At 50.8% G+C, this 72,089-nt stretch overlaps 1 protein-coding gene and 1 pseudogene across 5 annotated transcripts; both read left to right on the forward strand.

Moving 5' to 3' along the window:
* The first annotated feature begins 4,604 nt into the window (after window positions 1–4,604).
* Window positions 4,605–18,410, forward strand: LOC125539209. 5 transcript variants are annotated; one of them, XM_048702587.1, is made up of 7 exons: window positions 4,605–4,772; window positions 6,257–6,445; window positions 7,170–7,253; window positions 7,346–7,507; window positions 16,138–16,369; window positions 17,297–17,379; window positions 17,936–18,400. In XM_048702587.1, the coding sequence occupies exons 2-7, from the start codon at window positions 6,296–6,298 to the stop codon at window positions 18,014–18,016; spliced, it is 792 nt and encodes a 263-aa protein (XP_048558544.1). In that variant the 5' UTR covers window positions 4,605–4,772; window positions 6,257–6,295; the 3' UTR covers window positions 18,017–18,400. The 5 variants fall into 5 exon arrangements, with proteins under 5 accessions (XP_048558544.1, XP_048558543.1, XP_048558542.1 ...); XM_048702586.1 differs by having other exon boundaries at window positions 6,248–6,445; window positions 17,936–18,399; XM_048702585.1 differs by having other exon boundaries at window positions 4,607–4,772; window positions 6,251–6,445; window positions 17,936–18,399.
* Window positions 18,411–33,604: 15,194 nt separating this feature from the next.
* Window positions 33,605–41,678, forward strand: LOC125537524 (annotated as a pseudogene).
* The last annotated feature ends 30,411 nt before the right edge of the window (window positions 41,679–72,089 follow it).

The raw sequence follows: 72,089 nt of genomic DNA on the forward strand, positions 1-72,089 counted from the left end.
TAAGAAGATGAAGGTGGCGACGGAACCGCATCTGGAAACACTCAACACTGCTTCGGTAAGAATTCCCTAGGCCTTTTAAATTTTTTCTCCTGGTCTACACCGTGTCTTAGTACTAGAGCCGTGGTTTATGGTTTATCTTTGTGGTTATGGGTAGATATGCCATTATATAAAAAGTATGGAAGAAGCGATATGGCTCATTCTGACAAAAAAATGGCTAGATCGGTAGGTGATGAGGGCATTAAATGCAGCCAGGGCGAGCTCCCAATATTCATGTTAGAATAAATCTGAGACATATCATTGATCATTCGAAGACCAAGCAATTACACGAGCACGACATCAAGATTTGTTAACAAGATTCACCGATATGGCGATATCCTGAGGCCTGACTACGGGCGCTCTTCCCCGTGACACGTCACAATACCGCACACCAGCCACCGGGCACCGGCACACGTCGTCAGCTCCTCCTTGTGTGTCTGTGCTATTATGCTAGCATAGGTTACATCGTGTGTCTAGCCCCACTTGAAAGGCTAAGATACACGTGTTCTATTAGGACACGACTCCATATCCTATCTAAACATAATACTACTACAAGTCCAACTGTAACCTATCTTGTACATTATATTCGACACAACTCCAACAAATTCCACCTTGACGAATATTCTCCACCACCTGGAATTCCTCAATGCGTCAAACTTCCATGTACATTGGATTTGAGCTTATCCCATGAGCACCGCTGCTACTTCAAAGACTCCATATGACTCCACCTACAACTTGTAGTCCCTTTTTTTCTTGACCATAGTCAACACTCGAGTAAAATTAAGTTTCTTGTTACTCTAGTTTGTGGTCTCAACTTTCAGAGTATCCGTCCAACGTCATCACACATTGATAACTGACCCGCGTGAAAGTGAACAACTCACGTATTGGGTGTCACACAAAAGAGTTACCTGAACTCAATATCACCGCTCCTTTCTTGACCGCTTGTCTGAAACTTGAAAAAATTTCACCGTCGCTTGTAGACATCCCGAGTCAAATTCGTAGTTGTCTCACCACATGTATGACCACCAGAGCCCTGGCCCGTCTCCTTGTCCCGCGCGTTTCGCACGCCTCGCCGCTATTACCGCGTCGAGACTCCACTGTCCCGGTCGAGTCTCAAGGGTCGCGAACCCACACCACTCAACATCCACTAGAGAGTACCACCGATCATCGCCGACCGATGACGAGTTTCACGCTTCCATCAGACCACTAGGCTCCAGTCCGAATTACGTGTCACTCGCTTTTCTCCATCCGTCGAATAGGCTTCGATTCTCTGGATCCTTACACCGTAGCCCCTCAATCCAGTTCCATCCTTCAACATGACTCCATGGTAGATATCAGTCCACCATCGCGCCCTGTCGACTTCAAGCTCTCATGTGCACCGTCTTGAATCAACCCCGCGCCATAGCCTTGTCGAAGCCACACAAGCACTCGAGCCTGCGCCACGTGTTTCCATGCCTAGAAGTCGGTCACCATCAGCATCACGCTCCTATGTCGTCGTCGCTGATCCCACCACCGTCTTCTGTACCAACCGACTTGCATCGATTCGTCAGACTATCTTGCCTGATCCAGCCGAACATATCCGACTACAACCATGCTCCACCCAACACCATGACCACGCGCACATCTGTGCATGTCTTGGATGCCATATGTATGCATGATCTTCACGATGCATTTCCAGGCTCCTCTGAACCATATATGCACGTCGCCAATATGCTAAACTCCTGGTAAAACACCGTACTCCTTTTCTGAATCCAATTGCTGTCCATGCTAACCTCAATTACTATAGTGTTGCAGATTGCCCTTTTTTCTCAAATAAATCTTCGGTCCACCGCAACAACGTGCGTACAGCAGCCCCTGCACCGGTCCAACTTCCCGGGCATTCCCTAAACGGCACCCGTTACAGGCATGGGCGCAAACGGGCGCACACCCCCGTGTCAGGCTGGGCCGGCCCATCTAACGTGTCTTCGTTTGTGTCTTAATCCACAAAAAAAAGCGCTGCTAGGATTCGAACCAAGTACCTCTCCCGTCAAAGAACGCCACTGTAACCACGCGGCCGCCGGGAGGGATCTAGTTACCTTTTAATATTTCCATCTATTATTCGTTCTCCTCCCATTTTTTTGTTCTCTTTTCTTCTTTGTCTTGTCCGATGAATTGGTTCGCAAGTACATGAACGTTTTGTTCAAATTGTGAACTTTTTTTTGAAATTCATAAACTTTTTTAAAATTTTGATGAACTTTTTTTAAATTCGATGAACTATTTTTCAAATTTGATGAACTATTTTCGAATTTCGATGAACTTTTTTCAATGTCGATGAATTTTTTTTCAAAATCGATGAACTTTTTAAAAAAAATTAATGAACTTTTTTCAAAATCGATGAACCTTTTTTGAATTTTGATGAACGTTTTTCAAATCTGTGAACTTTTTCTCCAGATTCGTGAACTGTTTTTTCAAATGATGAACCTATTTCAAAATCTATAGAATTTCTTCTCAAAATGGTGAACGTTTTTTCAAAATCAATTAATTTGTTTCAAAACAAATGAACTGTTCTATAATTTATGAACTTTTTCCCAAATGTTTTGAAAAAATTAAAAATCAAAGCGCTACAGTAGTGTACTTAAAGTCCTTTGCCTGTATTTGGTCAGTAGCGCAAAGGAGCTCAGGTGGTTAGCATTCTTGTTCGCTGTTCTAACGCAGAGTTCGATACTTGCTGAGAACGAATTTAGGGTGTTTTTTTTTTTGCTTTTTTCGCGCCCCTGTAGATTGTTGCTGGGCCGGCCCAGTCGGATCGGCTTCGGGTGCCGATACGAGAAACCGGCGCTGAGAGCGCCGGTTAGGAGCTCCCAACTTCCCGTACGTGCACACCAGCCGACCCACCTCGGTCATCCAGTCCCACGGCTGCCCAAGGGCCTAGCCCACCAAGCACGCACCGCCAGTCCTCACTTGGGCCAGGCTGCCACGTCCTAAGCTGATGCCCACAAGCCGTCTTGACATCCTGTGACCGAACTCTCATCGGCTCCTACTGCCGCACGATTCGCCGAGAATTTCACATGCTTCTGCTTACGTGACACGCCGCCGCCGCAGCCTTTCGATCTCGTCGAAACCGGCCACACGCTGTACACTGCTGTTGTCATGTGATTCGCTTCCAAATTGCTTCTTGTACTTGTCCGCTTGCAAATCGATTTCTCATCCGCATATGCCACTCCGTTGGCGACATTCTTTCAGCGAACAATCGATCAAGCCGGATTTTACTCCTCAAGATCACTTCCACGGCTTCTTCGAACCTTGCTCATGATATCACTTGTTAAAATAAATTCGAGATATACCATTAATCATTCGAAGACCAAGCAATCACACGAGCACGACACCGAGATTTGTTAACGAGGTTCACTGATATGGCTTCAGGGCTTGACTACGGGCGCTCCTCCTCGTGACATCGTCACAATACCGCACACCGGCCATCCGGGCACCGGCACACGTCGCCGGCTCCTCCTTGCGTGTCTGTGCTATTATGCTGGCATAGGTTACATCGTGTGTCTAGCCCCGCTATATATGAGAGGCCTAGGATACAAGTGTCCTATTAAGACATGACTTCATATCCTATTTAAACACAATTTTACTACAAGTCCAACTATAACCTACCTTATACACTATATTCGACACAACTCCAACAATTCAATATTCCAGTATTCCTCCATCATGGTGCCTGTACATCGTAGGTGCAGCCTCGTGGGACATTGTAGCTAAGAGCATCTCCAGCCGTTCGCCCCCCAGGGCGCCGAAAAAGAGCCCCCTGGGGGCGAGCCGGCGGTAGATTGGCGCGTGGGGGCGAGTGGCTGGGAACACGCTCGCCCTAGAGTCGCCCTAGACGCGCATTTTTTTAAAAACGTATGAATTCGACATAAATTCGGCTAACTTGACATTCATATTAAACATGTTCGGCGTTTACATAAATTATTAAAAAAAATACATCTACGTGGCGAAGAAGTCGCTGAGCGCCGCGAAGTCGCTGACGTCGTTGCCTCGAACAGGAGCCACGCCTCCGACGACTGGAGCGAGCGGCGGCCGAAGCCGTTGGCTGCCGCAGCGTCGCCGGGGAAGCGCTCGGCCATCGTTGGAGAGGGAAAAAAGGAAGGGGAGAGCTCGGCAGCGCGGATGTGAGAGAGTAGAGCTCGGCGGCGTACTGGGGGAGAGCAGAGCTCGGCGGCGGCTAGTTTGGGCTCGGGATGGTATGGCCAGCGGCGAGGGAGAGCGGCGGGTCTTTGTAGCCCACGTCGTGTGTACGCGTGGTAGGAGGGGAGGCGTCGCCGCGCCGCCCGTTCGCCCCGGCGTCCCCGGATGCCCCCAGCGCGTCGGGTTCGGCCAGGGTTCGCCGCTGTCAGTTTCGGTCCAAACCGACGAAAAACGGGCTACTGAAGACGCGACTGAGCTGATTTTATTGACGCCGGCGCGGTAAAATCGTGTGGGAGGGTTTATTGGAGGCGCGACGAGACGCTCTAACGAAATGGAATGGAATGCGGATGGACCGGTGGTAGAGTGCAGGATGTGCATCGCACTTGGACCATGGTCCAGAATAATTTTTTCCCGAATGACCCCCATCTGCGAGGATCTCTGCATCTGCGAGGAGCGCTGTGCCGCTGGGTTTGGGTGGGTCGAGTGTGACAGAGAGGCCAAAATGGAGGTGGAAACCGAGAGGGCGACGGCGGCAATGCCGATTTTCCTGTCGTTCCGGTGTTCAGGTGAGGCCTTGGATCCCCCTATCTTTCTTTACCGCGACCGGTCTGCGGTGCCGTGTGTGCTAGCCAGCGGCGTGTTCTCTTTCTCGTCCGATCCCGTGATTTTTTGGCGCGGGTTGCCAATATCCCCGGAGGGGGTAGGGGCGGCGGCCTGCGATGTAAACGAGAGAAGCGAGATTGGGAGCAGGGGAGCGACGGGCCTGCGGGAATCGTCAGTGACTGCTCATTACAGGAGCGGCGGACTGGACGACGCGGCCGGGCGGAGTCCGGGGAATCTGCAGTGAAACCAGATTCGCGAGTGCCCGGCTGGATTAAGAGGCATTGGTTGTGTTTTAGCTGACATTAGGCTTCGATTTGACAAGTAGAAAACTGAAAAGGTGTTATTGCTAGATTTGCATACTGTGCTGCTGCGAAAGGTGTCACCACATGGCTGCCATTGGCATTTTTGGCTGCCAAGAAAATCCTAGAGTGCATTGCGAGTGAAGGGATACTTTTTTTCTTTGGAAAATTCACCCGTACAAATTCTGAACTGAATCACTGTGATGGCGCCAGAAAAGAATTCTGAACTGAATCGCTGTGATGGCACGAGAAAAGAATTCCGAACTGAAGGTAAATGATGTTGCCCTGAAAATTCTGAACTGAATCCATGTCGTTGTTGTGGTTTTAGCTGTTTTCGGTGTGCTGTCAAAAGTCTACTGCTAGAATGTGGGGTCGAGGATAATTTGCACCTACTAGAACTCTGTGCAGAAACACAGATAAATAGCGAGCATCCATTTTTGTAGAAAACAATCTCAGTCTACACAACATAAATATCATACTCTGCTAGGTAGTATCAAGAGCTGGCTAAGCAAGGGCTGCCGCAAAGCCAACGGACAACCACAATATTTCTTCTGACTGTAAAAAACCGGCACCAATGCCCCCCTTGACCTCACAGTTCTAGCAGCAGACGGAAAACAGCAAAAAGCAGCAGATCGGTTGTGCGTGGACTCCGGTCCAGGAAAAATGCGGGGCAACAAGACCGTACAAGACCATTCCCGGTCCCTGCATTCATGGACACTGGACAAGCAACAGTGCCAGTGTTCAATATTGTTGCCACCAAAAGCAATACAATGCTCAATATGGCTGCGGGCATATATCCTGAGGGGCACCAATGGCTCAGATAATGATACCGTATGATAGTACGAGCCACATTGAATTTTCGGTAATATATTATGTCTTGTACCAATGTGCCTAACTGATGTTGATGCTTTGTACAACATGTCTGAAACAACAAGTATTTAGAAGCATGGCATGTATTCATCAGCAATTCATCTGGTGGTTACTGGTATCAATATTTATAAGTACAAACACCTATGGAGTACTTAACATACCTTGTCTCAGTAAGTAGCCGAGTCAGGATTTAAGACTACTAAAGAAAACATGCATTTCAAACTAAAACAAAAAGATTTTTTTTGGCTAAAAAGAATTATTTTTTGGAGAAGGGGAAGGGGAAGGTGGTGGCGATCACCATAGGTAGACCTGCGCTGATGCCTGGTGCGCGCGATTCCACTATGCATCACTCAGTGGTGGAGGAAGAAGGGAAGCCGTCGAAGGAGCTGCCTGTGGAAACACTGAATACTGTGAAGAGGAAAAGGCAATCAACTTATGTCCAAAATGCCGAGTCTCGCACTACTTCGGCGAGAATTTCCTATGCCTTTATGTTTCCCCCGGCCTGCACTATTTTTTAGTAGAGTTCTGTCTTTTAACTTTATATATGTGGTTGTCGGTAGATGTATCTTGTACCACATAAGAGTCTATCAATATGCTAGAACAGTAGTGTATATCTTGTACCAATGTGTCTAGCTTATATTGATGCTTCCTGCAACATGTCCGAAGACTACAATATCGCATTTTAAATCACGTTAGTTCTGAATAAATGAAAGTTGCTGTATATATTTGTTAAATATAGAGGGGCATTCATGTCAAAGTTGAATTTTGGATTGCGGGCGGACCTTGTTCATTGGAACAAAGAAAAGTACTAAAGAAGAGAGATGCATTTCAAACTAAAACTAAAGCACATTTTTGGCTAAATAGAACTATTTTTTTCTACGTTGTATTTTTTTCTCTTACATAATATCTTCATATTACAACCCTTTCCTAATATTTTGAAACTGTAAAGAAATGTTAACATCAAGGATGTGAAAACTAAAAGTATTTAGGAGCATGGCGTATATTTATCAGCAATTAATCTGGGGGTCACTGGTATCAATATTTAAAAGTACAGACACTTATGGAGTATTTAACATACCTTGTCTCAGTAAGTAGCCCATTTAGGATTTAAGAATGTACAAAAGAGGAGATGCATTTCAAACTAAAACAAAAAGATTTTTTGCTAAATATAATATATTTTTTTTGGAGAAGGGGAAGGAGAAGGTGGTGGCGATCACCACGGGTGAGCCTGCGCTGAAATCTCGTGTGCGCGATTCCACTACGCATCCGCAAAAGGTAAAATCATTTCGGTTTCCCCTCTCTAGTTAAATATGATGTCGTGTGCCTAAAGCAGAGTAAGCACATGTTACATACACATGTGCAAACAGGTTCAGAAGGAGAAGAATGGACGCAAAAATGGTTCTAAGAAGATGAAGTTGGTGGAGGAAGAAGGGAAGCCGTCGAAGGAGCTGCCTGTGGAAACACTGAATATTGTGAAGAGGAAAAGGAAATCAAGTAATGTACAAAATGCCGAGTCTCGTACTGCTTCGGTAAGAATTTCCTATGCATTTTTTTTCAGCCTGCACTATTTGTTAGTAGATGTAGATATGTGGTTTATAAATTTATATATGTGGTTGTCGGTAGAGCAGTAAAGAAATGTTAGCATCAAGTATCTGCTTAATGATGTTTTCACTTGCTGCCTTTGGTGCAAGCGTGGATCGTTGTTATATATACCTCAAGAAAGTGATCTATGGAGGGAGGACTGGCATGAGCCATGTCATGCTTTGAGCTGCCTCAAATAAATATCATGCAACTATATGTGTGCTGATCTGGATGGTGCAAAATAGCGTCCAGCCAGGCCCAACGAAGCCTTCACGCTCGCTTTCATCACAGTTTGTTGTTTAGTGATCCAACAGATGATCTCTCTAGTATCCTAGTAAACATATTAAACTCATGGTGCTTTGCATCTTTCGGCACACTTTGACTAGGCAAGTAGGGCAAGTAGAATTTTTTTAGACGAATCAAAAACTAGAGTTGTGTTTCTGATGGAATTCTAAAACATATTACATGTCTGCTTCTAATCAATCTGCATTTGAAGCAGCACAAAGGTTGTGGAGGAGCAACTCCACCTTGCTGCTACAATGTGTACAGAACAAGTGTTGAAGGAACAGCTTCAACGTGCTGCGCTAGATAACGCTCTAGAGGCGAATGTAGGCTGATAGGGCAGCAAGAGTTCAATCCAGAACTCCTACGGCACAAGATCTACTCCAAGATCTTAGATAAGAACAACAAGTTCTATTATAGGTAGGGGTACATAGTCTGGGTACAAAGTAGAGGTGAGGACCTCTATTTATAGGGCTTTGGGAAGCCTTCACATACTTCTACTTATAGCTGGAATACTCTAGAAACATTATTTAAGGTTCACCATTCTACTCATAGTTACTCACAACTAGAATACTCTAGAAAACAGTAGGTAGGATAAAGAAAAGAAAAGAAATACTAGACCACAACAGAAGTATCTAGAAGTAGCCAAACAGATTTGACATATGATTATATTTTCATGTTCCTCATCATTCTCCCCTGGTTGTTTGGAACTCGCCCTCGAGTTATCTTCATAGAGCGCTTCTTCTGGATGGTAGAGAGTCAAGTCCGCAACATTGAAAGTGTTGGAGATACCCATATCGCTTGGAAGATCTATCACATAAGCATTATCATTTATCTTCCTCATGATAGAGAAGGGTCCATAGCTTTGCTGCCTAAGTTTCCCTTTAATACCTAAAGGCAGCCTCTCTTTCGGAGGTAGACCATCACCTTATCACCGGCTTGGAATGATTTTGGCCTCCTTTTGCAATCAACAAGTTGTTTATATTTCTGATTTTGTGTTTCCAAAGCGCCGCGAATCTCTTCAAATAACTCGGTGTAATTATCAGCAAAGGACAATGCTGATTTTGAGTTTCCCCTTGATGGCAGCTTCACCAGGTCCACCACATGTGATGGAACTTTAGTGTAGACAATGGAAAAAGGGCTCCTTCCTGTGGATCTATGCTTGGAGTTATTGTAGGAGAACTCTGCAAGAGATAAAGCCAAATCCCATTGCCCCTTTCTTTCTCCACAAATGCAACGGATCAGATTACCCAAAAACTTGTTCACCACTTCCGTTTGTCCATCTGTTTGTGCATGAGCAGTGCTAGAAAATTTCAATTCAGTGTTGAATTGCTTCCACAAAGTGAGCCAAAATGCAGCAAGAAACTTGCTATCACGATCTGAGATGATGGACCTTGGAACTCCATGAAGTCTGACCACTTCTCGAAAGAATAGGTTTGCCACATGATGAGCATCCATTGTCTTGCGGCATGGAATGAAATGAGCCATCTTAGAGAATCTGTCCATGACCACAAACACAACATCACTCCCTCGTCTTGTTCTTGGCAAGCCCAAGATGAAGTCCATAGAGATGTCCTCCCATGGAGCGACAGGAACATGCAAAGGCATGTATAACCCTGTGTTCTGGACTTGGCCTTTGTAGGTTTGACATATAGGGCATCGCTGAACAAACTTTCCAGCATCTCTCTTTAGTTGTGGCCAAAAGTAGCGAGCTTCCAGGCTAGAGACAGTCTTGTCCCGTCCAACATGGCCACTAAGATCACTTGAATGGAGCTCTCTAACCAGCTTGTCACGTAGAGAACTTCTTGGAATGCACAAACGACCATTTTTGAAGAGATATCCATCTTGCATCAAATAGTCATCACCTAATGGTTGGCCCCTTGCGTGCTTTACCCAAACATGGCCAAAGTCTTCATCACCCTCATACAACTCCTTTATTTGGTCCATGCCCGGAAGTTCAGCTTCAAAAGAAGTCAAGAGGCATGCACGACGACTCAAAGCATCGGCCACCTTGTTAGTTATTCCAGATTTATGCACGATGAGATAGTTAAACCTCTCCAGATATGCTGCCCATCTTGCTAGCATGCGGTCAACATGCTTTTGATTTCTAAAATTCTTCAAGGATTGATGGTCGCTATAAACAATGAACTCTTTAGGCAGCAAATAGACTTCCCAAGTTTTCAATACTCTGAAAACGGCGTATAATTCTTGGTGATAGGTACTCCATTTCTGTCTAGCTTCACTTAACTTCTCACTAAAGAAAGCAATGGGCTTCCTTTCTTGAGATAGGACAACTCCAATGCCTACTCCACTTGCATCACACTCCAACTCAAAAGTCTTGTTGAAATCAGGTAGTACCAAGACAGGAGCTTGTGATAGCTTTTGTTTAATCTCATTGAAACTAGCTTCAGCTGCTTCTGTCCATTGGAACCTTCCTTTCTTCAAACACTCGGTAATTGGTGCCATGATAGTGCTGAAATTCTTCACAAATCGCCTATAGAAAGTTGCAAGTCCATGAAAGCTTCTTACCTCAGAAATGGTCTTAGGAGTTGGCCATTCTCGGATTGCTTCAACCTTAGAATCATCAACACGAATGCCGTCACATGTTATGACGAATCCTAGGAAAAGAAGTTGTGTTTGCAGGAAAACACATTTCTTCAAGTTGACGTAGAGCTCATTTTCCCTTAGTACTTCTAGCACCTTCCGAATGTGATCAAAGTGTTCATCCTCATCCTTGCTATAGATCAAGATGTCATTGAAATAGACCACAACAAAGTGGGATAAGAAGGGTCTAAGGACTTGATTCATTAAGTGCATAAAGGTACTTGGTGCATTTGAGAGTCCAAATGGCATGACTAGCCATTCAAACAACCCTTCCTTTGTCTTGAAGGCGGTCTTCCATTCATCCCCGGGTCTTATACGGATTTGATGATATCCACTTCTTAAATCTAGCTTTGTGAACACTCTTGCTCCACTAAGCTGATCCAACATATCATCCAGACGGGGAATAGGGAATCTTGTTAACGGCTCTACTGTCCGTACACATGCGCCAAGATCCATCTTTCTTTGGCGCGAGTAGGGCTGGTACAGCACATGGGCTAATACTTTCTCGAATGTGCCCCTTTTGCAACAATTCCTCCACTTTCTCCTTCAATATATCATGCTCCTTGGCTCATTCAATAGTGTGGAAGATTAGGAAGGCTTGCTCCCGGAATTAAGTCAATTCTATGTTGAATTCCTCTCATCGGTGGCAAGCCATGTGGCTCCCCAAGTATGTTCTGAAATTCTGCCAATAAACCACGTACCTTTGCTGGAATTTCAATAGTCAGGTGCTCTTCTCCCTTTACAACAAGTGCAACACACAAATCTGCCTCCTTCAAGTCTTCCATAAACTCATGAGAGGTATGGGAGATAGTTAACATAGTTTTCCCCTCCTCCTTAGAGGTATTACCTTCGGTTTTGTTTGGTAAGATAGTGATCCTTCTCTTGTTCCAAATGAAAGAGTAAGAATTTTTCTTGCCCTTGTGTGTAGTATCCACATCAAATTGCCAAGGCCTCCCAAGAAGAACATGGCTGGCATCCATGTCAACCACATCACACAACACATTTGAGCGATAATGCTTACCCAAAGAAAGTGGCAGGTTGCATTGTTTGGTGATCCTCATATTCACTCCTTTCTTGATCCATCCAATAGTGTAGGGATTTGGATGATCATGGGTTTCAAGCTTTAAATGGTCCACCAACTTCTGGGAGATAAGATTCTCGCAGCTGCAACTATCAATCACTAGTTTGCATACCTTACCATTCACCGTGCATTTGCTCTCAAATATTTTCTTCCGTTGTGTATCATCGAGTTGTGGTGTGGAACATAGGACACGCTGAATCACACATACCACCTCTTCACCTTCTTCTTGACAAACCTCTTGTCCGTCTACATCTTCAGATTCATATTCTTCCTCATCGCTTTCACCATCATGGATAGTCGTGTTAACAAATTTCCTTAGTGGGCAACCGCTGGATATGTGTCCCTCTTTACCACATTTATAGCACTTTGGGCCTTCATTTGCCTTACCCTTGCTTCTAGTTTGTTTCGGGATGGGCTGTTTTGTCTTTGGTGGAGTGGCCTTTTCTTCCACTATTAGGTTGGCTCCTAGATGAGCCTTCGTTATGAGGATATGGAGGATATGGAGCCTTAGTTGTCTTTCTCATCCTCACAAACCTCTCGGCCTTTAAGGCTAGAGCTTGTGCTTGATCAATGGACCAGATTTGTTGCATCATCAATCGATCTTGAATAGCATCATTGAGACCATTGATGTACCTTTCAACTTGTTGCTCTTCAGTTTCAGCAAGGTTGCACCTCACTTGTAGCCTTGGAAACTCCTCCGTGTAATCTGAAACAGTCCTATTTCCTTGAGCACAATTTTGAAATTGGATAAATAGGATCTGGTCATAATCAGCGGGCAAAAATCTCCCTTTTAAGAGGCCTTTCATTTGTCGCCAAGTTCTAACACGAGGTTCTCCTCTCAGCCTGCGCTCCTCTTGAACGCGATGCCACCATGCACCGGCTCCTCCTTTCAGCTTGTATGCAACCAAAGGAACTCTACGATCTTCCGGAACCTCCATGACCTCAAAGAAAGTCTCCACTTCATATAACCAATCCAGGCACCCTTCAATGTCAACATTTCCATTAAAACTTGGGATCTCAGCTTTCACCTTGTATGTATCTCTTGCATATGTAGGGTTGGGTGCTCTCCGATATGCGTAGAGATTTGGTTCTTCAAGGGCATCATCATATTCTTCACCTTCAGAAGCTTCAACATAAATTGGCCTTCTTGAAGCACGTTGAACAACATGTTGTTGTGGCGGTCTTGCTCCAAGATTACCTCTCCTTCCTTGATGAACATCTTCCTCTTCTTTAGATGAATCTACTTCATTGGTAGCAGGGAGGACACCCTTTCTTATCATCTCAACCAGCTGGTCAAATCTCCTGTTAAGATCTTCACGCAGCTCTTTGATTTGTTGTTCAGCAGCATCCATCCTCTTCTCCAATTGCTCCATTGCTTGCTGCAACTTGCTCTCGAAGAGGACAGCAAGAACGATTATGGGTCAACGAGGCTCTGATACCACCTGAAGCAGCACAAAGGTCGTGGAGGGGCAACTCCACCTTGCTGCTACAATGTGTACATCACAAGTGTTGAAGAAACAACTTCAACGTGCTGCGCTAGATAACGCTCTAGAGGCGAATGTAGGCTGATAGGGCAGCAAGAGTTCAATCCAGAACTCCTAGGGCACAAGATCTACTCCAAGATCTTAGATAAGAACAACAAGTTCTATTATAGGTAGGGGTACATAGTCTGGGTACAAAGTAGAGGTGAGGACCTCTATTTTTAGGGCTTTGGGAAGCCTTCACATACTTCTACTTATAACTGAATACTCTAGAAACATTATTTAAGGTTCACCATTCTACTCATAGTTACTCACAACTAGAAGACTCTAGAAAACAGTAGGTAGGATAAAGAAAAGAAAAGAAATACTAGGCCACAACAGAAGTATCTAGAAGTAGCCAAACAGATTTGACATATGATTATATTTTCATGTTCCTCATCAGCATTTTTATGACATAGTCGTGTGGTTTCCTTTTTCTTCTCTCAAAGTTTCAAGTAATGAATTAATATGTGATCCTGATTTTTGTCGCACTTCCAGACTGACAACAGAAAGCCACAACTTCGGAGATCTGCTCGACTTATGCTCAGTCCACCTGAAAATGATCATAAGTAGACTTTAGAGTAACGTCTATTTTGGGAGAATCAAAATAGATTGCTTTATTCAAAATACTTTCCTTTATCTTGTTGTTCGGAATTCTTCGGATACATTCCATGGATATGTTGGTTCTTGAATTTTACAAGCGCCTAGTCAGACTATCTAGAAGTCTATTGGATATGGTAGTTTTTTCGAGTAATTGGCAATAGTGTCGCCTTTCAATTACAAGAACATGGTTGTTTTACAACTGCTTTTACAAGCGACTATTTTGGGAAGTATAGTTGAGGCATGTGGACTACTCGTGAAGGAGGTAACTACAAGAATTTTGCACGGATATTTGCTAGGGCTAGGTGCGCCACCACCTGATAAATCATTCTCTGTCCATTGAAAACCTGGTGATTCCTATTTTTCCAGGCATTCCATAGGTTTAGATCAAATTCCTGTTTTGCACCTTCAAACTTTGCTCCCAAGGGATAGCCAGGTATTCCTCCCACAAATTGTTGACAGATTGATCAGGGCATTTCATCATCATCTGGGACACATAGCAGTCCTGGCATTCACCACCTTCCATACCTCTGAGAAGGGACAATCCTTGCAAAGGTGGCACTGTGTCTCATTAGTCGCTGTAAGTGAAACCGGGCTATGGGGCAAATCCTATTTTCCAGATTCGCCGTCATCAGGATTCTACAATGCAACACGAGCCAAGCAGAAAGCTTGCATTTGGGAGTGGTTGTTTCCTTCCAAACCTTCCCAGTACGAAAAGGCTGCACATGGCCAAGGGTATCCTCTTCACGTGGATAGCCCTGAGGACCAGAAGTTAGACATCCGACAGACTTGCCAGGAGAGGACTACCGCATCAGATACATGCCTGTTTTGTGCTCAACAAGATGGACAATCAACCACATTCTCATGGACTATGTTTTTGCGAGAACTGTCTGGTGGGAAATCTGTAGAGCCCTAGGCATGCCAAGGTGGGCACTGTCGACAAACAACATACTTGACAAATGGTGCGTCAGCGTGGTTGGTGTTGGGCACAAACCAAGAGACATATGAGCCATTCTCACCTTGACCATGTGGGAAATATGGAAGCACATAAATGCAATTGTGTTTGATGGAGCAACACCCTCGATACAACATGTGATAAGTAGGATGATTACTGAGGGTCAAGTGTGGAGGCAGGCCGGTATATTAAAAGAAGAACTAGACCCCTTCTTTGGGGCGTTGACTAGGTGGGTTCAGAGCGAGTAGTCCACTTTCATGCTAAGGGTAAGGGTAGATGTGGAGTGCAAAGCATTCTAAGCATAATATAGCGATACCGTGGACATGGATGGGCCATCTTGCCTTTCTTCTTTAATATGTGATACACATGCTTGTGCATATTCGAGAAAAAAAATCCCGTTAAATCTACCCATACAATTGCACTTCCGTAAGATGTCACTCTAAGGTACAAGAAAGTTACTGCACAACCCAAGTGTCGTAAACCCTAGCCCCGGAGATACATAGTCATTATTCATCTTGTGTCGCTCAAATTATGCCAATATGTGTAATGCTCACTAAAAGTAATCCTAAACATGTACTATATGACTTGAAAACCTTCATCATTCCTTCCTAAATCCCTTGTCTAGAAGGCCTAACTAGTAGTCAACTATCCGGCAGGGTGGAGATTTGACTCGACTTCGAAACAATTGCAGTCACCCAAGTTTGAGTCTTTGGACCTCGCTGGGTACGCATCTTCTTAATTACCGAGTACTAGAGCTCTGACCCAATTGTCAACATATAAAGTTATAATGTCACTCTTGGAAATTCCTCATGGTAGATTAGCTTTTGATCCATTCCCCATTTGGTCTCATAGGGTTCCTACCATGGCCTCTGCTGCCAAGTTATCACTTGCTTATACCGTTATATGTTTGCTTAGTTATTTCCCATGCTCCATGGAGAATTTAAGGCCACGACACCAGTCATTTGGGGTGTGACAACAAATAGGTAGTTTCTGATGCAATTGAGACAACTTTGGACAAATTATGACAAATGTTTGACGATGTACTATTTATGAGTGAATATACACATAAATGACAAGAGAGTTGTCCGTTGAATACGGAAATCTGGACATATACTCCCACCAGATACCTGCAACATTACACTCACGTTAGGACTCAGCGCGAGTTTGCGAAGCCTAGCCCTAGCCCGTGTGAATTCAGGAATGGCAAAAAGGAAACAAGTTTCTCCAATGGTAAAGGCGAGCACTAACATTAACATTGACAAAGTAATGGAAAATTAGCCATACATAGTACATACCATATTATGTATAGCATATTTGCTGAAAAAGTGTATATGATTCGGTTAACAATATTTGGGTTTAAATGATCCTTCAAATATTTCATTATATTGCTGGTTTTAGTTATTATTATGAGAGATTTTTAAACAATAATTCTCATATTCAACATACTCATGAATCGTGGTAAATTCATTGTTTCACAGGAATTACATGGTGTGTTTTTCTTGGAATAGTTTGAATTGCTTACCACATGTGTCACAGGAATTACATGGTGTTGTATGGCCAACCCATATCATGGAGAGGCCAGATTCTGAATTCAAGGAAAAGTTGATGCGTCTTCTCCGCAAACCATTTAGCCAGGGAGAATGTGATACGCTGCTTGACAAGGCTACGACTCGCCCTCCGGCAACAATGAAAAGGCAAACACGCGGTGGCGTGAAGTACTACAACTCTGAACATGAAAGGCAACCATCATATTTTGATGGTCACCCAGGTATGCTTGCTTTCATACTACGTACATACTTTTTTTGTTCATTGGACTTCTGTTATGTACTATTCCCCTTATTATTTTTATGTTGAAACATCTTTCTGGGAATTATTGCGACCACATGGCTAAAGTAACTTTTATGCATAATGATTATAGGATCAGAATCATTTTTGCTGCCTAATGAACACTCTGCCTTGTTATTTAAGAAACAATTTGTGGTTGTCTTTGCTCGCAATTGTCATTTCCTTTTGAACCTTGAAACTTGCAAGTCAACATTGTGTTTTTTCGGTGATATATTGGTTTACAAGCTTGTTAAATCTATGTCCAAAATATCCTGCTGACGGATTGCTTGAATCTATGGTGAACATACGCTGTACCCTTAGGTAATTAGCAGGACTTTGGAACAACAAGCATTGTGGAATTTTCGTAATTGCGTTGCGCAAATTTTCATGTAATTCTTATTTTCTTCTTTGATAAAATACAAAGCTTGCATCTCAATAAATTGATAGAAGAAAAGTGGTTGTGGAGCAATTACACAACACAACATGTTGGCGCAGAAGTCCAGCTTTCCTGTGAGAGGATTTTGGAGCAATTTTGCCAAATACCTGAAATAGAAATAGTTTGTTGTGGAGAACTATACTGATGACGAATGCGCTGTGTTGAATTAAAACTGAGTAACTTAGCTTTCAGCGCATGTCCAAAGGTCATCAACATTATGGGAGTGCAAAATCAAATTCCTAGCAGGTTTATTTTATTTGCTATAATAAATGACTATGTTTTGCTTGAGAAGTTATCTTTCCAAATAAGACGAGAAAGTAACAGCAAATCATATTGGTATCTGGTTTGAAGTAATCTGCTATGCGGTTGTTCAAGAAACACTTATTCTTACATGTCGTACTATTAATCAACACGTTTTATTGTATTTAACTTCAGATCTTGCGAAACAAGTACGTGTAGAAAGCACCAGCAAACCCAACCAGTTAGCTCTGTTGCGTGGATTTTTCTTCTGGATGGAGGTAACCTCATTCATAGCATTTCTTTGTTTTTTCGTTAATAACCAATAATGTCTCCACCTGTTGTTAAAGAACGGAGTAATGCATTTTTTTATCTGTTCCCAGTTAGAGCAAATCTATTTCTTTTTGTTTAGATTATTTTTTGTTAATGGAGGCAGACCAATATTGACCTGTTAAATATCACGCTGGTACAGTACTAATCGTAGTTAATGAATTTATTTGCAGCAAAGTACTAACAGCTACGGTGCATCAGTGTGAGTTTTTCTTGTTGCTAATTTTGAAAAATCATGGCATAAACCTAGTTCACTTTTTGCAAAAGATAAAACTAGTTCACAACGGAGTAACTACCATGTGATTTCTTCATATTGCTTGATTGTTAATAGCATGTGGCAGCTTCTTATATAGATGGATTTCCCTCCCTGCAAAAAAAAAAAGAGAGATGGATTTCCCTAACAAATGGCCAATTCCATAGCAATATTACATTTCCCCTTATTTGGTTAGTTAGGCCAACTGAATTTACTGACCTGTGTCCCTAACAATCTACTCCCTTTCTTTGTAGAATATTGCGCATCACGACCAATTCAGGCCATGGAGAGATGATTTCAAACAGTACAAAGTTACTATGGTAGAAATAGAATGAGATCACAAACAGAATTACAGAAGAGTTTGTGCTTTCCCGATTGAGGTGGCAAAGCCCCAGTTTCTCCTTGTTTTACTAGTTTGGTCTCCAGTGTGCATCTTACACTGGTTGCTATTGTTATTTTGTCTCCAAAAACGTAGAGCTGATGCTACCAGAAACTAGTAGCATATCACTCCCCAAAATCAATTATCTTCAGACAGGGGTATACCATAGTTTGCTCAGCCTTTTCTTTCAGACAGAAGGTTTATGGACGACAATGTATTGTTTTTATATGTGCAACTGCGGTCATAACGTTGGAGTGCTCCCTGGTTCATGCATCTTTCAGACAGAAGCCTTTGGATGGGAAAACCACTCTCTAGCGGAGTTATATACATCATTTTCTTTGAGTGAAATATACGTCTGTTTACATCTGGGATCTAGCTGCTGTTTTGGGGCTTGCCCATGCTGAAATTGAGCACTCTAGATCTCACTCTAGATTCTCTTTTGACCGAACCTCGCCGTGCTCCTGAAGAAGAATATATATAGTTGGCTCGATTTATACAGAAACTAGCTCGAAAAAGCATACAAGGGATGATTGATTAAGGGCCAAGCATGCAAAAACCTTGATAACGAAAAGAAACAAGAAAGATCACCGGCCAAACTTGACCTCCACCGCCAACATGGATTTATTCAGGGCATGGACCACCATCACCATCGGGAATGGAGAGAAGTTGCTATTCTGCCATGAGAACCGGAGCAGTAAGGACCCCCTCAAGGCCTACGCTCCCTAGCTCTTCAAGATCGCAACCAGAGATATTAGGACGAATATGAAGGAGCTACAAGATGAGAATTCGATCTCTATCCTTGCATGTCTTCATTCCCCGGCTCAGCTCTATGGCTTGTCCACCTTTGGACGATGCTATCCCATACCGCCCTTGCTCCGGGCTAGGAGGACCGAATATCTTGAAATGGACATCCGACGCCATTTACTCCTTGGCTTGGCCTACACGGCTCAAACCCACGGATCCCACGTTCCCACCCCAAATTCTCGTCGGCGAAGATCTGGTCAGCATACAGTTGGTTGCATGATCCGAGATGCCACTTGTGCCTGGAGGAGCCGGAAACCACTAAGCACATCTATCTCTCGAAACAGGCTTTCACCCCGCTTTAGAGCATCTCCAGCCGTTCGACCCCCAGGACGCCGAAAAAGAGCCGCCTGGGGGCGAACCGGCGCTTGCTTGGCGCGTGGGGGCGATTGCGTGCCCAGTCGACGCCCCCAGGTCGCCGCCAAAATCATGCAAACTTGGCGATATTTCATACAAAATTGTACAACCTCGGTGAAACTGGCACAAACTCGACGAAACTACGCCAAACTACGCCTAGGCCTGCTGCGCCGCGGCCACCGCACTCCATCTATATGCTGAGAAGCCTGTAGAAACGGGTGTAGTCATCGTCGCCGCCGCCGCCGCCGCTGTCGTCGCGTGCCCTGCCGTAGCTGCCGCCATCCCTGCTGCACCCTTGGCCAGGGTCGCCGACGCGCGGTGGGGCGCTAGATGGCCCAGCCTCGTCCACCTCGTCGCTGTCAAGGACGATGACGCCGCCCTCCTCCCGCCCGCGGCGCCGGGCCTGGAGCTCCACGTATGCCCGACGCTGGCGGCGCACCTGCTCGCGGACGTAGTCCTCCTTCGCCCATTTTAGGGCGGCCTCATCGTCGGGGGCCACCATGTTGACGTGCTCCGGCTTCACGGGGAGCAGGCCCGGCTCGGGCTTCGGCCGGACCAGGCGGAGGGAGCGCGGGGAGGGGCGGGCACCCTCGTTGATGACGAGGGTGCCGCCGGAGCAGTGTCTCCTCCAGCTCCGGCTTGACGGGGCGGAGCGCCGGCGAGCCGAAGGAGAGCGAGCCTGAGCCCGACGAGGAGGACGTCCCTGGCTTCATTCTCCGCGGCGTCCAGGATCTGCCACGGCGGCGAGAGAAGGACGGCCGCGGCGGGTACTCGAGGCGCGGCACGTTGCCGGTCTCGATGTGGTCGAGGGCGGCCTCGAGGGTGCGGCCCAGCACGCCCCACCACTCGCGCCTCCCGTCGGCGTTGAGGCGGCCGCGGGGGATGATGCCGTTGGCGGAGGCGATCTGTTCTTGGCGGCGACGCTTGAAGTACATCGTCCACAACGTTTTGCTGTCAGCGGCGTACCTCGGCTCGTTTCGCTGCTCCTCCGTCAGGGACAAGCAGATGCGGACGATCTCGGCTTGCCGTGCCGCCCCTTCGAGCACCGGTGGCACCGGGATGCCGCCGGCGCTCAGCCTCCACGCCCCCGGCACACACATGCCCGGGGGCGCCGGATACTCGGCCTCATAGAGGAGGCGTGCCTCCGGCTCTTGGAGATGGCGGCGGGCGATGCCGTTCGCCGCCGCGCCGTTGCCGGGGAACCTCTCAGCCATTTGCTCGTCGGCGGGAAGTGGGGAGTGGGCTGCTTTTGTGTGGCGATGCGAGATGAAGTGTGGCAGGTATGGCGTTCACCAGCGGGGGATCGAGTTTTATAGCCGCGGCTGGGCGGTGAGAGCCTTCATGCCGGGCGACGCGTGGAGGGAGTGGGAGGGACGCGCGTCGGTGGCGCCTTCACTGCGCCGCCCATGAGGCATCAATGGAGGCTGACCGGCGCGGCAGCTCGGCAGCCTTGGCCAGCCTTCACATTGATTCTTGCGGGAACCGAGGCGATGAGGACGAGAAGCGGCGTCTCGCTGACGCGACGGGCCCATCCCCGTTCGCGCCAAAAACGCGTTCCCCGGCGCCCCCAGGCGCCCCCAGCGCGTCGGGTTCGGCCTGAGTCCATCGGCGTCAGTTCGGCCCAAACCGGCGAAAAACGAGCTCCTGGGGTGCGGCTGGGCCGATTTCGGGCCGCTGACAATAAAAAAGCGCCTGAGGGGCCTGTTGGGGACGCTGCTGGAGATGCTCTTATAAAAAAAAAGCAAAAGCACATCTATCTGCAAGGACGACCCCTTCTCCATTGCTGTTTGGAGCCATATGTAGGCAATTATGGACATGCATAACTCTCTCTTGCGGGAGATCCCATGTTGTCCCGTCAATGGTGTTGAGTATCGTAATTAGATTGAAAACATAGAATAGACTAGGAAGTATTTTGGCTGTCTTGCACTCCAAGAAGATCATGTACTTCTATATATATGCCCATGAAACTCAAGCAATACATCATCGATTCCACCAATCCCTCTTCATCTCTTTTAACTTGGTTCATACGGTGTTGTCTCAATGGGTTTAGATGGTGCCCTATTTGACGTGAATGCGGCTGTCTCTAATGCATAATCCCAAAATAATAAAGGCAAATTGATAAGAGACATCATAGAACACACCATATCTAATAAAATACGTTTACGATGTTCGAACACACCATTGCGATGTGGTGTTCCAGGTGGTGTGAGTTGTGAAACAATTCCACATTATTTTAAATGAAGGCCAAACTCGTAACTCAAATATTCGCCTCCGCGATCAGATCATAGAAACTTTATTTTCTTGTTATGATGATTCTCCACTTCATTCTAAAATTCTTTGTACTTTTCAAATGTTTCAGGCTTGTGTTTCATAAAGTAGATATAACCATACCTACTCAAATCATCTGTGAAAGTCAGAAAATAACGATATCCACCATGTGCCTCAACACTCATTGGACCACATACATCGGTATGTATTATTTCCAATAAGTCATTAGCTCGCTCCATTGTTCCAGAGAACGGAGTTTTAGTCATCTTACCCATGAGGCATGATTAGCAAGTATCAAATGATTCATAATCAAGTGATTCCAAAAGTTCATCTGCATGGAGTTTCTTCATGCGCTTTACACCAATATGACCTAAAGGGCAGTGCTACAAGTATGTTTCACTATCATTATCAACTTTGCATCTTTTGACATTAATATTATGAATATGTGTGTCACTAGCTACGATCGAGATTCAACAAGAATATACCATTCATCAAAGGTGCATGACCATAAAAGATTTATACCTACTAATAAAGCAAGGTGCGTTTCGCCAATTTTTTCATCCGTTCACCGTCGAAAATATTTTTTTATATCCGAGGTGGTACTAAACTTTTATGGTCTAGCTGCTAGAAAAGAAAACAAATTGTCCAGAATTTCGTACATGGGCCGCACGCGCTAAGGCCCAGAAAAGCCCCACATTTATATCCCGCGCACGCTGCTGGGGAACCTTATTTATCGCACAGAGTCACATATAGTCCGAGCTTCCCATCTCTCGCCCAATGTTGGGCCGGCCCATTTCCGTTTTTCTGTATTTTTTTTCTATTTTTCAATTTTCCCTTGCAAGATATATTTTCCTTTCTCGTAATTTTTTTAAATTTTCCTAAATTTCGTTTCTGGTAATATTTTCGTTAAATCTTAGAATTTCAAATTTTGTTCCCATTTTCAAAATTATTTGGAACTTTAAATTTATATTTTCGTTCACTTTTTTCTCGAAATTCAAAAAATGTTCGCATTTTAAAAGAAAATCCAAATTTTTTGGAGACTTACAAAATAAATTTCATTTTAAAAATAATAGTAATTCGAAAAATTTATTTCCTTGAAATTTTCACAAATTCAAAATAATGTTCGTGATAAAAACACATTTTTGAAAATGGTTTTGAAAGTTCAAAACAAGCTTCCATTTTAAAAAAAGTGTTTCACAAATTCAAAAAATGTCCGTTTCTCCGCCTTAAAATGGTCATGTTTTCAAAAAATGTTTGTGAATTTAAAAAAATCTTCCTATTTCATGTTTTTTTGCCTTTTCCAGAAATTAATGCTTTTTCCAAAAAAAACTCATATGTTTTTTTTAAAAAAAACAGGAGGTCACCACAACCTCGACAAGGAGGTGGACTTGAAGGGAAAAAAGGCACGAGTTGGGTAGTGGTCGTCACTCGGACCAACCCCACTACAATAAACATCTCACGGACCAAACATGACCCACGAGAACACCACAACTCTCCGCTCTGTCGCGCCACTGTTGTGGAGAACGTTTTGATGGACACATCAATTATTTCTCCCGACACTTCTGGCAAAAATATCTCTTCCGTTGCAACGCACGGGCATATGTGCTATATTACTCATATAAATAGAACAACCATTATTCCCTGACTTAAATGAATAATTGTCTCGCCTTAAACAAGATCCAGATATAATCTTCATGCTCAACGCTAACACCAAATAACAATTATTGAGGTCTAAAACTAACCCCGAAGGTAGATGTAGAGGTAGCGTGCCGATCTTGGAACCATTCCCGACGCGCATCATCACCTCATCCTTAGCCAATCTTCGTTTATTCTGAAGCTCCTATTTCGAGTTACAAATATGAGCAACCGAACCAGTATCAAATATCCAGGCGCTACTACGAGCATTAGTAAGGAGCACATCAATAACATGTATATCAAATATACCTTTGTTCACTTTGCCATCCTTCTTATCCGCCAAGTATTTGGGGCAGTTCCGCTTCCAGTGACCATTTCCTTTGCAGTAGAAGCACTCAGTTCTAGGCTTGGGTCCAACTTTGGGCTTCTTCATGGGAGCGGCAACTTGCTTGTCATTCTTATTGAAGTTCCCTTTCTTTCCCTTGCCTTCTTTTTGAAACTAGTGGTCTTGTTAACCATCAACACTTGATGCTCCTTCTTAATTTCTACCTCCGCGGATTTAAGCATTGCGAAGAGCTCGAGAATCATTTTCGTCATTCCTTGCATATTATAGTTCATCACGAAGCCTTTGTAGCTTGGTGGAAGTGACTGAAGAACTCTGTCAATAACACTCTCAACTAGAAGATCAATTCCCAGCTGAGTCAAGTGGTTATGATACCTAGACATTTTGAATATGTGTTCACTGACAAAACTGTTCTGCTCCATCTTGCAGTTGTAGAATTTGTTGGAGACTTCATATCTCTCAACCGGGCATTAGCTTGAAATATTAACTTCAGCTCTTGGAACATCTCATATGCTCTATGGCGTTCAAAACGTCTTTAAAGTCCTAGTTCTAAGCCGTAAAGCATGGTGTCAGAGTAATGGGCCACGGGTAGCCTAACCCGAGTCCCTGAGCATTTCAAGACATCGGGCTGGCTGTGCCCCTCAGGCGTCGAGGACGTAGCGCCGCCTTCTGGTGGCCGGCTGGCTCAAGAGGCCGGCTGCTAGAGGACAGCCAAGCACCAGAAGACGGCCCCAAGATGAGCCGACTCTCAGCAGGCGGCCTCTAGAGAGGCCGGTTCCTGGCAGGCGACCCACATCGCTCTCTGAGTCTATGCCCCCATAAAGAAGACAAGACAGGATGAGGCTACAGTGTAGCCCATCCCCCCATATCCAGGGCGGGGCACGACCACAGTGTCCCGTACCGGCCGAGATCTCCGCACGACGCGGCAATGTTGCCATCTCGCCCTTGAAGTCACTCCTGTCAGGTGGAACCCTGTTCCCACGACGACCTGTTGGTATGGCCTGCAGGCGGCGGGCCCTACCAGGCAGCGAGAGCCCAGAGGGCGGTAGCAACTGACCAGTCGCACCCGAGGGAGACCGGCCTCTAGCAGGCGGCCCACTCCATCCTCGGAGTCCACACGCCATTAATCAGACGAGACATGGTGTGGCTACAGTGATCTCCCGCCAGACGGCGGGACTGTAGCCACGCCCCCCGACCAAGCACGCGTCATCAGCGTTACGGCTACAGTAACAAGCAGCCAGCCGGGCCCGCAAGAGGCGGAGGCGGCCTGTCGTCTCCGTACCAGACCAGCCGGCAGGGCTCACCAGGCGGCAGGCCCCAGCGGCCGGAGGAGGAGCCGGTGACAGGAGACACTGACAGCCGGGTCCTACACCCGGCCAGATTACCATTGTACCCCTAGGGGTAGGCCTATATAAACCCCCAAGACACCCATGCAAAGGGTTCCCAACCTGTTAGACCTAGACACCCACATCGAGAGAGGGGAGAGCTAGCCCTGCTTTCTTCTACCTCTAGCATACAACTCGAGGAGCACCATTGTACTCGCAAGTGCCTTAGTGATCATGCGGAGACCCCGCAAAGCAGGACTAGGGGTGTTATCTCCTAGGAGAGCCCCGAACCTGGGTAAGATTCGCCGGCGTGCATGTCTTCACCTCATCCTGTTTCCTGGCACCGGCAACGTCCTACTAGCCCCCATCATGATTAGCCATCCTTTGGCATATGTCGCACCAAACCCCCGACATTTGGCGCCCACCGTGGGGCTAGGTGCACCGTCGTCCGGAGATCTATTCTGGACGGGAACCCTCTTCCTCCCTGCTGAGCGCAGCCAGCCAGGCACGCCAGATGGCGTTTGCACCGACGCGTTGCTTGGCGCAGAGGTCGCCTGCGCAGCAAGCTGCCTCACCGACCTTGTTGGCGAGATCCTCCTCTCCGACGAGCCTGCATCCGACGTAGGCAACAACGACCCCGACATCCGCCTCGTCAGGTTCCTCGACCAGCTCCGTGTCGCCGACGAGCCGGCCGTCGACTTGGAGTCGGTCGGCTCCACCGACCCGATGCTCGTCGACTCCGAACGGCGTCGCTCGACGCGTTCCCTACCAACATGGTGATCGTTGATGATCCTCTCCCCCGCGCCGACAGCGGCGGCAGCTGTCGGTGGGAACGACACCTATGGGATCACAAGAATCCCTACTACGGTTAGAGGGGCGCGGGGTCGTGAGAAGAGCGGATCAAACAGATAGTACACAGTTTGTTTATCCAGGTTCGGGCCGCGAGGATGCGTAAAACCCTACTCCTGCTCTGGTGGATGTATATTCCTATTCTTGAGCTAGCTCTGGGGCATTAGGAGCTCCAAAAAGCCGAATCCTCCTCCTGGTCGCCTCGGGCCTCCTTTTATAGAAAAAGGGGTTGCCACAGTGGCACGCAGGAGGTGGAAAGGGTACAGTGATGCGAGGTTATCCCTCGCATTACATGACAAGGCGCATTTAATGCGTCTTGCTTAGGTGTCCTTGCTTTATCGGGGACGGGGGAGAAACCTGTCTCGTCCGTCGCCGCTCCTTCTTGTGTCGACACGTGCCCTGGCCAGCGATGCCTGTGATGCCATGTAGGTAGGCAGGCAGCTGAGGTGGCGCAGTGGTGGGTCTTCACGAAGATCTGCATGCCGCCACGCAGGTGCCTGCCCAGCTGGTTGGGTCGGCAGCTGCATGCATACGGTGGTGGAGGTTTAGTCGGCGTGGGCCTGATGGTGGCCCTGCGGATGTCCTTGGCAAGGGCCTTGCCGGGGCCCCGACAAGGGTCTTGCCGAGGCGCCTGCTGTCATCCCCGGCAAGGCGCTTGCCGGGGGTCTCGTGGTCTTCCCTGGCTGGTATCTCGCCGAAGGTCGTCGTCTTGTTAGTGCGTATCTGATCTTGAATGTCTTCACAAAGATCTGCATGCCACCACGGGGATGTATCCCGAATCCTTGCCCCTTGGGGGCAGTGGACTCAAGGGTAATTTGCTCCGTAGGCATGGGGCGAGTCGCCGCGGCAAGGGTCTTGCCGGGGTTGCCAAAGCTGTCCCCCGGCAAGGATCTTGCCGGGGGAGTCCGCTTCGTCGCTTTTGCTCTTCATGGTCTTGGCCTTGGCGTCGTCCTAGTTCCCTTGAGCTTCGGTCTTACCCTGGCTCACCTCCCTTGCCTTGCTTGGTGTGGTGGTGCCCGTGGCTCAGACTGTCCGTGCACAGTTATAGGGGTATAAAAAAGTGTACCCCTTTTTTTGTACACCGACAGGAGCCCCCGGGCCTGGGCCACACATAAGCGCAACACGTTGTTGGGCTAGGCCCAAAAACGGTGCGCGGGCAGGCGGGGCGGTTTTTACCGCGGTAAGATTCTTCGCGCGCTGCGCTTCCCATGACTCGCGCGCGTGGCTCGGCGTGGGTAGGTGGGCGTGACGTGGGCAACATGCGTGGGGTTGGTCTCTGCACGCATGCGTCACGTCGTGGTAAAGGGGCGGTTCGCGCCTTCCCCATAAACGGAGGGAGGCGTGGAGGCGCGGCCCATTTACTGAATGGGGCTGAGGTGTGGTCTTCAAGGCGTCCACTCCCCATGATCACGGGGTGGAGAGAGGTCGCCTCACCCGTCCCCTCGGTTCTGCACGTCCGCCACGTGCCTCCTATGCGCTTGGGGTGGCAAACGGCGGATGCGGGAAACCGGGCCGTCGCTGGTTGGGGCAGCGGGTCGGTCCTGTCTCCCTGCGCCTTCCGTGTTCTGATTGGCCGAGCGGGACGGCCGAGCCCCAACCCCATTCCTTCATAAAGAGCGGGAGGGGGGGATGGCGTCCCGCATTCTTCCATCTCCTTCCTCCTTCAGCTTCTGCTCCTCTCTTCCATTCGTCATGGAGAGAGGAAATCCCGGTCCTTCAACGGTGGCGGCGAGGGTCGCCGCTCGACAACGCGTCCCTTCTTCTCCTGATCCGTTTTTGCTTTTGCAGGGATGGAGAGACGTTGGCCCAGAGGGTGAAAAGGGCGAAGGCCTCGGCGAGCAGTCAGCCCCCGGCTGGGGCTTCAAAGACGCCACTGATGGTGTTGAGCAGCCCGGACAGCAGCCCCCGACACAGCCCCCAGCGTAAGTTCGTCACCCTCCTCTTATTCGACATGTGGTAGGTGTTCGATGCTATGGTGTTGTCCTTGTCGGGTTTGCAGGAGGGGAGCGGCAGCAGGAGGAGCCGCAGAGGGCTACCCCCAACACACCACCCCCATCGACTACGCCGCCGCGAGGGGCGTCCCCGGCAAGGGCACCAAGCACGGAGCCCACAGCCATGGAGGAAGAGGGGAACTTGGGCGCTGGTGACTCTGCCATGGCGCCAAATGCTGGCGGGGAGGGGACTTCTACTTCACAGCCTGGCACTGGTGAGTCGCCTGTCCTCCGTCTCTGTTTTTCCCTTATTCTTTTTCTTGGCTTCATTGCTCCCATTACTGCCCAGGCCCTCCTTCAATAGATATGGAGGACGTGGATACTGTTGTTGGGAGTATTGCTGAGGAGGCCGCAGCGGAGGCCGACAGGATTGCCGCCAGAGATGCTGACGAGGTCGCCGCCGATGAGGCCGCCAAGGATGCTGCCGAGGACACCGCCGCGGGGGCTGCCAAGGCGACCGGCGAGGCTTCTGCCGAGGGTGCCAGCGGTGGGCCTGCCGGGGAAGCCGGCAAGGCCACCGCCGAGGAAGAGGTGGTTGATGATCAGCCTCCCTCCTCCTCAACCTCGGGCCCCGGCAGATATCTGAAGGTGGGCGATGATCTTTTCGTCCATCTTCCAGGGGCGTCAAGTTCCCGAGCGCCCGCCGAAGGGGAAGTCTTTGACGGCGAGGTGCTTGCTGCCACCGGGCTCGAGGTGGTCGATGAACCGGGCATTGGCGGTGATGGTTCTCCAGAAGAGCAGCTTTTCCGTGCCATGGGGGCCAATTTCCGAAAGCTCCAAGTGCTCTACCGTGCTCGCCTGGACAAGGTCAAGTCCAGGATGGCAATGGTGGACAAGGCGGAGGTGGACTTCAAGGCGCGCGTTGCTGAGACGCAGACCTGGTTTCACCAGACTCGCGAGGAGCAGAGGGCCTTTCAGGGGGAATTGGCCAAGCGCGATGTAGAGCTCACCATGAAGATGGCTGACATCGAGAAGGCCCAGGAAAAGGCGGCGAACTTGGCTGCCGCGGCCGAGGCCTCTTGGAACCAGCATCAAGCCGCATTGGATTCCCAGGAAGAGGACCTCTCCGTGCGTGAGGCGAAGCTTGCCGCAACGCTCCACGGCAAGGATGAGGAGCTTGAGGCCCTTGTCGTGCGACGGACTCGCGAGCTAGAGCAGAGGCACAAAGAGGCACTCAATGCCAAAGCTCTGGCCCATGCCGGCAAGGTGAAGGAGTTGGAGGTAGAGCGGGACGAGCTGAAGGAGCAGGCCCTCAAGCTGTCCAACGAGAAGAGCACGCTCAACAGCGCCTTGGTAGAGGCGCAAGGAGCGGTCATCAGCAGGGCTGGGGAGCTCTCCAAAGCGCAAAACTCCATCAGAGATCTCAAGCTGAAGCTAGAGAATCTCGAGAAGATGTTGTTGGGGAGCAGAGCTCGGGAGGAGACCTTGACCAGGAGCCTAGAGGAGGAGAAGCCACTGTGGGCGAACGAGGCCGCCTCCCACCAGGAATATGTGGCGGGCGAGAACAGATGGATCAGCCGTCTGGAGGACGTCGCCGGCAGGGTCACCTCGCAGTTGGCCACCATGGGGATGCCAAACATGAGGTATGCCCCTGAGCGCAGCGGGACCGTCAACGCCAAGCTGACCCAGTTCTTCGAGGGCGTCCTTGGAACCTTGGCTTATCTTCACTCCAACAGAGCGGCCACGTTGGCCAGGGAGGCCCGGCGACTTTGCCGGGGGGTCATGACCAAGGTCCTCACCAAGATGGCGTACTGGAATCCCGACTTCGACTTCGAAGCCGCGATGTATAGCTTGCCGGATGGTACTGACCTCACGGTGCTCAAGGAGTGCATCAAGCCCATCATCATCAGTATCGACGAAATCAAGAGGGTGGAAGGCCAGCGCCGGGATTAGGCATCCCGTTCTTCTTCGCCGCTGCAGGTTCCCGACCAAGACAAATTTTATCTTTAGTTAGAACCGCAGCAATGATGTGATCTAACATAACTTTTGCAGTACTCTTAATTTTCATGCACGTTATTTCCCCGTTCAATTTCTCTTTGTATGCGCGCCCTATGTCGATTGGGTAGGTTCACCGGCGCGGAAGCCCCTAGCGGCGTTTTGGGGATGGATCCCCATGGGCCTGCCGGGTATGCGTGCTGCCGGACGAGCCACCTTACCGTTCTGAACGCGGCCGCTCGAACTGTCGAGCTTGACTCGAGTCAGAATCGAGAGCGTTGTTGATCGCGGAAGGCTACTCTGCCATTCTCAACGCAGCTGCTTGAGCTGTTGAGCGGACTCGAAACAGGGCAAGGGCGTTGTCGATCGTGGGAGAGCCCCCTGGCGTGCAGGTTTCTCATACAAAGGCGTGACATCTCTGGGGGGGGGGGGAATAATCTCATATAAGAAGGATAGAACAAATAAGGGTTCAGTGCAACTTAGCTTCTGTTTGCAGTCGCTCGAGTGCTGATCTTCTGGCCTCCTTTCTTCTCCAAGGGCCACGAAGACGAAGGAGTGCTGGGCTAACTGCTAGAGCCAATTCTCACAACTGCGCCCCCTACCTGGCGTGCCAAAGATGTCGGTGGGAACGACACCTATGGGATCACAAGAATCCCTACTACGGTTAGCGGGGCGCGGGTCATGAGAAGAGCGGATCAAACAGATAGTACACAGTTTGTTTATCCAGGTTCGGGCCGCGAGGATGCGTAAAACCCTACTCCTGCTTTGGTGGATGTATATTCCTGTTCTTGAGCTAGCTCTGGGGCATTAGGAGCTCCAAAAAGCCGAATCCTCCTCCTGGTCGCCTCGGGCCTCCTTTTATAGAAAAAGGGGTTGCCACAGTGGCACGCAGGAGGTGGAAAGGGTACAGTGATGCGAGGTTATCCCTCGCATTACATGACAAGGCGCATTTAATGCGTCTTGCTTAGGTGTCCTTGCTTTATCGGGGACGGGGAGAAACCTGTCTCGTCCGTCGCCGCTCCTTCTTGTGTCGACACGCGCCCTGGCCAGCGATGCCTGTGATGCCATGTAGGTAGGCAGGCAGCTGAGGTGGCGCAGTGGTGGGTCTTCATGAAGATCTGCATGCCGCCACGCAGGTGCCTGCCTAGCTGGTTGGGTCGGCAGCTGCATGCGTACGGTGGTGGAGGTTTAGTCAGCGTGGGCCTGATGGTGGCCCTGCGGATGTCCTTGGCAAGGGCCTTGCCAGGGCCCCGGCAAGGGTCTTGCCGAGGCGCCTGCTGTCATCCCCGGCAAGGCGCTTGCCGGGGGTCTCGTGGTCTTCCCTGGCTGGTATCTCGCCAAAGGTCGTCGTCTTCTTAGTGCGTATCTGATCTTGAATGTCTTCACAAAGATCTGCATGCCACCATGGGGATGTCTCCCGAATCCTTGCCCCTTGGGGGCAGTGGACTCAAGGGTAATTTGCTCCGTAGGCATGGGGCAAGTCGCCGCGGCAAGGGTCTTGCCGGGGTTGCCAAAGCTGTCCCTCGGCAAGGATCTTGCCGGGGGAGTCCGCTTCGTCCCTTTTGCTCTTCGTGGTCTTGGCCTTGGCGTCGTCCTAGTTCCCTTGAGCTTCGGTCTTACCCTGGCTCACCTCCCTTGCCTTGCTTGGTGTGGTGGTGCCCGTGGCTCAGACTGTCCGTGCACAGTTATAGGGGTACAAAAAGTGTACCCCTCTTTTTGTACACCGACAGCAGCACTGTCACAGAGGTGCTCGTCATCAGCCACGATGGAGTTTTCGGTGACGGTGCCCGAGACCCGCTCCAAGCAACGCTGCAAGACCTGTCTGCACCCATCGCGGAAGACGCCGACGCCGAGACGCTGGAAGCCCGCCGCGTCCAGCTTGTTGAGAGTGCCAAGAAGCTAGCCAGCATGAGACGCCTTTCGGAGGCTTATCAACGCGAGATGGACCGCGCTGTTGGCGGCACGCCGGCTCGTGGCGGACCCAGCCACAACGGTATGGTCCGGCAGCATGGCGCGGCCATTGCCAGCATGTTCGGGGCCGATCGCCCCGTCTACGCCACGCCCATGGAGAACATACGAGCCGCCCAAGCGGCAGCAGATGAGCTGGACAACCTGGAGGGCGACGAGCGTCACCACATGATGGAGCGCGTCTAGCAACTCATCAATGCGGCTGCCGAGCAGCAAGAAGCCGGCTGCCGCATCGGGGGCCTCACCCGATGGAACGACGACCAGCCTCCCCGCCAGGATCATGGCGCGACATCTTGGACGCCGACTGATCGCAACCACGGGCGACGAGACAAGGAGCCGGCTGCCAGACACAGCCGGACGCACATCACCATCGAGCGCGACCAAGACGGCCTCCCTCATGCGGTGGAACGACAAGGCGGCTACCGGCCTCCCCAACGCAGAGAAAAGCGCGTGTCTCTGCCGCCTGTCGATCATCCGAGTGTTGGAGGCCGGCTTGGCCCCCGAGAAGGAATCGGACAGAATGATGCCCTCCACCGGACCGATCGTCTCAACCGACCCCTGGCGCTAGAAGAAGAAGACACTTTGGGCCCGCCTTGCTTCGGCCCCCGCATCCGAGATGAGCCCTTCCCCAAAGGGTTCACGCTCCCAAGAGATACGCCCAAGTATACCGGCTCCGTGAAGCCGGAGGACTGGCTGGTCGACTACTCCACCGCCGTCAGCATTGGAAACGGCAACAAGCGTGTTGCCGTGAAGTATGTTCCACTCGGCAACAACCTGAAGCCCCACAGCATCAATAGTTGGGTAGATTTCACGGAGGCCTTCATCCGCAACTTCACCAGCACGTACAAGCGGCCGCCCAAGCCTCGCCAGCTCTCCTTGTGCGTCCAAGGCCCCAACGAATCGACTCGCGATTACCTCACACGTTGGGCCGAGCTGCACAACTCTTGCGAGGGCGTGCATGAGGTGCAGGCCATCGAGTACTTCACAGCCGGGTGCAGAGAAGGAACTTTGCGCAAACACCGGCTCCTCTGCGACGAGCCGACGACCCTCGACGAGCTACTGATCATAGCAGACAAATACCCTACGGCCGATTCCTCCATGAAGATGGAAATTCAAGTTGATGCATTGGCAAGGTGGCTCCTCAGGCTCCTCGGACCCCGGCTGGTGACACTAGTCGGCGCCAACAGCAAAGAGACAACAAGCAAAAAGCCCCGATGCCGGCTTCCACCAGCCGGCAGGTGGCAGCAGTCGAAGACCGGCAGCCGGAGGGGCAGCCTCTTCCCAAGCGCCAGAAGGGCGGCAAGCCCAACTGGTTGCTCGCCTTCTCCTATGAGCAGAATCTTAATGCTCCCTGCAAATTCCACAGTGGCGCGAAGCTGTCCAACCACACCACACGGAAATGTCATTGGCTCACACGAATCTCCAAGGGCGAAGGGCTGCAACCACCCCCGCCTGCTGGCCAGCCGCCTCCGCCTCCTTAGCAGTCGGCGGCCCGCCCAACAGTCGACGCCGTTCAAGATCAATTCCCTGAAGAACATGGAGCGTATGTTGTTTTCACCAGTGTGGCCAATGACAGGTGCAACCGGCGCCGACAGTCTCGTGAGGTGAATGTCGTGGCCATTGAAGCCCCAGAGTTCATGCACTGGTTAGAGAGGCCAATCAGTTGGAGCCGGGATGATCACCCAGAAGTAATGCCTTCCCCGGGCTCTTACGCTTTGGTGTTGGAGGCCACCTTTGCCATGGAGAGGCGAGCTGCTCGTTTCTTCAGAGTCCTGATAGATGGCGGCAGCAGCATCAACATCCTGTACCGTGACACCATGGAGAAGTTAAAGATTAAACCCAAGCATCTCCTGCCCAGTCGGACTGTCTTCCACGACATAGTTCCTAGCCTTTCTCACTCACCAATCGGCAAGATCCAGATAGATGTCCTCTTCAGGGACGAAGACCATTTCCGCCAAGAGCCCATCTGGTTTGAGGTGGTCGACCTGGAAAGCCCGTACCACGCACTGCTTGGCCGACCTGCTTTAACCAAGTTCATGGCGGTGCCACATTATGCCTACCTCAAGATGAAGATGTCGAGTGCCAAGGGACTCATTACCATCTCCGGAGATTATCAGAAGTCGTCCGACTGTGCGGCCGCCAGCAGCCGGCCGGCCGAGTCCCTTGTGATCGCTGCCGAGAAGCGGCTCCTTAACCAGGTTGTGGCCATGGCCGGCAAGCAGCCGGACATGTCTCATGATCCCAAGGAGGCGGAAGCTGAAGGATCCTTCAAGCCGGCCAAGGAGACAAAGAAGATACCGTTGGACCCAGAGCGCCCGGAGAGGTACGCTGTCGTAGGCGGAAACCTTGATAGCAAATAGGAAAGCGAGCTCGTCGATTTCCTCCGTGAGAATCGGGACATCTTCGCATGGTCTCCCAAAGACATGCCGGGTGTACCGACGGATTTCGCCGAGCACAAGCTACATGTCAGAGAAGACGCCAAGCCAGTCAAGCAACCCCTACGCCAACTGTCGGAGGAGAAGAGAAGAACCATTGGAGAAGAGATCGCCCGTCTATTGGCAGCCGGCTTCATCATGGAAGTTTTCTTCCCAGAATGGCTTGCCAACCCAGTCCTTGTACCGAAGAAGAATAACAAATGGCGCATGTGCATTGACTACACCAGCCTCAACAAGGCCAGCCCAAAGGACCAGTTTGCTCTGCCACATATAGACCAAGTGATAGATTCCACAGCCGGATGCGAGCTGTTGAGTTTTTTGGATGCCTACTCAGGATATCACCAGATCAAGCTGAACCAGGCAGACCGTCTAAAGACTGCATTCATCACACCATTTGGAGCCTTCTGCTACCTGACTATGACATTCAGCCTGAGAAATGCCGGTGCCACTTTTCAGCGTTGCATGCATAAGTGCCTCCTCAAGCAACTCGGCAGAAATGCCCACGTCTACGTAGACGATATCGTGGTGAAGACAGAGAAGCACAACACACTCCTTGAAGATCTCAAGGAAACCTTTGAAAATCTGCGCCGATTTCAAATCAAGATCAACCTAGAAAAGTGCGTGTTCGGAGTACCAGCCGGCCAGCTCCTTGGCTTCCTGGTCTCAGAACATGGCATTGAGTGCAACCCTGTGAAGATCAAAGCCATTGAGAGGATGGAGAAGCCCACCTGACTGTGAGACGTCCATAAATTCACCGGCTGCTTGGCATCCATCAGCCAGTTCATCAGTCGGCTAGGCGAGAAGGCTCTTCCCCTGTGCCAGCTCATGAAGAAGACCACTCATTTCGAGTGGAACGACCAGGCGGATGATGCTTTTCTCCAGCTGAAAAAGATGTTGACGACGCCGCCTGTCCTGGCGGCTCCGACTGCTAAAGAGCTCATGTACCTTTACATCGCCGCTACTAGCCGGGTGGTCAGCACGGTCATAGTTGTGGAGCGCAAGGAAGACGGCAAGGCATTACCAGTCCAGAGGCCGGTGTATTACCTAATGAAGTGTTGTCCGCCTCCAAGCAGAACTACCCCCACTATCAGAAGATGTGCAACGACGTGCATTTTGCCGCCAAGAAGCTGAAGCCATACTTTTAGGGGCACCCAATCACTATTGTCTGCACCGCCCCACTTGCTGAGATCATTGGCAATAGAGATGCTTCTGGCCGAGTGGCCAAATGGGCCATCGAGTGGGCCCCCTACACCATCTACTACCAGCCTCGTACCGCCATCAAGTCCCAAGCACTGGCTGACTTCCTCGTCGACTGGGCCGAGACCCAGTACCTGCTGCCAGCGCGGGACTCCACCCATTGGCGGATGCATTTTGATGGTTCAAAAATGCGCACTGGTTTTGGAGCCGGCATCGTCCTCACCTCTCCCAAAGGCGACAAGCTCAAATACATGTTGCAAATCCACTTTGCCGCCTCCAACAATGTGGCCGAGTATGAAGCATTAATACACGACCTTCGGTTGGCCAAGGAAATCGGCATCCGCCGAATCCTATGCTACGGCGACTCCGACTTGGTGGTCCAGCAGTCTTCTGGTGACTGGGACGCCAAGGATGCAAATATGGCAAGCTACCCTTTTTTCATTCAGCAACTCAGTGGATACTTTGAGGGGTGCGAGTTCCTTCATGTGCCAAGAGCCGACAATGAGCAAGCAGATGCCTTGGCACGAATCGGCTCCACCCGACAAGCAATACCAGCTGGTGTCTCCCTTCAACGCCTCCTCAAGCCGTCGATCAAGCCATCTCCGGAATCTGAATCCATCTTTATGCCGGCTCCTCCCGAGGCCGACGGATCCAACTCTAGGGCTGCGGCAGCCGGCTCGCGGACCTCGGCAATCGGCCCGGGGATTGCAACAGTTGGCCCGGGGACTTCACCAAGCGGCTCGGGGACTGCAGCAGTCGCACCCGACCTAGGGACTTCAGAACCCGGCCCGGAGGCTGCGGCAGTCGGCCCGGGGACTTCATCGACACAGCAAGCGGCAGCCGACTCCAACCCGCCGCCTCCCAGCCCAACCGTCCTCATGCAAGTTGCAGTTCTGGCAGTTGAAGAACTAGCAGCACCTTCATGGGCGCAACCCATACTCAACTTTCTAGTAAACAAAGAGCTGCTGACTGATGAGATCTCAGCCCGACAAGTGCAACGTCGAGCAACAACATACACCATTGTCAACAGAGAACTTGTGAGGCGCAGTGTCACTGGTGTGTACCAGCGCTGCGTGGAGCCGTAGAAAGGCCAAGCAATCCTCAAAGACATCCACCAAGGCGAGTGCGGCCACCACACAGCTTCCAGATCACTCGTGGCCAAAGCTTTCGACCACGGTTTCTTCTGGCCGACTGCCTTGGAGGATGCCAAGGATCTAGTCAAACATTGCAAGGGGTGTTAGAAGTTCAGCTCGCAGCAACATCTACCAGCTTCTGCACTCAAAACCATTCCCTTAGCATGGCCTTTCACCGTCTGGGGCTTGGATATGGCGGGACCATTCAACACAACACGCGGCGGCATGACCCATCTGCTTGTCGCCGTGGACAAATTCACCAAGTGGATAGAAGCAAAGCCAATCAAGAAGTTGAATGGTCCGACTGCCGTGACGTTCATTGCAGATATCACCACTCGGTATGGAGTACCACATAGCATCATCACGGATAATGGCACAAATTTTGCCAAAGGAGCCTTGGCGCATTTCTGCGCGACGCAGGGCATCCGACTGGACCTAGCATCCGTTGCCCATCCACAGTCAAACGGCCAAGTTGAGCGAGAAAACGGCCTCATCCTTTCCGGCATCAAGCCCCGACTGGTCGAGCCTCTAGAGCGGTCGGCCGACTGCTGGATTGATGAGTGTTGGCCGTCCTCTGGAGCCTGCGCACAACTCCAAACAAGGCAACCGGCTTCACGCCTTTCTTCCTCGTCTACGATGCCGAAGTCGTCATCCCGACGGACATTGAGTTCGACTCACCTCGCGTCACCATGTACACCGAGGAGGAAGCAAAAGAAGTGTGAGAAGACGGTGTCAATCTACTGGGGGAGGGCCGACTATTAGCACTCTGTCGGTCCGCCATCTACTAGCAGAGTCTGCGCCGCTACTACAACTGGAAGGTCAAGCCAAGATCTTTCCTGGAGGGAAACCTTGTGCTCCGGCTGATCCAGCGAACAGCCGGCCAGCACAAGCTCTCGACACCTTGGGAAGGCCCATTCATCATTAGCAAAGTTTTGGGCAACGACTCCTACTACCTGATCGATGCTCAGAAACCCAGAGCATGCAAGAGAGACGACTCCGACAAAGAGACAGAGCGGCCATGGAATGCAAACCTCCTTTGAAGATTTTACAGTTGATGCAGTATGTACCATGCTATCTGTTGTATTAAGTACGAAGACTCCGGGTCCCCCGAGAAGAGCTCGGGGGCTACCCTCTTTTCTATATATGATAAGTATTATGCCTATGAATGTGTTATTTCATTATTCCGCCTGGTACCGGGTTCGACCAGTCGCCCCGGGGGCTCGCCGCCTTGTACTATGTGGAGCTTCCTGTAGTCGGACAAGTAGTGTGTTGGCTGAGGGAGTCCTGGACTAAGGGGTCCTCGGGCGTCCGGCCTGTTATCCATGGGACGAACTGATGGGCTGTGAAGACACGAAGGCCGAAGATTGTACCCATGTCCGGATTGGACTCTCCTTGGCATGGAAGGCAAGCTTGGCGACCGACTATGAAGATTCCTTCTTATGTAACCGACTCTATGTAAACCCTAGATCCCATCGGTGTCTATATAAACTGGAGGGGTTAGTCCGGAAAGGATATACTCATTACCATAGTCATATAGGCTAGGCTTCTAGGGTTTAGCCATTATGATCTCGTGGTAGATCAACTCTTGTAACACTCATATTCATCAATATCAATCAAGCAGGACGTAGGTATTACCTCCATAGAGAGGGCCCGAACCTGGGTAAACACCATGTCCCCCGTCTCCTATTACCATTGATCCTAGACGCATAGTTCGGGACTCCCTCCCGAGATCCGCCGGTTTTGACACCGACATTGGTGCTTTCATTGAGAGTTCCACTGTGCCGTCAACGAAAGGTTCGATGGCCCCTTCAATTGTCTATAGTGACGCTGTCCAAGGAGAAACCTTCCTCCCCGGATAGATTTTCGTGTTCGGCGGCTTCGTACTGTGGGCCAACTCGCTTGGCCATCTGGAGCAGATCGATAGCTACACCCATGGCCACCAGGTCAGATTTGGAAGCTTGAACTATGTCGCGGATATGCGTGGAGACTTGATCTTCAATGGATTTGAGACCGCAGCGATCACTCCCCCTCACCCCGATGAACATGACTTAAATATGTCATCGGATCACACCCAGGAGATGGCCCCTGTTGCTACAACGGCCTTAGAACCGGAGCAGATCGTGCCATCTGAGGCCACCGAGTCCACGGTGTTGGAGCCACACATGGGCTCGGCACCCCGCAATATCTGCGTCAATGGAACTCCGTACTCGTCTCCGGCTATGAGTTCCGAACCGGGCACGCCCGCCGACACCGAGCTGGATCGGTTATCGATTTTCAAATTTAGCGCCGCAGACATCTTCCAGCACTCACCTTTGGGTGTTGTGCTAAACTCTTTAAAGAACCTGTCCCTGGAGAAGAACTCACTGCCGAACTATGTTCGGTTCGAGCCAAAGGCTGATGATGGGGAATTTCGCTTCCCACCCGCCACCCACTTCATAGCCACTGTCGATGACTTAACCGACGTGCTTGATTACGGCTCCGAGGACATCAACGGTATGGACGACAATGCCGACATGGAGCAAGGCCAAGACCCACCGTTCACTGGACGCTAGACAACCACCTCTTCGTACGATGTGTACATGGTCGACACACCTAAAAAAGCTAGCGACGACGGCAAAGGAGATCCAGTTGCGAATAAACCTTCTGAGACACAGTCCAAGCGCCGGTGCCCTAAACGCCGCTCTAAGCCTCGTCGCTCAAATGATGGAAACACTGGCACCAGAGAGAATAGTACTCCGGGCGATGCCGAAAACAATGAAGACCCTGTCGGGGCTGCATCCGAACAAGAGGAACAAGACAACGGGCAAGATAACCCTGATAAACAGGCCATGCCCAATGACCCAGACGATGATAGTTATCGTCTAGTCTCCGAGGATGATGAGAGCCTCGAGAGTAAGGACTTAGTCATGCCTGAGGCACCCCTTGAACAGTAGCGCTTCAAGCGCCATCTAATAGCCACTGCAAGAAACCTGAAGAAGAAGCAGCAGCAGCTCCAGGCTGATCAAGACCTGCTCATTGACAGGTGGACTGATGTCCTAGCAGCCAAGGAATATGGCCTCGAGCGCCCAGCCAAGAGTTACCCAAAGCGCAGACTGCTACCTCAGTTTGATGAGGAGGTACCAGACCCCATACTTCCCTCACGCAATGTGGACTGACCACCACGTGGTCGGGATAATACGGCGGACCGGCCACCCCGCGGTCGGGATAAAACAACAACTCAAGCCGAACGACAGCCCACCCCACTGCCTCGCAAAAACAGGGATAGAACAGCTCGGGACCATACATACGACCTTCGGCACGAGCTAGACAGTAGAGTAGGACACACCAGATCAATCTACGGATCGCGAGGACGCTTCCCAATTCGGGATGATGGCTACCTATTCGGACGTGACAAACCTAGTCACACCCGGGCCGATAACCGCAGACGGACTTCATCGGAGGTGCGCCGTGACGCAGCCCGATATAGAGGTGCCGCACACCCTCTCTTCTTCACAAATGAGGTGCTGGATCATGAATTCCCCGAGCGGTTCAAGCCCGTCAATATTGAATCATACGACGGAACAACCGATCCTGCACTATTGATTGAGGACTTTATTCTCCACATCCACATGGCCCATGGAGACGACCTCCACGCCATCAAATACCTCCCAGTAAAACTCAAAGGGCCAACTCGACACTGGCTAAACAGCCTGCCTGAGAATTCCATCGGCATCTAGGAGGACTTGGAAGAGGCCTTCCTTGACAACTTCCAAGGTACATATGTCCGGCCACCCGATGCCGATGACTTAAGCCACATAGTTCAACAACCTGGAGAATCAGCCAGAAAATTCTGGACTAGGTTCCTAACCAAAAAGAACCAGATCGTTGACTGTCCGGATGCCGAAGCCCTAGCGGCCTTTAAACACAATATCCGTGACGAATGGCTAGCACACCACCTTGGCCAAGAAAAGCCGAAGTCCATGGCAGCCCTTACGGCACTCATGGCCCTCTTTTGCGCGGGTGAGGACAGCTGGCTGGCTCGTAGCAAAAACACAACCAGCAAGACAAGCCCCTCCAAGGCCAATAACAGCTCCAGCAAGCTCCGGCACAACAGACACAAACGCTGATGCAATGGAGACAACACCGATGACACCACCGTTAACGCCAGATCCAGTGGCTCAAGTCCGGCCAACGAAAGAAGCCCTACAAAAGGAACAGTGAGGGACCATCCAGCCTGGATCACATACTCGATCGTCCGTGCCAGATACATGGTACCCCAGATAAAAAAGCCAATCACACCAACAGAGACTGTTGGGTTTTCAAACAGGCTGGCAAATTAAATGCCGAAAACAAAGAAAAGGGATCATAAAGTGAGGACAAGGACGAAGAGCCCCGGCAGCCGAACACTGGAGGACAGAAGAAATTTCCCCCTCAAGTCAAAACGGTGAACATGATATACTCTACGCACATCCCCAAAAGGGAGCACAAGCGAGCACTTAGGGATGTCTATTTGGTAGAGCCAGTCGCCCCGAAATTCAATCCCTGGTCATCATTCCCGATCACCTTCGATCGTCGAGATCACCTAACTAGTATCTGGCATGGTGGTTCTACCGCACTGGTTCTCGACCCAATCATGAACAGATTTCACCTAACACGAGTCCTAATGGACGGTGGTAGCAGCCTCAACCTGCTCTATTAGGATACAGTGCGGAAGATGGGCATTAATCCCTCACGAACCAAACCAACAAAGACTACCTTTAAAGGAGTCATACCAGGCGTTGAGGCCCGCTGCATGGGCTCAATCACGCTGGAGGTGGTCTTCGATTCTCCGGACAACTTCCGAAGCAAAGAGTTAATCTTCGATATCGTCCCCTTCTGCAGCGGCTACCACACACTGCTCGATGAACCGCGTTTGCTAGATTCAACACAGTGCCACACTATGCTTATCTCAAGCTCAAGATGCCCGGTCCGCGCGGCGTCATAACAGTCAATGGCAATACTGAACGCTCCCTCCGGTCAGAGGAGCACACCGCCGCCCTAGCGGCAGAGGTACAGAGCGGCCTTCTCAAGCAGCACCATAGTACGACTGCCGAGCCCCTGGACATCATTAAGAGGTTCCGGACTACACTGCAACAGGACAACGCGACTCATCAAGAGCTCGGTTAGCAATTCGGCCTCCGTCCCAGTCCCGATGAAGTAGTGGCATTCGTACCACGCGTACATAGTTACGCACTCAAAATTCCATGGACATCGACGGAGGCACAAGCCAGCCCGGGATCTACAGTTTGGCTAGACCGATCCCGGGCACACATATAACTTTACTATCCCCTTTTCCCTTTTTTTAGGTTGCTCTTACGTGGGCCTCCTTCGACGGCCTGATTAATGGCCCTGTCAAAGGATAAACACATCGGATTGACACAGAGCACAGGCGTACATGGGAAGCCCTAGAGGCTAACTAAATGATTACTCTATCCATTTTAGGACCCACACGCAACTCGCCTTTGGTCGCGACATGTCAAACAGCCGGTTTCTTATGGCATTATTTTGTACTAATGTGCTTAGACGCATTAACCCAACTATAATGGAAACAATTCATGATCCAAGTTCAAGGGCCCCAGATCCTATCTCTGTTCTCCCTCTGTTTTCCTTTAAATTACTTATTTTCTAGCAACCGTACACTTTGGTACGTTTCATATTTGCCAGGGGCTCCCCATCACCCCATGATACGACAACAAAGTACGGACAATCCTTAAAGATAAGTTCGGCACCCTGAATTTAGCATTATATGCATTGGCTCCGAATCATGTCTTCGGTCAATAGTTGGGTTGCCCAGCTCCTGTGCTTGCTACCCTATGTTCCGCTAAATCTTCTAGGGTAGTAAAGGGAGAACTACTGCGATTGTGCCCTGGCCTTGACCAGATGAGCACCTCAGTAGAGAAAGCCGAAACTGACTGTCATGATACGGCGAGAGCCGGTCAGCTGTTTGAGGGTTACAAATCATTGGAGATTTTTTCTGCATTATGCAACAAATCGGCATTTCCCGATCACATGCTGACAACACCCTAGCTTGAACCAGGGGCTGCGCCCATGCTTTATTATAAAACTCCTATCACTAAGTGAGGGCGTTTAAGCCGGATAGTATGATTGCCTTGTCCGTTGCGCTAAACAACTCCTTCAAGGGCCATACAATTGGATCAAGATTGTTTAGATTCCATCCCGAACACCTCCGTACTACCTACGTGAGGGCAGAAGCCGACGAATGGCCAACCCTCAGATTACATACAACACGGCCGCACATGAGGAAACAATTAAAGCATAACAAAATTACATCACAAAACAGGCTTTGTTTTTTATAATACAAGGCAAAGGCAACATGAATACATTTATTGAAATACAATGTCCTGCGAACATTGTGCTGCCGCAAGGCGAGACCCCTCTACGACATCCGCAAAATACCATTCGGGTGTGCGGTGCTCCTTGCTCTCTAGTGGCCCTCTGGTCACCTCGACGGCGTCCATCTTCGCCCACCACATCTTGCAACGGGCGAAGGCCATGCGTGCACCTTCAATGCAGGCCGAGCGCTTGACGACGTCCAGCCGAGGATAGGCGTTCACCATCCGCCTCACGAGTTCGAAGTAGCTTCTTGGCATAGCTTCGGTTGGCCATAGCTGGATTATCAAATCCTTCATGGCTGGTACGGCCACCCTATGCAGCTCCACTAGCTGTTTCAGTTGATCGGTGAAGGAAACGGGATGCTCTGGCGCCGCATACTGCGACCAGAATAGCTTCTCCGTAGAACCCCCTCCTTCGGCTCGATAGAACTCCGCGGCGTCTGATACACTGCATGGTAAATCCGCAAAAGCTCATGGGGAACTCCGAACCCGGGTTAGTAAAAGGTACTACTTCTCCGCATACTTGCTTTGCATCTTAAAAGCCTTACCCGCTGTGATCTTCTTGGCCTCCTGGATCTCCTGGAGGGTGGCCTGGGCCTCATTCCGTGCGGTCTTCGCGCTCTGACGAGCCTTGGCAAGTTTGGCCCCTTGAACCAAAGCATCATGCTCCAAGGCCTCACATTTTTTCACCACATCCTGGAGCTCCTGCTGGACTTCTTTGACCCGGGCCTTGGACTTCTTACGGGCAGCTTGCTGCTGGACAACCTTCTCCTCGGCCTCACCTAGGGCCTTCTTCAGGGCCTCAACCTCGGTCGCGGCTCCTGCAGATATTATGACACCGCGGTCAATATACAACGCCTACTCCTTTCGAACACACAACAAGTCATCACTCACCTTGCTTCTCCTGGAGCCGAACCCTAACCTCGCCGAGCTCGTTCTCGGTCCGCTCCAGCCTCTGCCTCAGCTCAGAGACTTCGGCAGCATGCGAGGTTGCGGCACACAGCGACGCCTGCTTATCCATCCATATTACGTTAGTCTGCTATAACAAAAGATTGATCCTCTGTCCGGTCCTTCTTGCCGAACACCGGATAGTGTCTCAGGGGCTACTGGCTACGCGTGGTTCTTCTCTTTCTTACCTCGAAACTTGTCAACAGGCTGCTGCAAGCTTCATTCAGTCCACTCTTGGCGGACTGAATCTTCTCGATCACCGCACCCATAAGGACACGGTGCTCGTCCACGACGGAGGCGCCTCGAAGCGCCTCCATCAGGTTATCCGGCGCCCCTAGATGGACAGGGGCCACCGGTGGAAGTGGCACACCCCCTCCTTCAAAGGGGGCTGCTCGCGTGACTCCGGGGCCATATGGGTCTCCGGAATCATATTCGGCTGAGGGCCGAACTGGATATGGCCCTCTTCGCCAGTCTCCATGGGGATCGGCTCCCCCATGTGTCCGGCAGTGGAGGTCTCGCCTTGTGGCGCCTCCCGGACAACGTCCTGGGCTCCTCCCCGGTTCGGAGCGGTCCTCCAGGATAACACTTCGGTCTCATCCTTGGCCCCGAGGGAATAAGCAGGCGGTGGTGACATGCTCGCCATCTTTGACGGAGCCAACGAACCTCCAGATGAGGATCGCTGGATAAGGTCGCGGGCCGGACTACAATAGTACAATTAACTATGTCAAGATAATGAAGAGAAAGGGCTGGACACGCGCATGAGCGAGCCATGTCACTTATGATGCGGCCAGGGGCCTGGTGCGAGGGCGTCTTTCCGGACTGCTATCAGCATCCCACGCGGTGTTGACCGCGGGGACGCTCTTCCCCTTCTTGGGTGTTTCCGCCTCCGGATGCGCTGAAGCCGCCCTCTTCTTCTTCCTCTCCTCAGGGGGAGGGTTGCTTTCCTCCTCCTCCTCTTCCTCGCCATTGTCCTCAGGGACAGAGGAATGAACTTCATCATCTTCGGACGTCACGTCCGAAGTGCCCTTACGACGGGGGCCACTCTTGGCCCCCTTGGCCTTATTTTTGGCCTTCTTCTCCTGCGCCTTATAAGGCGCCGGCACCAGCATCTTCGCTAGATGCGAGATGACCGGTTCTTCAGGCAGCGAATCCGGACACTGGATCCGCTTCGTCCTCTCCATCTAGCCCTAAAAAGCAACAATAAAAGCTCAGGCATCATCCTTGAAACAAACAAGTGGAGAATGCATCAAAAAAGACATACCTCGTCGGCAAGGTGTTTACAATCGTGACCACGGTCTGAATCCGTGTCCGGTGGTTTCTCGTTGCCCTTAAAGAGAAACTTCCATGCGCCTTCGTGAGTAGTCTCGAAGAGCCTCACCAAGGTCTGATGCTTCTTCGGGTTGAACTCCCACAGAGGGCGGCTTCGGCGCTGGCACGGAAGGATCCGGTGAACTAGGATCACCTGGATCACATCAACAAGCTTGACTTTCTTGGTCACCATGCTTTGAACGTGCATCTGCAGCGCTATCACCTCGTCAGGGGAACCCCAGTCCAGACTCTTCTCGACCTAGGAGGTGAGTCGCATGGGAGCGCCGGAGCAGAATTCGGCAGCTGTGGCCCAGGTAGTGCTGCGAGGTTCTGTGATGTAGAACCACTGCTTTTGCCACTCCTTTACCGTGTCCATGAAGGTACCTTTGGGCCAGGAGACATTGGACAACTTGCTCACCATGGATCCTCTGCACTCCGCATGCTGGCCATCCACCACCTCCGGCTTCACGTTGAAGACTTTGAGCCACAACCCGAAGTGGGGTTGGATGCGGAGGAAAGCCTCACACACAACGATAAACGCTGAGATGTTGAGGAAGGAATTCGGGGATAGATCATGAAAATCTATCCCGTAATAATACATCAGCCCGCGAACGAAAGGGTGGAGTGGAAACCCTAGCCCGCGGAAGAAATGGGGGAGGAACACTACCCTCTCGGTGGGCTTCGGCATGGGACGACTTGTTCCTCGGTCGGCAGGCCGTGGATGATCTCCTTCGCAAAGTATCCGGCCGCCCGAAGCTCCGTAATGTTCTCCTCCTTGATGGAGGAGACCATCCACTTGCCCTGACCACCGGATCCGGACATGGTTGCTTGAGTGGAAAGGATATGAAAACTTGGGCGCCGAAGCTCGAGATTAGAAAGGCGGAGACAGAGAGAGGGCGTGAGAGAGGAAGAGGGAACCTTTATCCCCTTATAAAGGCAACGAATATTAAACGCCTCCTCACTCGCCTTAAGATTCTCCTATTCCCAAGGGCCGTATAAACGACACGGTTGGGTTACCCATGCCCGCATTGATGAGAATCCCGCGATAAGGGGACACGATCTCTGCTTTGACAAGACGTGCCAATGGCAACCGCGTCTCGGGACATGGGGCGTAGAAACATGAAAACGGTTCGAAATGATGACCGGACATACGTGATGTCATATTGTAAAAACTGTTAGCGGATTAGACTCGTGCAAAAATATATTCTCTTTGCGGTTGTGTATGGTGTGTGTGACAGGTCCGGATACTATCATCGCATCCGAAGACTATCTTGAAGTTCGGATAGAAGCGAACCCGCCTTGCAATGCCGAAGACAATATGCGCGTCGGACTCCTCGTCATTGAAGCCAGGTTCAGGGGCTACTGAGGGAGTCCTGGACTAAGGTGTCCTCGCGCGTCCGACTTGTTATCCATGGGCCGGACTGATAGGCTGTGAAGACATGAAGGCCGAAGACTGTACCTGTGTCCGGATTGGACTCTCCTTGGCGTGGAAGGCAAGCTTGGCGACCGACTATGAAGATTCCTTCTTATGTAACCGACTCTATGTAAACCCTAGATCCCCTCGATGTCTATATAAACGGAGGGACTAGTCCGGAGAGGATATACTCATTACCATAGTCATATAGGCTAGGCTTCTAGGGTTTATCCATTACGATCTCGTGGTAGATCAACTCTTGTAACACTCATATTCATCAATATCAATCAAGCAGGACGTAGGGTATTACCTCCATAGAGAGGGCCCGAACCTGGGTAAACACCGTGTCCCCCGTCTCCTGTTACCATCGATCCTAGACGCACAGTTCGGGACCCCCTACCCAAGATCCGCCGGTTTTGACACCGACATTGGCACCTAAGCCTTCTCCTGCTAGAAGCTGTAGCTCGCAGAGCGACTGCCCGGTGGGCAGGAGTTACAGGCAGGAAAGGGCGTCCACATGAAAATGGCTAAGGACCCCAAGCATGCACATAGTTCAGGCCGGCTCCCCGCCTCATCGACCGGCTGCTGAAACAACTGGCTGGCTGGCCTCTACTTAACTTGCTAAACACTCTAGTCGGCTAAGTACTTGCCCTCCCGAAAGCAGCTAAGTACTTGACCAAGCCACAGTCCGCAAAGCGGCTGTTTGGCTGGCAAGACGACAGCCAAGGGAGGGCGGCAAAGGAAAAAGGCCAAGGAGCAGAAAGCAAGAAAAGTCAGAACTCGGCAAAAGCACAACTGTGAAAGCATATTTACATATCAAAAGGCCCTTGGCCAGCATTCAACAGAGTTTGAAATACACCCCGCAGGTGGAATTGGGTAAATTTAACAAAGTTTGTCAAGACCGATAAAACGGGGAAAATAAAGACAAGTCGGCGGCCTAGGGAGCTGCAGAGGGGTCCGGCTGGCTGGCAGAGTCGCGGGTGCTGGTTGGTGGAGTGTACGGCTAGCCAGTCTCTGCTTGGTCGCCTCCAGCAGCAGTCAGCGCACTCGAGCATGGCTCGTTGTTCGAGGCACGATCAAGTTGGGGCTGGCCGTCCGCTCCGACCTCTGGCGCATCTTCTTCGCCTTCCTCGTCCTCCTCGCCTTCTCCCTCATCGCTGGAGTCAATCATCTCAGCCGAGTCTTCGTCATCCTCTAGGTTCAGCCCGAACCACTCCGGTGGCGCCTCGGCACCATTCTCAGCTAGCTCAGGAACGAAGAGGCTGGTGTCGGTGTACTCGGTGATCGCCGCTGCCCGTTTGACAAGGTCGCGCTCCACCGCCACCAGCTGCTCTTGGGCCTCCTACCGAAACGTGGTCAACTGGGATAGATTTAGCCCAGGATACCACGCCTTGACGAACTCCAAGGTGCGGCGCGCTCCAGCCCGGGCCGAGGAACCCTTCCAAGCCTCAAGGCGGCCGGCCACCACCTCCAGCCAGTCGGCAGTCAAACTGGGAGTACATGGAGCCGGCATGTCTGGCCAAAGGGCGGAGATCGCCTGGGCCCCGACACGCTGAAGACGGTACATCATCCGATGAGCCGGCCGGAGGCGGGCTTGGATGCTGAGAAGTTGTTCGCTAAGAGTCTGGGGTGCGTCGGCAGCAATCTGCATGCCTTCTGCCCCCCGTTCCCACGATAAGCCTCAATAGCCTTGTTGGCGGCGTCAGAATGGCCAGGAAAGAAGTCTGCTCAGGCAGAAAGCAAAAAGATTAGAAGTCAGAAGCTGGAAGCCGGCTTGATCGACAGCCAGCAACCCAAAGAAAGAAAAAGAAGAAAGCTTACCATCAACCATGTCTTCAATCCCGCGGAAGCCGGACTTCAGCAGCGCCTCCTTGTCGGTCTAGGTGGAGCGTTCGGTCTCGAACTCGGCGAGGAGATTGGACTCCTTCACCTCCGCCTCCTTCCGGGCCTTTTGGAGAAGCTCCGCCTTTTCCGCCAGTTGCGTGGCCAGCTCCACACACCCATTCAGCGGGAGCGGCGCTGGTTGCTTCGGCATCCGGGGCTGACGAGCTTGCAGCACCGGCTTCCAGCGGTCGTGGCGCCGAAGTTGCCTTCGCGCCTCGGTGGCACGATGGTGTGAGGGCCTGAGGAGTCAGGCCCGTCACCACCTCGTTTCCGTCTAGCGATGCCGGCGGGGCGGCCGGCTGCTTGTCCCGCGCTTTGTCAGATGGCGGCAGCGAAGGCACGGCTACCTCTGGCATGGCGATGTCGCCAACTCCCCTCTCCATGACCGGCTGTTCGTCGCCGGCTCCCCCAGTCGGCCCCGTAAACTCTGGTGGCGGCGGCGTGGAGTTCAGGGGGGTGACGAACAACGGCGCCTGACGGTACGCGGCTTCTTCAGCCAGCTTCTTCTCCGCGGCATCGGCCTCAGCCTCCGCCAGCTTCTTCAACACGGCGGCCTCCGCCTGCTCCTTACGGGCGGCTTCCCGCTCCTCGCGCACCTCCCGCGCGTTTCGCTCCTGCGCCTCCCGGAGGTCGGCTGCAGGGTCGATTCGCCGGGTGGTGGTAGAAGTCTCCCCCGACCCGATGACGGAGGCGGCGGCCGACTTCTCAAGAGAGAGCGGAGCCCCAAGCCAAGGAAATAAAGCATAAAAGCTTAGATAGAATCGACAAGAAAGGAAGTCACAAGGAAAAGACACTTACGCCGACACCATAGGAGGCACTTTCGGAAGCTTCTGAAACTTGGTCGCCTTCGCAGCGGCCTCCTTCCGCTTGGTCGCGACGGTCGGGTTCTTGGTTTTCTTCGGTGCGCTGCCAAACAAGGCGGCGCCTTGTTTTCTATTGCGCGTGCCGCCTTGAGCAGCCGGCTCGGCGGAAGGGCCCACGTTCACCTTGCCGACGCCTCGCGCATGACGCGGCTCGTCCTCGTCTTCGTCGTCATTGGGCCAAGTCTCAGTGTCGCCTAAGTCTTCGGAGGCGCCCGCCCCGTCGCCGCCACCTATGGCATCGTCCTCCAGGGCGGCCGCCCCCAAGTCGGGGTCGTCCACATCGCTCACTGCCCGGTCCGGCAGGTAGTCTCCACCCGGCCCTACGATGGCGGCCATCACCGGAGACATGAAGATCTGTGTTCACAAGACCGACTATTCAAGATGGCAAGACCAAAATCAAAACAAATACTAAAAAGAAAAGAGTTGAAGAACTTATAGGAGGCGGCGGGTTGGCCTGGGAGTATGGCCGCATGTCGAACCGCCAAGACCCTTCTGACAGCTTGAGGTCGGAGATCTCGTTGACCATGCGGGCGACCTCGGCAGTCAGCATGTCCCTCGTGCACGTCCGGCTCGGGTCCCGGTGCCCGCTCATCCAATAGATCAGATGAGGCCGGCCTTGGAGCGGGAGAACCCGGCGCTCGACGAAGGCGACCAGCAGGTCGGACGCCTTGAGGCCTGCCGGGTCTGTCAGCACCCGGAGCCGGTTGATGGCGGCGATGGCGTCAGCTGACAAGGGCTTCGGCTTGTAGCCCCAATTGTCCTGAGGTTTGGCCGGAGGGCCGGCTTCGTAGGGAGGCAAGTTGATGAAGTCGAGGGCGGGGTCGACATTCTAAATGTAAAAATATGATTTCTGCCATAGTTTGACCGATTGTGATAGCTTGATGGCGGGGAAGGCATTCTTCATGGACGAACGGCGCACCACGATGAAGGCGCCACACTGGGCCGCCTTCTCCCTGGTGGAGGTGCCCTGCTTGGTGAAGAAGAACGCTCCCCACAGCTCGATGGTGGGGAGGATGCCGAGGTAGCCCTCGCACATCGTGACGAAGGCGGACAGCAGCGTCACGGTGTTGGGCGTCAGATTATGCGGCTGGAGGTGGAAGAAGTTGAGGAAGGAATGGAAGAATCCACTCGCCGGCAGGCCGAAGCCGCGGAGGAAGTGCGAGCGGAAGATAACCCGCTCGCTTCCCTGCGGCGCCAACGAGATCTCTTCCTCCGGCGGCACGCGCACCTTGACGTAGCTCGCGCCGGGCAGCCGCATAATCTGACGAGCCATCCCAGTCCCCTCCTCGCGCGTCATGGAGTCTGAGCTCAATGGGGAAATTGCGCGGCGGCAGAGGCAAGGACCACGATGGAGCAAGAGGCTCGGCGTGGAGGAGGCTGACGGCGACGAGCTGGGGCAGCGCTTCGACAGGGCGCAGAAGTGCGCGCGGCAGTAAGAGGAGGAGAAGGTCGAAAATGGCAAATGGGAGGAGGGCGCGCGTGCTCCACCACTCCCCTCGCCCTACTTATAGCCCCTGGGCTGCGAAGCCGAGGGGGTGGGGCGTGGGATTGTGGGATTAATTGCGCCCACGACCCCACGTCCTCATGATTATTGCGCGAGTTACTACGTGCAGTAACTCCGTGTGGAATCACAACGGTCCGCCACGGCCGCAGCGGATCCGCCCACACGCTGAGGCCCGGTCGTGGCGAGCCCAGCCTGCTGTCACGTCTGAAAGTGCGTTATATCGACTAGAGGGGGGGGGGGGGTGAATAGGCGATTTTTATGAAAGTCTTCAAAACCTGGGAGTTATGAAGACAAACAGTGAAGATTATGCCTATTACTATGCAGCGGAAGTTAGATTACACTAGCCCAGTCATGGTCATGTATTCAATAGAGTGAAAGCACAGTGACAAACAGCTTCAGTGTAATAAGGATCAAGTAGGAAGAAGTTATGAAGCCAAGCAGATCATGCATTCACGTTGTGAAGACAAATGATAAAGCAAGCACGCAATGACTTCACAATGAGTAACAGCAAGAGAAGGAAGTGAAGATGAAACCAGTGACTCGTTGAAGACAATGATATGTTGGACCAGTTCCAGTTGCTGTGACAACTGTACGTCTGGTTGGAGCGGCTAGGTATTTAAACCTTAGGACACACAGTCCCGGACACCCAGTCCTGAACACACAGTTCAGGACACCAAGTCCTCACCGTAATCTCCTTGAGCTAAGGTCACTTAGTCCTCGCCCAATCACTCTGGTAAGTCTTCAAGGTAGACTCCCAAACCTTCACAGACTTCGTTCACTGGCAATCCACAATGTCTCTTGGATGCTCTGAACGCGACGCCTAACCGTCTGGAGGATTCACAGTCCTGAAGTGTAATAAGTCTTCAGATCACACAGACAAGAAGACTTAAGTGATGCCCAATTTACTCTGGCTCTGGGTGGTTAGGGCTTTTCTCCTCACTAGGAATTTTCTCTCAAAGGCTTCGAGGTGGGTTGCTCTCAAACGACAAAAGCCGTGCACTGAAATCTGAGCAGCCAACCGTTTATGGTTGTGGGGGTGGGCTATTTATAGCCACTTGGCAACCCGACCTGATTTGTCCGAAATGACCCTGGGTCACTAAGGAACTGACACGTGTATCAACGGTCAGATTTCGAACTCTCATGGCAACTTTACTTGGGCTACAAGCAAAGCTGACTTGTCCGGCTCTGGACAAGATTTGCTCTCATTGTCTTCACTTGAAGACATAGGTTTTTGATTTAGGCATCACTTAAGTCATTCTGACTTGTTCTCCTGGACCCCACTTAACAGTACGGTGGTTCCTATGACTCAACAAGAATAAAAAGAACTACGAAGGATCTAAGTCTTCGAGTTCCATAGGCTTCATAACGTGTCTTCTGTTGTCATAGTCTTCAATGTGAATATCTTCATATACCACCTTTGTCTTCAATGTCTTCAACATTTTAGGGGTCATCTCTGGTAGTAAAACTGAATCAATGAGGGATTTCTACCTGTGTTTTCCTGCAATTCTCACAAACACATTAGTCCCTCAACTAGGTTTGTCGTCAATACTCCAAAACCAACTAGGGGTGGCACTAGATGCACTTACAACGTCCCATCGCGTGTGTGGGCTGGCAGGCTGGCCCGGCTAGCTGGCGCCGCTTGGCGTGCTCGCAACGGGCGGCGGGCTAGAGGCTTAGAAGGCACGCCACCTAATTCCCGCTGAGGGAGTCCTGGATTAGGGGGTATCCGGACAGCCGGACTATATCCTTTGGCCGGACTATTGGACTATGAAGATACAAGATTGAAGACTTCGTCCCATGTCCGAATGGGACTCTCCTTGGCGTGGAAGGCAAGCTTGGCAATACAGATATGTAGATCTCCTTCTTTGTAACCGACTCTGTGTAACCCTAGCCCCCTCCGGTGTCTATATAAATCGGAGGGTTTTAGTCCGTAGGACAACATACAATCATACCATAGGCTAGCTTCTAGGGTTTATCCTCTCTGATCTCGTGGTAGATCAACTCTTGTACTACTCATATTATCAATAATAAATCAAGCAGGACGTAGGGTTTTACCTCCATCAAGAGGGCCCAGACCTGGGTAAAACATTGTGTCCCCTGCCTCCTGTTACCATCCACCTTAGACGCACAGTTCGGGACCCCCTACCCGAGATCCGCCGGTTTTGACACCGACATTGGTGCTTTCATTGAGAGTTCCTCTGTGTCGTCATCATTAGGCTTGATGGCTCCTTCAGTCATCGATAGCGATGCAGTCCAGGGTGAGACTTTTCTCCCCGGACAGATCTTTGTATTCGGCGGCTTCGCACTGCGGGCCAACTCGCTTGGCCATCTGGAGCAGATCGAGAATTACGCCCCTGGCCACCAGGTCAGGTTTGGAAGCTTAAACTACACGACCGATATCCGCGGAGACTTGATCTTCAACGGATTTGAGCCCCTGCCTAGTGCGCCACACGGTCACGATGATCATGATTTAGCTCTACCATCGGACAGTGTTTAGGAGATCGCACCGGCAACCGCTCCGACCCTCAATTTGGAGCCAGTTGCGCCATCCATGGACGGGTGGATAGACGCCGCCACAGAGGCCGTATCCTCAGCGGCGATCAAGCCGAGTATCGACCTTATCCTTCATGAGAGCCGTGATGCCAAACTGCCGGATCCTTCCTCGGCCACGGACTCCGAACCGCCTACGCCCGTGCCTATCGAATCCGACTGGGCGCCGATCATGGAGTTTACCTCCATGGATATCTTTCAGCACTCACCCTTCGGCGACATACTGAACTCATTAAGGTCTCTCTCCTTGTCAGGAGAATCCTGGCCGAACTATGTCTGGCAGGATTGGGATGCGGATGACGAAGAAATTTGCCGCCCACCCACCACCCACTTAGTAGCCACTGTCGACGATTTGACTGACATGCTCGACTTCGACTCCGAAGACATCAACAACATGGACGACGGTGCAGGAGGCGAACAAGAACCACTGCCCACAGGGCACTGGACAGCCACCTCATCATATGATATATATATGGTGGACACACCCAAAGAAGGCAATGGCGACGGGACAGCGGAGGATGACCCCTCCAAGAAGCAACCCAAGCGGTAACACCAGCGGTGCCGCTCTAAGTCTCGCCAAGGCAAAAACGGTGATATCGACACAGGAGATAATAGCACTCCGGACAGTGCCGAAGATGACGACAATCCCCTCCAGCAAGATTTAGAGCAGGAGGATGGAGAAGCCAGCCCTCCCGAGAGAGTGGCAGATGGAGAGACGGAGGATGATAATTACATGCCTCCCTCCGAAGAAGAGGCAAGCCTTGACGATGACGAATTTGTCGTGCCCGAGGATCCCGTCGAACAAGAGCGCTTCAAGCACCGGTTTATAGCCACGACAAATAGCCTTAAGGAAAAGCAACAGTAGCTTCAAGCTGATCAAGATTTGCTAGCTGACAGATGGACTGAAGTCCTTGCGACCGAGGAATATAAACTCGAACTCCCCTCCAAGAGTTACCCAAAGCGCAGGTTGCTACCCCGACTGGAGGAGGAAGCACCAAAACCTACATCTCCAGCGTATGACGCGGCTGATCGGCCACCTCGTGGCCGCGACAGAAAGGCATTTCAGCCAAAAGCTCAGCCCGCATCCTGATGCCACTCAAATAAAAATGTCAAGGCATGGGGAAATACGCCAGACCTGCGAGACGTATTGGAGGACAAAGAAAAACATGCAAGATCGATCTACGGATCACGAGGGCGTGCCACTATGCGAGACGATAACCTTCACGCCGGATACAGTAAAATTAAATCCAGCCGGGCCGAACACAGCGGACAAGACTCATTTGAGCTGCGTCACGATACACTACTAGGGAAAAGCCTAGCAGTAGCGAGGGTTTTGGGCCTCTCAGTAGCGCGGGTGCCGGCGCTACTAATAAGGCGCTACAGCTAACGTATAGCAGTAGCGCCTGTTGTCCCACGCTACTGCTATACATGAATAGCTGTAGCGCTCTTTGGGAAAGGGCGCTACTGATATTATCTGCAGCGCTGTTTGCTGGGACGCGCTACTGGTAAGGAGGCGCTACTGCTTAATTTCCCCCCTCGCTACTACTAGTTTATTTATTAGTTTTTTTCCTGCATATTTGTTTTGTATTTGAATAGGCTTTATACAAAAATCTTTAGCATATCATACACATACAAATGTAATCATAGCATATACATACAATTAGTCTCATCAAATCATGTCATCATCATAATCATCATCCAGCACAAAGTGGTCTCTCATCATCATCTCGAAAATAGCGATACAAGTCTCGATTACTTGCAAATACATCGTCATCCATCTAAACAATGATATACGCTAGAAGAGCTATCACTTTGATAACATGAGTTCGTATCCCTCTCTCGCATTAGCGTGAACCTAAACTAACTACTGCCTGTCGCTCAGAAACCGGAAACCGGTACACCTGGGCAGCCTGACACTCCAGCCACTTGTCGTATATATACTCCTGGCATAGCACTTCTTCGCCATCTATGATCTATGCACCTGCATCATCACATGATTCGATGATATGCAACATATATAGTTGAGCAACAGAAAGATACAGACTTGGCAAAAATAGAAACAACATATCATAAGCATAAATAACAAAGTTCATCGTACCCCAAAATGCCCTAACTAGAGTGATTTTCGCTAGTCGAGGAGGAGGACGGTTTAATTACATCACAAATAAAGTTTCACCGTGCATAACTCAAAGTTTTGTCATACAGAAAGTATGGACTAAACGGACACATTGTCATATATCGACAATCACTCCAACATGTCGTTCCATCCATCCAAGTCAGGGAGATAGTCCCCGAGCCTAGTGAAAGGCTTCAGGTCGGGACGCTGAGAGGCTATCCATGTTCGGACGTCTTCCCGTGACATTTGTCCTTCTCCGTAGAACATCCCTGTTTTTCTGACGACCTCCTTCATGATGATTTGGGCAAGTTCGCGCTGGATGTTATAGAACTCAGCTCGAAGTCGATGATCCTCGATATCTCCTATGTCCTTTGCCCATTGCAGAATATGGGCATCGCTGGAAGAAGGTGCCATGCAAAGGTTCTGGTGATCCCGTCTGTACTCCAGCATGTGGTGTAGGACATAGAATCCATCATTAAGAGAATCGTTCGGTTGCTGGATGCAGCAGAAGTCGGTCTTATGGCCGAAGGCAACCCTGCCGCCCCTTGTCTTCTTGTCCCTGACCTCTCCACCCATTGATTGGTAGTAACACATAGCACTGTCGAGAACATCCTTGATGTGGGTGTAATCCTTTTTGTGAATGTTCTTCGACGAGTCCAAGTAAAGAGCGTGGGAGAATCGGGGGTAGAGGATGACGAGGACGGCGCGCCCGCCGCTGCGCAAAATAAGTCCTCAAATTAATTAGCCTCCACCGTGCAAATGAATGATTGAAATCGAAGGAAGGATAGCAGCGCGGATGACTTACACGGGATGATAAGGCACGAGAATCGCCCCCTTGTCCTTATTGGCGAGCATGAAACTGGCGATGTAATCCCTCACGTATTCACGGTGCTTTGTGTAGACTCCCAAGAAGCCCTCGTGCATGTAGTACGGGTCAGTGACACAGATATGAGATATCTGCTCAACCCCGATGATGTAGTTCATGTGCAAGGCATAAAGGCGGACAAACGTAAAATCCAGCTTCTTCACGTGGAACATGTCGAATATGTAATCGAATTGGAGGAAGAACTTATCCGCGAGGAAGCTGTCGACGTACGACATTTGCCGCGGAACGTTAACCACGTAGAGTGGGTATCCTGGATCTTTCGAGGCGATGAGGTCTTTCTCTACCCGCAGCACATCGTCATGAAGTCTCTTTAGATCGCCGAATCTGGCCCGTAGCGCTGTTGCAGGTAGGATTGGTTGACCGGGGATATGCCATTTATCCGCATCGGGGATATCTATACAGTCCTAAGGCCGAGGCTGCTGAGGCGGCTGGATCATAGAAACAGCTTTTTTGCCTTTCCTCGCTCTCTTCCTAAACTTCTTTACTACCGGAGGGTCGTCCATAATACGTTGAGACGGTGATTCAGGCACCGACTCATGACGCTCAAACCCTGAGGAGGCACCAGTATAGACATACTGTTCAGCAGCGCCATCGTCGTCCTCATCCTCATCCATGGCGACGTCATCAGCGACTAATGGAGCCTCCTCCTTACCCCGTCCGCTATCACCCAACCCGACACCCGATGCTAATTGGGTAGGTGGGGTGTTGATGTTCATACCTTGCTGAGGCTGTGTGCTCGTGGGTGTGCTCCCGTCCGCCTCCAGACAAAGCAGACTCTTTGGCCACAACAGGACCCACCCAGCATTGCAACAATCACCAAGCCGCCGCGGTGTCTCGTCATCATCCCCCAGTAGTACTGGAGGAGGCAAATTCTCATGGCCCGGTTTGACACTGGCCACGGAAACCTTGAAGATGTTCGGGGGGATCGGCCGGCTGTGGAACAATGGTTCCTTCGGCTCCATTATCGTCGCCTTCCCCACGTCCACCTTCTGGTCGCCGATGGTGTACAATATGGTGCATGGGGTTTCGTCGGCCTGCAAAGAAAAGTCTGTGACGTGAGACATCCGAAAGGCAACAAAAACAGGAGATTATACATTTATATTGAAGGGGGCCGGTGTGACAGATACCGTGAGGGCGTCGAGCTCAGCCAAAGATGAAGCACCGCCTAGCACGTCCGGTGCGGGAGCAGGTGCAGTTGCAGGTGCTGGTGCAATGCTAGTGGAGCTGCTCCCCGCCAAGAAGTTAGCAAGGGGAAAGTCCGCTGCATTTTTTTCTGGATTTTGCCTGGTCCAATTGAAAATGGCCGGAACCAAGGTAGTAGAAATATCTAAAGCCACCTGTTTTGCGGCAGCTACCACTGTTGCGACTGTCTGCGTTGATTGCTTCTCAACCGCAATCTCAACCCTCTTGTCGATCTTTTCTTCATTTAACCTCCGTCTTTCCTTTCTCTCCTCCGTGGTCTCATGGTAGTACTTCTTCCACGTGGTGCCGTCTCCGACACCGTGCACGTGTCCATACGACGGTCGAGTATCCACCGGTTGTTGTTTCAATATGTTCAACGCCCGGTTGAATGGAGTGTCCCACTTGGGCCTCGCCAATGCCTCAGACGGCGAGTCGCTTTTGACCGCAATCCTGTGCTGCTCTCTCTGCAAAAGGCACAAGGATCGTTTACAAATATGACTAACATGTGCAGTCGAATTGATCAGAAAGTAAAATTACCAGCAGTCTCATGAACTCTGTAATGACCGGTGTTGTCTCGTAAACCTTCTTCACTGGGTCCCAACGGTGCCGGGCCCTGAGGACGTCACGCTCCTGCGGGACGGTGAACTCCGCCAAGGGGTCTGGGATGCCCAGACTCGCGGCTTCCGCCTCCTCCTTGGCCCATTTGGACCTCTTTCCGCCGTAACCACGGCTTCCGAGGTGGTGGCTCCCAAAGTTCCTCTCTTGAAGCCCTTTCATGTACTTAGACTTTTTTTGGTATCTTCGGCCTCGCAAGCCTCCTTGAATATTTGAAACTGCTCTTCTGTGATTGTCGTATTATCCTTTACAATCTCGGAGTAGGGTTCCTTCTTGTCGAAGATCCTTGCTTTCACTCGATTTTTCCAAGCGGCCAACGCGTCGCTAAACTTGGTCATGGCGTGTTTGTTTATCTTCTTCATTGCCGGTTCCTCATCTGGATCTTTATAATCCTTCTCATTCCGGCCCGGGAACAAGAATATCTGGTGAAACTTCTTTAGGAGGGAGCTCCTCATATTTTCTATCTTCTGTAGTTTCTCATCGTTGATGGTGGCGGTTGTCCGTACGATGCAGCCTATTTGATTGCCGTAGCATCGACGCGCTTCCTCGGGCACCGTTGGCTCAAAATTGCCGTCGTCCACCTCCGTGACCACCACTCTAGTAGTCCTGAGTTTGTTAGGAACCCGTTGCCTCTTTGCTTTCGGTTCTACACCGGCTCCACTCCTCGAGGCAGCGCCGGTCTCAGTCTCAGCGCCGGTCTCGATGCTGGTCTGACTCTGAGCGCCGGTCTCAGTCTCAGCACCGGTCTGCGTGTCGGCCTCAGTCCCTGATGCCACCGGTGGGCCCAGCAATAACATCGGTTGATCGTCGGTAAGGCTAAAAAATTCTTCTGCCGCCCAGTTGGCGTCGTCGCAATCACCAGAACCCTGTCCTTCATCTTTGCTAGCCATGTTTCCTATGATTAAATCTAGTCAATTAATTCTAGACCTAATAAAATGAATAATGACATAAAAAAGGCCTATTTTTTTGCAAGAATGTTGACTCCTTCCTGGTGCGGCAAATCACGGGCACTCGATATGTCCTAGTTTGTAGCACAAGTCATGCCGAAATTCACGGAAAATTTCGGCATGACCTTTGCTAAAAAGTGGACAAATCGAGAACCTGAAATTTGCCGGAACAGAAATGAATCAACATTCCGGCAAAACATAGGCCACTCAGCATCATTCCCTGGAAATAGTGTTCAAATATCCCTCTTCAACACCGCAACACATGTCCAAATATACACGAGCAACCACATGTCCAAATTTCACAAGCTAATTCAAAAACAAAGTGTAGAAGAAAATTCATTTAACTACTAATAGAAAAAAATTCAGTTAACTTTAGTGCTCTATAATGATGAAAGGAAAAAAATTCAGTTAACTACTAATTTCATTCATTTAGGTTATTCATTTAACATCACCTAATTAACCTACTGTACCACTACCACTAGCTGCACTACTAACCTAATTAACCTAGCAAAACTCTAGTGCCCTAACTGAAAAACATCTAATTAACATCTACTAGTACCACTATTGCCCTAACCTAATTAACATCTACTAGTATCACTATATACTATACAAGCAGCATCTACCCTAATTAAACCCTACTGCCCTAACTAACTTTTGTTGTAAACCAATTTTTTTGCTCTAAACTAATTTTTGCTCTAACATCTACTACTTAACATCCTTTGCTCTAAACTAATTTTTTTGCTATAAACAAACTTTTGCTCTACTAATTTTTTCTCTAAAATGCAGAGAGAGATGAGTGGGGGGAGGGGTGGGGGACTTACAAAGAGGGGAGAGACGGTGGCGGGGAGGTGCTCGGTGACGGAGGCAGGGGCGGAGAGGGCGGGCTCGGGCACGGGCAACGGCGGTCCTGGGCGGGCTCGGGCGGCGGTGAGGTGGAGGGCGCCGACGATGACATCGAGGGCGGTCTCGGGCGGCGGCGGTGAGGCTGAGGGCGGCCTCGGGCGGCGGCGGTGAGGATGACGGCGGCCTCGGGGGGAGACGGTGAGGTTGCGGGCGCCCACGCCAGTAGGAGATGGCGGCGAAGTGGGGCGACGACGAATTGGGGAGACGACGGCGAGGGCGAGGGATTTGGGGAAGAAGTGGTGGCCGGGGGGGGGGGTGGACCGCTGTTTAAGTGAAACGTAACGGTAGCGCGTTTCCTGAAACCCGCTACTGCTATTCCTTTCTCCTTTTTCCCCTTTTTTCTTTTATTTTTCTTTACATTTTATTTTTTTTCCTTTCTCCTTTTTCTATTTCTTTCATTTTCATTTACTTTTCTACTTCTTTTTCACTTTATTTTATTTCCGGTAGCAGCAGCGCCTTACACGTAAGCGCGCTACAGCTAAGGAGAGTAGCAGTAGCGCTGGGCCAGTATACACGCTACTGCTAGGTTGGGCTAGCCATGCGCGCCCAGTTCAAACATAGCAGCAGCACTTTTCGCTAGTACGCGCTACTGCAAAAGTCATAGCAGTAGCGCGGTTTATTTACGCGCGCTGCTACTAAGTAGCAGTAGCATTTAATTTTGTACAACGCTACTGGTAAGATTCTGTGCATAGGCTTTTCCCTATGATATAGCCCAGTACAGAGGCACTGCACACCCCCTATGCTTCACAGACGAAGTAATGGATCACCAAATCCCAGAGGGTTTCAAACCCGTAAATATCGAATCATACGACAGCACAACAGATCCTGCGGTATGGATCGAGGACTTCCTCCTGCATATCCACATGGCCCGCGGTGACGATCTACACGCCATCAAATACCTCCCACTCAAACTCAAAGGACTAGCTCGGCATTGGCTCAATAGCCTGCCAGCGAAATCCATTGGCTGTTGGGAAGATCTGGAAGCCGCATTCCTCGACAACTTCCAGGGCACTTATGTGCAACCACCAGATGCCGATGACTTGAGCCACATAATTCAGCAGCCAGAGGAATCGGCCAGGCAATTCTGGACACGGTTCCTGACAAAGAAAAATCAAATCGTCGACTGTCCGGATGCAGAGGCCCTAGCAGCTTTTAAGCACAACATCCACGACGAGTGGCTCGCCCGACACCTTGGCCAGGAAAAGCTGAAATCTATGGAAGCCCTCACGACACTCATGACCCGCTTTTGCGCGGGAGAGGACAGCTGGCTGGCTCGCAGCAATAACATATCAAAGAACCATGGTACTTCGGATACCAAGGATAGCAATGGAAGGTCACGTCGCAACAAACACAAGCGCCGCATCAACAGCGACAATATCGAGGATACATTAGTCAATGCCGGATTCAAAGGCTCTAAACCCGGTCAGCAGAAAAAGCCATTCAAAAGGAGCACTCCAGGCCCGTCCAGTTTGGACCGTATACTCGATCGCTCATGTCAAATACACGGCACCCCTGACAAGCCATCCAACCACACCAACAAGGATTGTTGGGTGTCCAAGCATGCCGGCAAGTTAAATGCCGAAAACAAAGATAAGGGGTTGCATAGCGATGACGAGGAGGAGCCCCGGCCGCCGAACACCGGAGGACCGAAGAGGTTTCCCCCACAAGTGCGGACAGTGAACATGATATACGCAACCCACATCCCCAAGAGGGAGCGGAAGCATGTGCTAAGGGACGTATATGCGTTGGAGCCAGTCGCCCCAAAGTTCAACCCATGGTCCTCCTGTCCGATCACCTTCGATCGCAGGGACCACCCCACTAGTATCCGTCATGGCGGATTCGCCGCATTGGTCCTAGACCCAATCATTGACGGATTTCACCTCACTCGAGTCCTTATGGACGGCGGCAGCAGCCTGAACCTGCTTTATCAGGACACAGTGCGCAAAATGGGTATAGACCCCTCAAGGATCAAACCCACAAAAACGACCTTCAAAGGCGTCATACCAGGTGTAGAGGCCCATTGCACAGGCTCAGTCACACTGGAAGTGGTCTTCGGATCCCCGGATAACTTCCGAAGCGAGGAGTTAATCTTCGATATAGTCCCGTTCCACAGTGGCTATCATGCACTGCTCGGGAGAACTGCATTTGCGAGATTCAATGCGGTACCGCATTATGCATACCTCAAGCTCAAGATGCCAGGACCTCGGGGGGTCATCACAGTCAATGGAAACACAGAGCGCTCTCTTCGCACGGAGGAGCACACTGCGGCCCTTGCAGCAGAAGCGCAGAGCAGCCTCTTAAGGCAATCCACCAGTTCGGCGATTAAAGACTCGGACACCTTCAAGCATGCCCGGAGTAATCGGCAACAAGACCGCCTGGCATGTTCCGAGCTCGCATAGCAATGCGGCCCCCGCCCTAGTCCCAGCCAAACAGCGAAATCCGTGCCACGCGTACATAATTACGCATTGAAAGTACCATGGGCATAGATGGGGGGGGGGCACGACTACGACACGTCCCAAAACATGGCTCAACCGCACTAGGGGCTTCCCGCCTTATTATTTTTTCTCTCTTTCAGGACTTTACTCTCTGGAAACCCCGCCTGGCACTACGATTGCCGGACACACGATACAACAACCAAGGAGGCAGAAAGCTACATCGCATCATGGAATTCCCAGGTGGTCTCTGATAACGAGTGAAATACCTGCTTTAAATACCATTCCTCAGCTTGCCCTTGGAGGGGACATGTCAAATAGTTCTACTTTTTTGCTTATCGTACTACTTGTATCATTTTGCTTCGACGCACCTTTTTGAATAAACAATGCATAGCACCAGACTATTATCGCATTCTCTATTCTTATATATATATATGTTCATTCATGATATTCAGCACCCGTACACTCTGGTACGGCCAATACGCCAGGGGCTTAAGCGTACCCCATAATACGGCGTGAGAAGTCCGAACACTTTCGACAGTGCGGCACCCCGAACTTATAGCATTATATGCATCAACTCCGAATCATGTCTTGGGTCAATAGTTGGGTTTGCCCGGCTCCCATGTTTTGGTACCTTACGTTCCGCTATATCGGCTAAGGTAGCACTAGGAGAACTACTGCGACTGTTCCCCGGTTCATCTGGGCTAAGCACCTCAGTAGAGAAAGCTAAAACTGACTATCATGATAAGGCGAGAGCTGGTCGCTGTTCAAGAGGTCTCGATTCCCTAAAGACTTATGCCGCTTAGAGCGAGGAGTCGGCTTTGTCTGGCTTAAGGCGTGTATAGCGCCCCAAATTCGGCCGTCCGAATACTAGGGGCTTTGCCAAAATTTAAAATTGTAGACTTCTATGGCTAAGTGAGAGTGATAAAGCATTATAGTCCGATTGCCTTATTCGTTGTGCTGAGCACCTCCCTCGAAGGACCCAACAATGGGAAAAAGAGTGCTCAGATTTATCCCGAACACCCCAGCACTCGTGGCATGGGGGCAGAAGCCGACGACTGGCCATCTCTCAGATTTAACAAACAGCCGCACAGAAGGTAATATTTTAAATACAAACAAGCGTTGCATAGAGCATATGAACAAGTTTTCATAATACAGGATCACACGAGCAAGCTCATTCAAAAATTACATCCTTCGCACACTCGTCCGCCACAAGACGGGCACCCTTCAGGACACCCTCATAATACATCTCAGGGTGGCGATGCTCCTTGCCCTACGGCGGCCCCTCCTTCACGAGCTTCTCGGCGTCCATCTTGGACCAGTGCACCTTCGCACGGGCAAAGGCCCGGCGTGCACCTTCGATGCAGACGGACCGCTTTATAACCTCCAGCCGTGGGCAGGCATCTACAAGCCGCCTCACCAGGCCGAAGTAGCCGTTGGGAAGGGAGCCGCCAGGCCACATCGGGACTATAAGGCCCCTCATGGCCTATTCGGCCGCCTTCTGCAGCTCGACCAGTTGCTTCAGCTGGTCGCTCATAGGCATTGGGTGTTCGGTCCCAGTATACTGAGACTAGAACAACTTCTCCGTCGAGCTTCCCTCCTCGGCCTGGTAATATTTCGCGGCATCCGACACGCTACGGGGCAAAATCTGCGAATGCTCCTGGAGAGCTCCGGACTCGGGTAAGTAACAACTAATTTACTTTCACATGCTTGCTTTGCATATTAAATGCCTTAACCCGCCGCTATCTTCCTCATCGCCTCAATTTCCTGGAGGGCCTTTTGGGCTTCATCCTTGGCATGCTTTGTGCTCTCGCGGGCCGCGGCAAGCTCGGACTCTCGCGTCTTCGAGTCAAGCTCCAAAGCCTCGTGCTTCTTCATGAGAGCCTGGAGCTCTTGCTGCACCTCGCCTACCCGTGCCTCTTGTTTTTCCTGCTCGGTGCGCTCCTTGGCCGCTTTGTTTTTGGCCTCGGACAGCGCTTGCTTCAGGGTCGCCACTTCGGTCGTGGCCCCTGGCACATCCATGATGATCATGTCATTTCGCAACCACATTTTCTTTTTTATATAGACAAGGTATTACTTACCTTTGTTCTCCTTGAGCTGCCTCTTGGCAAGGCCGAGCTCTTTCTTGGACCGCTCGAGGTCCTGCTTCAGTGCGGCAGAGGTCAGCAGCGAAGCCTGCATACGCATACAGACATACTTATATTAGACTCCTGCAGATATTATTTGATCCTTTATTCGGCTTTTCTTTGTGAACACCAAATAGAGCATCAGGGGCTACTGTCTATGCGGTAATATTTTCCTATATTTTAAATACTTACCTCAAAGCCTGTTAGAAGGCTGGCACAGGCTTCAGCCAGTCCGCTCTTGGCAGACTGAACCTTCTTGATCACCGCACTCATAATAGTGCGGTGCTCTTCGTCGATGGAAGCGCCGCGAAGCGCTCCCAGCAGGTTGTCCGGTGCCTCTGGATGGACAGAGGTCACCGGCATGGGCGGCTTGCCCCTCTTGGAGGGGGGCCGCCTGCCGAAGTCCGGAACCACTGGAGGTTCCAGCACGGTGTTCGGCTGAGGGCCGAACTTGGAGCCCTTGGGAGTCTTGCTCCCGTTGCTCCTGGAGTCCGAAAGGTCGCCTTGAGGCGCCTCCGGGAATAACTCCCCCGGCTCGGTGCCCCTTGAGACAATACCTTGACATTGTCCGTAGGGCAAGGAGAGGAGGCGGTTGGAAGTGTATCACTATCCATATCCAACGAGTCCAGGGAACCGTCCGACGAGGATACATCGATACGGGCTCGGGGCGGACTGCATAATCATATTCGACGTTAGGAGAAGCAGTGCAACAAAAGTATGCTATGAGTTACTCTGGTATCCGAATACTTACGACTTCGCCAGGGGCTTGGCCCTGAGCAGCCACTCGTCTTCGCCGTCGGCGGCGGTGGTGGAGCAGTCCGGAAGGAGAGTCCTTCCCTTCTTGGACCCTTCGACCTCCCCGGTTGGGGCGGCCTTCCTTTTCTTGTCTCCCCCGGCTGGAGGGGGAGAATCTTCATCTTCCTTCTCCTTGTTTTCACGGGAGGAGTGCGTCTCGGAGTTATCGGACGATGTGTCCTATACCACCTGGCGCCGGGAACTCTTTCGGGTTCCCGTGGCCTTCTTCTTGGTCTTCTTCGGCACCTCATAAGGAGCCGGAGTCCGCATCTCCGTCAAGAGAGCGTCCGCAGGGTCTTCGGGCAGAGGGGCCGGACAGTTAATCTGCTCCGATGTCTCCACCCAGTCCTGTCAAAGGCATGGGAGCTTAGACCCCGCACATGGTTAAGCTATGGGAAATAAATACCCTGCCAGATGTACAGAACTTACCGGATTCGCAGGGCGCTTCACGCTTAGCCCGCAGTCCTCGGTAAGAGAAGGGGGGACCTCGGCGCCCTTGAACAGCACCTTCCAGACGTCCTTATGCGTCGTGTCGAAGAGCTCGTGTAGAGTCTGGTGCTGGGCCGGGTCAAACTCCCATAAGTTGAAAGCCCATTGTTGAGACGAGAGGATCCGACGGAAGAGCATGACCTGGACTATGTTGACAAGCTTAAGTTTCTTGCTTATCATGTTCCGGATACTCTTCTGGAGTCCGTCCAGCTCCACCGATGAGCCCCAGGACAGGCCCTTCTCCTTCCAGGAAGTGAGCCATGTGGGGATTCCAGATCGAAACTCGGGGGCCACCACCCAGTTGGTGTCACACGGCTCGGTGATGTAGAACCACCCCGATTGCCACCCCTTTATGGTCTCCATGAAGGAGCCCTCGAGCCATATAACGTCGGGCATTTTGCCCACCATGGCTCTGCCGCATTCCGCTAGTTGGACACCAACCACCTTTGGCTTGATATTGAAGGTCTTCAGCCACAGGCCGGAGTGGGGCCGGATGCGGAGGAAAGCCTCGCACACGACGATGAATGCCGAGATGTTGAGGATGAAATTCGGGGCCAGATCATGAAAGTCCATCCCATAATAGAACATAAGGCTGCGGACGAATGGATGGAGGGGAAACCCCAGTCCACGGACGAAGTGGGGGAGGAAAACCAGCCTTTCATGAGGTTCCGGGGTAGGGATGATCTGCCCCGCGGCTGGCAGCCGGTGGGCGATATCCGCGGCTAAGTATCCGGCCCCACGTAGTTTTTTGATGTGTCCCTCCATGACAGAGGAGACCATCCACTCCCCTCCCGCTCCGGACATGTTTGGAGAGAGTTGAGGAGAAGGATGTGGACTTGGGTGCTGGAGCTCGGGTGCGCGAGAATGGATGAGCAAGGAGGAAGAAGGCGTGGGTAGAAAAAGGTGAAACCTTATCCCTTTATAAGGGCGGACGAAACTATGCGCCCCCACCACCCTGGTAAAACTCGCTTATCCCCCAAGCGCCATAATCGATGGCGCGGTTGGGTTACCCACGTCCGTATTGATGGGAATCCCGTAATAAGGGGACACGATCTCTGCTTCGACAAGACGTGCCAGGGAAGCCGCCTCGCGAAACACGCCGAGATGGGTTATGAAAAACGATTTGAATAAAGACCTGGCTGTGGTGTGATGCCATGCTACGGGGTACGTCAGTAGATCAGATTTGTGGAAATATTATTCTCTCTACGGTGGTATGTGGAACTTGTTTTGCAGAGCCGGACATGATCCTCGTGTTCAAAATCTTCTATGAAGTATTCGGAGAAGGAACCTGCCTTGCAATGCCGAAGACAATCTGCACGCCGGACTCATTGTCATTGAAGCCTGGTTCAGGGGCTACTGAGGGAGTCCTGGATTAGGGGGTATCCGGATAGCCGGACTATATCCTTTTGCCGGACTGTTGGACTATGAAGATGCAAGATTGAAGACTTCGTGTCGTGTCCGGATGGGAATCTCCTTGGCGTGGAAGGCAAGCTTGGCAATACGGATATGTAGATCTCCTTCTTTGTAACCGACTCTGTGTAACCCTAGCCCCTCTGTGTCTATATAAATTGGAGGGTTTTAGTCCGTAGGACAACATACAATCATACCATAGGCTAGCTTCTAGGGTTTAGCCTCTCTAATCTCGTGGTAGATCAACTCTTGTACTACTCATATTATCAAGAATAAATCAAGCAGGACATAGGGTTTTACCTCCATCAAGAGGGCCCGAACCTGGGTAAAACATCGTGTCCCCTGCCTCCTATTACCATCCGCCTTAGACGCACAGTTTGGGACCCCCTACCCGAGATCCGCTGGTTTTGACACCGACACCCGCCTTGACATTTCAAAAACCACCAAACAAATTCACCTGGTCATGTCCGACTCCCCAGCAGGCGGCATACCAAAAGACGGATGGAGCATTTAGCAAGGGCACTCAGAGAAGGAAACTGCTGAGGCACCTCGACTTGTCAGCCGCGACGCCTCACCAGCTTCGGGGACTACTGTCGGAGTAATGGGCCACGGGTAGCCTAACCCGAGTCCCTGAGCATTTCAAGACATCGGGCTGGCTGTGCCCCTCAGGCGTCAAGGACGAAGCGCCGCCTTCTGGTGGACGGCTGGCTCAAGCGGCCGGCTGCCAGAGGATAGCCAAGCACCAGAAGATGGCCCCAAGACAAGCCAACTCCCAGCAGGCGACCTCCAGAGAGGCCGGCTCCTGGCAGGCGGCCCATGACGCCCTCTGAGTCTGCGCCCAAATAAAGAAGACAAGATAGGATGAGGCTACAGTGTAGCCCATCCCCCCATATCTAGGGCAGGGCGCGGCCACAGTGTCCCGTACTAGCCGAGATCTCCGCATGGCGCGGCACTATTGCCATCTCGCCCTTGACGGCACTCCTGTCAAGTGGAACCCTGTTCCCACAACGGCCTGTCGGTACGGCCTACAGGTGGCGGGCCCTACCAGGAAACGAGAGCCCAGAGGGCGGCAATACCTGACCAGTCGGACCTGAGGGAGACCGGCCTCTAGCAGGCGGCCCACTCCACCCTCGGAGTCCACACACCATTAATCAGACGAGACACGGTGTGGCTACAGTGATCTCTCGCCAGACGGCGGGACTGTAGCCACGCCCCCCCTAACCAAGCACACGTCATCAACGTTACGGCCACAGTAACAAGCAGCCGGCCGGGCCCGCAAGCGGCGGAGGCGGCCTGTCGGCTTCATACCAGACCAGCCGGCAGGGCCCACCAGGCAGCGGGCCCCAGCGGCCGGCGGAGGATCCGGTGATAGGGGACACTGACAGCCGGGTTCTACACCCGGCCAGATTACCATTGTACCCGTGGGGGTAGTCCTATATAAACCCCCAGGGCACCCATGCAAAGGGTTCCCAACCTGTTAGACCTAGACACCCACATAGAGAGAGGGGAGAGCTAGCCCTACTTTCTTCTACCTCTAGCATACAGCTCGAGGAGCACCATTGTACTTGCAAGTGCCTTAGTGATCATGCAGAGACCCCGCAGAGCAGGACTAGGGGTGTTATCTCCTAGGAGAGCCTCGAACCTGGGTAAGATTCGCCGGCGTGCATGTCTTCGCCTCATCCAGTTTCCTGGCACCGACGATGTCCTACTAGCCCCCATCATGATTAGCCATCCTTTGGCATATGTCACACCAAACCCCCGACACATGGCATACTGAACTATTGAGTAGTCATCAGATCGAGTCTGCCAGACGTTCATAACATCTGCAGTAGATCCTGTAGCATGTCTGTCACCTAGCGGTGCATCAAGGACATAATTCTTCTATTCAGCAATGAGGATAATCCTCAAGTTACGGACCCAGTCCGTGTAGTTTCTACCATCATCTTTAAACTTAGCTTTCTCTAGGAATGCATTAAAATTCAGGGGAACGGTAGCACGGGCCATTGATCTACAACATAGATATGCAAAAACTATTAAGACTAAGTTCATGATAAATTAAATTCAATTAATCAAATTACTTATGAACTCCCACTTAAATTAAAATCCCTCAAGTTATCTAAGTGATACATGATCCAAATCAACTAACCCATCTCCGCTCATCACGTGAGATGTGGTAGTCATCAATGATGAACATCTATATGTTGAACATATCTACTATATGAATCACATTCGACCTTTTGGTCTCTAGTGTTCCGAGACCATGTATGTACATGCTAGGATCGTCAAGTTTAACACAAGTATTGTGCTTGTGCAAAACTGGCTTATACCCGTTGTACGTGAACGTAGAGTCTATCACACCCGATCATTGAAGGAAATATGCCCTAGAGGCAATAATAAAGTTGTTATTTATATTTCCTTATATCATGATAAATGTTTATTATTCATGCTAGAATTGTATTAATCAGAAACTTAGTACTTGTGTGAATACATAGAAAAACAGAATGTCCCTAGTATGCCTCTACTTGACTAGCTCGTTAATCAAAGATGGTTAAGTTTCCTGACCATAGACATGTGTTGTCATTTGATGAACAGGATCACATCATTAGAGAATGATGTGATGGACAAGACCCATCCGTTAGCTTAGCATTATGATCGTTTAGTTTTATTGCTATTGCTTTCTTCATGACTTATACATATTCCTCTGACTATGAGATTATGCAACTCCCGAATACCGGAGGAACACCTTGTGTGCTATCAAATGGCACAACATAACTGGGTGATTATAAAGATGCTCTATAGGTGTCTCCAAAGGTGTTTGTTGAGTTGGCATAGATCAAGATTAGGATTTGTCACTTCGTGTATCAGAGAGGTATCTCTAGGCCCTCTCGATAATGCACATCACTACAAGCCTTGCAAGCAATGTGACTAATGAGTTAGTTATAGGATGATGCATTATGGAATGAGTAGAGAGACTTGCCGGTAACGAGATTGAACTAGGTATGATGATACCGACGATCGAATCTCGGGCAAGTAACATACCGATGACAAAGGGAATAACGCATGTTCTTATGCGGTTTAACCGACAAAGATCTTCGAAGAATATGTAGGAGCCAATATGAGCATCCAGGTTCCACTATTGGTTATTAACACGCTTAATGTTCGATGAAGATTTCTATTATGAGTTATGTGATTTGATGACCAAATTTTGTGTGGATTCCCGGATGAGATCACAGACATGACGAGGACTCTCAAAATGGTCGAGAGGTAAAGATTCATATATTGGAAGGTTATATTCGGACATCGGAATGGTTCCGAGTGATTCGGGTATTTTTCCGGAGTAACGAAGGGTTACCAGAACCCCCTGGGGAAGTATTGGGCCAACATGGGCCTAAGGGAGAGAGTGGGATGCCCACGGGAGGTGGCCGCACGCCCCCCCTTGGGAGTCCGAATAGGACAAGGAGGAGGGGGCGGCGCCCCCTTCCCTTTCCCTCTCCTTCCTATTCCCTCCGGTGGAAGAAAGGAAAAGGGGGAGGCCGAATCCTATTTGGACTAAGAGTCCAAGTAGGACCCCCCCATGGCGCGCCCCTCCTGGCCACCGGACTCTCTCCCCTCTCCTTTATATACGTGGGCAGGGGCACCCCAAAGGCACAACAGACAATCTCTTAGCTGTGTGCGGTGCCCCCTCCATAGTTCAACACCTCAGTCATATCGTTGTAGTGCTTAGGTGAAGCCCTGCGCCGGTAACTTCATCATCACCGTCATCACGCCGTCGTGCCGACGGAACTCTCCCTCGTCCTCTACTGTATCAAGAGCTCGAGGGACGTCATCATGCTGAACGTGTGCTGAACACGAAGGTGCCGTACGTTCGGTACTTGGGTCGGTTGGATCGTGAAGACGTTCGACTACATCAACCACATTAATAAACACTTCCGCTTTCGGTCTACGACTGTACGTGGACACACTCTTCCCCTCTTATTGCTACACATCTCCTAGATAGATCTTGTGTGATCGTAGGAATTTTTTTGAATTGCTACGTTTCCCAACAGTGGCATCCGAGCCAGGTCTACGCGTAGATGATATATGCACGAGTAGAATACAAAGAGTTGTGGGCGATCATAGTCATACTGCTTACCACCAATGTCTTACTTCGATTCAATGGTATTGCTGGATGAAGCGGCCCGGACCAACATTTTACATGACCGCGTTCATAAGACTGGTTCTACCGATGTGCTTCGCACACAGGTGGCTGGCAGGTGTCTGTTTCTCCAACTTTAGTTGAATCGAGTTTGACTATGGCCGGTCCTTGTTGAAGGTTAAAATAGCACACTTGACGAAAAATCTTTGTGGTTTTGATGCGTAGGTAAGAATGGTTCTTGCTAGAAGCCCGTAGCTGCCACGTAAAACTTGCAACAACAAAGTAGAGGACGTTTAACTTGTTTTTGCAGGGCATGTTGTGATGTGATATGGTCAAGACGTGATGAGATATAGATTGTTGTATGAGATGATCATGTCTTGTAGAAGTTATCGGCAACTGGCAGGAGCCTTATGGGTGTTGCTTTATTGTATGAAATGCAATCGCCATGTAATTGCTTTACTTTATCACTAAGAAGTAGCAATAGTCGTAGAAGCAATAGTTGGCGAGACGACAACGATGCTACGATGGAGATCAAGGTGTCAAGCCGTTGATGATGGAGATCATGACAGTGCTCTGGAGATGGAGATCAAAGGCACAAGATGACGATGGCCATATCATGTCACATATTTTGATTGCACGCGATGTTTATCTTTTATGCATCTTGTTTTGCTTAGTACGGCGGTAGAATTATAAGATGATCTCTCACTAAATTTCAAGGTATAAGTGTTCTCCCTGAGTATGCACCGTTGCTACAGTTCGTCGTGCCGAGACACCACGTGATGATCGGGTGTGATAAGCTCTACGTTCACATACAACGGGTGCAAGCCAGTTTTGCACGTGCAGAATACTCGGGTTAAACTCGACGAGCCTAGCATATGAAGATATGGCCTCGGAACACTGAGACCGAAAGGTCG

This window comes from Triticum urartu, chromosome 2, assembly GCF_003073215.2.
Source record: "Triticum urartu cultivar G1812 chromosome 2, Tu2.1, whole genome shotgun sequence".
NCBI classification, from domain to species: domain Eukaryota; kingdom Viridiplantae; phylum Streptophyta; class Magnoliopsida; order Poales; family Poaceae; genus Triticum; species Triticum urartu.

What these genes read in the sequence shown, in the direction of transcription:
- LOC125539209 (XM_048702583.1), top strand. Translation starts at nt 5,920, where the DNA reads ATGGCTCAGATAATGATACCGTATGATAGTACGAGCCACATTGAATTT. An exon ending in CCACTACGCATCCGCAAAAG is followed by an intron (nt 7,254 to 7,345) that starts GTAAAATCATTT and finishes ATGTGCAAACAG; the next exon opens with GTTCAGAAGGAGAAGAATGG. An exon ending in CCGAGTCTCGTACTGCTTCG is followed by an intron (nt 7,508 to 16,137) that starts GTAAGAATTTCC and finishes CATGTGTCACAG; the next exon opens with GAATTACATGGTGTTGTATG.